The following is a 72,089-nucleotide window of genomic DNA, read 5'->3' on the forward strand; positions in this document are numbered from 1 at the left end:
CATGGGATGCCTCTTTGTTTTGTTGACTGTTTCTTTTGCTGTGCAGAAGCTTTTGATCTTGATGAAGTCCCAAAGGTTCATGTTCGCTTTTCTTTCCTTTGCCTTTGGAGACATATCTTGAAAGACGTTGCTGTGGCTGATATCAAAGAGGTTACTGCCTATGTCCTCCTCTATGATTCTGATAGATTCCTGTCTCATGCTGAGGTCTTCACAGCCTTCCTGTTTAGATCAGGAACACGACAAGGATGCCCACCCTCAGCACTCTTGTTCAACATAGTATTAGAAGTCCTAGCAACAGCAATCAGACATCAAAGAGAAATAAAAGGTATCCAAATTGGCAATGAAGAAGTCAAACTCTCTCTCTTCGCAGATGACATGATCCTTTATATGGAAAACCCAAAAGATTCCACCCCCAAACTACTAGAACTCATACAGCAATTCAGTAATGTGGCAGGATACATAGTCAATGTATAGAAATCAGTTGCTTTCTTATACACTAACAATGGAAACACAGAAAAGGAAATTAGAAAATCGAAACCAAGAACCATACGATACCTGGGAATAAACCTAACCAAGAGGTAAAGGATCTGTACTTAAGGAACTACAGAACACTCATGAAAGAAATCAAAGAAGACACAAAAAGATGAGGACCATTCCATGCTCTTGGATCAGAAGAATAAACGTTGTTAAAATGTCTATACTGAAAAAAAAAAAGTCTATACTGCCTAGAGCAATCTATACTTTTAATGCCATTCCGATCAAAATTCCTCCAGTATTTTTCAAAGAGCTGGAGCAAATTGTAAGGTTTTACAGGCGAGATACACATAACACCAGGCGAGATAGGTGCAAGGCAAGGTTTATTAAAGGTGCCCTTGGGTGAGTTTCCATGACTCAGGAGAGAGAGTCGGGGAAGTTGCGCACAGGAGGAAGTTGAGTGAGCTTTTATTGGGCTAAGGCAGGGCAGGGGTTCATAACCATATTTGGTAACGGTAGAGGTTGGGGGTTGGAAAGTTCCAAAGTGGCTGGTTTCCATTTCTCGCATAGGCTTCAGTTTACTCAAGGTGACGTGTCCTTGACAGATGTCCTTCTGGCGGGAAAGTCGTGGGTAGGGGACGATGCTGGCCTGGTGGCCATTTTATTGTTCCTCCTGCATTCCCAGGGCCGCCCACCCAACACAAATAATCCTAAAATTTGTATGGAACCAGAAGAGACCCTGAACTGCTAAGGAAAGGTTGAAAAAGAAAAACAAAACTGGGGCATCACGTTGCCTGATTTCAAGCTTTACTGCAAAGCTCTGATCACCAAGACAGCATGGTACTGGCATAAAAACAGACACATAGACCAGTGGAACAGAGTAGAGAGCCCAGACATGGACCCTCAAATCTATGGTCAAATAATCTTCAACAAAGCAGGCAAAAATATCCAGTGGAAAAAAGATAGTCTCTTCAATAAATGGTGCTGGGACAATTGGACAGCTATATGTAGAAGAATGAAACTCAACCAATCTCTTACACCATACACAAAGATAAACTCAAAGTGAATAAAGGGAGGTGCAATTCTGCCTTGAGCAAAGACATTTGAGAATCACTGCAGCAGGCCCCTCCCCCAAGAGATTAGCAAGGACATCCAGCCAAGACCAAGTTCCCTGATCAATGAGAACTGAAAAACTTCAGAGCTACAGGAATACAGCATAGAATTCATGGCTTTTTCCCCATGATTCTTTAGTCTTTCAAAGCTAATGATTTTTAAATTTATTTTTTAATTCTATTTTTAAATTTTTCCTATTTCCTATTTTGATATTTAAATTATTTTATCTTATCAATCTTTTTAAAAATACTTCTTTAATTTTCATGGTTATAGTCATATTCTACCCCTTCATTGTGTTTAACCTTATTTTTTGTATACATATAGGTTTTTATTTCTTTAAAATTTTGGGAAACAATTTCTTCTAACAGATCAAAATACACCCTGAATCTAATGCATGGCTTTGTTCTAGTCTCCAGCCTGATCACATTCTTTAATTTTTTTTTTCTTTTTTCAACCAACTTCTCATCAATTCCTTTTTTAGAATCTTTTTAAATTTTCATCTTTATAGTCACATTCCATCCGTCCTTATTGTGTGTGTGTGTGTGTGTGTGTGTGTGTGTGTGTGTATATATATATATATATATATATATATATATGAGTTTTTCTTTCTTTAAAATTTTGGGAGGCAGTTTCTTCTAACAGACCAAAATACACCCAAAATATCAAGTTTGTGGCTCTGTTCTATTCTCCAGTCTTTATATATATATATATATATATATATATATATATATATATATTTCTTTTTTTTTTCTTTTTCTCCTTTCTTCTCCCCCCAGTTTTGGGTCTCTTCCGATTTAGTTAGTGTATATTTTTCTGGGGTCATTGTTACCCTTTTAGTATTTTGTTCTCTCATCCATCTATTCTTACCTGGATAAAAAGACAAGGAGGAAAAGCTCACCTCAAAAAAAAAAAAAAAAAAAAAAAAAGGCAGTACTGACAGCTAGGGACCTAATCAATACAGACATCAGTAAGATGTCAGAAATAGAATTTAGAATGACTATTGTCAGGAGCTAGCTGGGATCAAAACAAACATGGAAGATACTAGAGAATCCCTTTGGGGAGAAATAAAATCCCTTTCTGCAGAAATAAAAGAACTAAAGTCAAAATTGAAATTAAAAAAAGCTATTAATGAGGTGCAATAAAAAATGCAGGCTTGTACTGCTAGGATAAATGAGGCAGAAGAGAGAATTATGATAGAGAAGACCAAACGATGGAGAATAAAGAAGCTGAGGAAAAGAGATATTAACAACTACTAGACCATGAGGGGAGAATTTGAGAGATAAGTGATATGATAAAATGAAACAATACTAGAATAATTCAGATCCCAGAAGAAGAAGGAGAGAGAGAGTAGCAGAAGGTATATTGGAACAAATTAGAGCAGATAATTTCCTGAATTTGGCAAAGAGAACAAGCATCAAAATCCAGGAGACACAGAGAACACCCATCAAAATCAATAAAAATAAGTCAAAACCACATGTCTAATAGTAAAATGTACAAGTTTCAGTGACAAAGAGAAAATCCTGAAAGGAGCTTGGGACAAGAGCTCTGTAGCATACACTGCTAGAAATATTAGATTGGCAGCAGACCCATTCACAGAGACCTGGCAGGCCAGAAAGGACTGGTATGATATATTCAGAGCACTAAATGAGTAAAATATTCAGCAAAGCATACTATATCCAGGTAGTCTATCATTGAAAATAGAAGGGGAGATTAAAAGTTTCCAGGACAAACAAAAACTAAGAATTTGCAAACACCAAACAAGGCCTATAGGAAATATTGAAAGAGTCCTCTAAGGAAAGAGAGAGCCTGAAAGTAACAAACCAGAAATCAACAGAGAAAATATACAGTAACAGTGAAATTACAGGCAATACAATTGCACTAAATTCAAATCTTTCAATAGTTACCATGAATGTAACGGGGTTATTGTCCCCAATCAAAAGACATAGGATATCAGAAGGTATTTAAAAAAAAAATTCATCAATATGTCTGCAAAAAACTCATTTTATTTATTTATTTTTTTAAAAGATTTTATTTATTTATTTGACAGAGAGAGAGAGAACACAAGTAGGCAGAGAGGCAGGCAGAGAGACAGGAGGAAGCAGGCTCCCTGCTGAGCAGAGAGCCCGATGCGGGACTCGATCCCAGGACTCCAAGATCATGACCTGAGCCGAAGGCAGCGGCTTAACCCACTGAGCCACCCTGGCGCCCCCAAAAAACTCATTTTAGACCCAAACACACCTCCAGATTTAAACTGAGGGGGTGGAGAACAATTTACCATGCTAATGGACATCAAATGAAAGCTGGGTTGACAATCCTCATATCAGATAAATTAGATTTTATTCAAAAGACTACAATAAGAGATGAGAAAAGACACCATATCATACTTAAAGGGTCTGTCCTGCAAGAAGATCTAACAATTTTAAATATCTATGCCCCTAACATGGGAGCAGCCAATTATATAAACCAGTTAATAACAAAATCAAAGAAACACATCAACAATAATACAGTAATAGTAGGGGACTTTAGCACCGCCCCCCACTGAAATGGACAGATCATCTAAGCAAAAGATCAGCAAGGAAATAAAGGCTTTAAGTGACACGCTACATCAGATGGACATCACAGATATAGTCAGAACATTTCATCCCAAAGCAACAGAATATGCATTCTTCTCTAGTGCACATGGAATATACTCCAGAATAGATTACATCCTGGGGCACAAATCAGGTCTCAAATAGCTCCAAAAGACTGGGATCATTCCCTGCATATTTTCAGACCACAATGCTCTGAAACTAGAAGTCAATCACAAGAGGAAAGTTGGAAAGAACTCAAATACGTGGAGTCTAAAGAGCCTACAAAAGAATGAATAGGTCAACCAGGAAATTAAAGAAGAACCTTAAAAATTTATGGAAGCAAATGCAAATGAAAACACAACTGTTCAAAATCTTTGGGACACAGCATAGGCAGTCCTGAGAGAAAAGTATATAGCAATACAAGCCTTTCTCAAGAAACAAGAAAGATCTCAAATATACAACCTAACCCTACACCTAAAGGAGCTGGAGAAAGAACAGCAAAGAAAGCCTAAATCCAGCAGGAGAAGAGAAACTATAAAGATCAGAGCAGAAATCAATGAAATAGAAACAAAAAAAGCAATAGAACAAATCAACAAAACTAGGAGCTGGTTCTTTGAAAGAATTAATAAGATTGACAAACAAAAATCAGATTGACAAATAAGATTGATACTCCTGGCCAGATTTATCAAAAAGAAATGAGAAAAAAGTCAAATTAATAAAATCATGAATGAAAGAGGAGCGGTCACAACCAACACCAAAGAAATAGAAATAATTATAAGAACATATTATGAGCAACTATACACCAGCAAATTTGACAGTCAGAAAGAAATGGATGCATTCCTAAAGACACATAAACTATTAAAATGGAAAAAAGGAATAGAAAACCTGAACAGACCCATAACCAGTAAGGAGATTGAAGCAGTCATCAAAAATCTCCCAACAAACAAGAGCCAGGGCCAAAGGGCTTCCCAGGGGAATTCTACCAAACATTCAAAGAAAAATTAATACCTATTCTGAAACTATTCCAAAAAATAGAAATGGAAGGAAAGCTTCCAAACTCATCCTATGAGACCAGCATTACCTTGATCCCAAAACCAAAGACCCCATCACAAAGAGGAATTATAGACCATTATCCTTGATGAACACAGATGCAAAAATTCTCATGAAAATATTAGCCAATAGCATCCAAGAGTACATTAAAAGGATTATTCACCACGATGAAGTGGGATTTATTCCAGGGCTGCAAGGTTGGTTCAACATCGGCAAATCAATCAATGTGATACAATACATTAAAAAAAAAAAAAAGAAAGAACGAGAAGCATATGATACTCTAAATAGATGCTAAAAAGCATTTGACAAAGTACATATTTTCTTGATCAAAATTCTTCAAAGTGTATAGGAGACATATACCTCAATATCATCAAAGCCATCTATGAAAAACCCACCGCAAATATCATTTTCAATGGGGAAAAACTGAGAGCTTTTCCCCTACAGTCAGGAACACAGCAGAGATGTCCACTACCTCCACTGCTATTCAACATAGTACTAGAAGTCTTAGCCTCAGACAACAAAAAGAAATAAAAGGCATCTGAATCGGCAAAAAAGAAGTCAAACTCTCACTCTTTGCAGATGATTTGATACTTTCTGTGCAAAATCCAGAAGACTCCACTCCAAAACTGCTCAAATCCTCATACAGGACTTCAGTAAAGTCTCAGGATATAAAATCAATGCACAGAAACCAGTTGCATTTCTATACATCAACAGTGAGACATAAGAAAAGAAATTAAGGAGTTGAACCCATTGACAATTGCACCCAAAACCATAAGATACCTAGGAATAAACCTAACCAAAGAGTCAAAGAAACCGTACTCAGAAAACTATAAAGTACTCATGAAGAAACGGAGGAGGACACCAAGAAGTGGAAGAACATCCCCTGCTCAAAGATTGGAAGAACAAATATTGTGAAAGTGTCTATGCTACCTAAAACAATCTACACATTTAATGCAATCCCTATAAAAATACCATTAATTATTTTCAAAGAAATGGAAGAAATAATCCTAAAATTTATATGGAACCAGAAAAGACCCTGAATAGCCAGAGGAAGGTTGAAAAAGAAAATCAAAGTTGGCGGCATCACAATTCCAGACTTCTGAGCTGTTACAAAGCTGTAATCATCAAGACAGTGTGATACTGGCACAAAAACAGACACATACATCAATGGAACAGAATTGAGAGCTCAGAAATAGACCCCCAACTCCATGGTCAACGAAACTTCAACAAAGCAGGAAAGAATGTCCAATGGAAAAAGGACAGTCTCTTCAGCAAATGGTGTTGGGAAAATTGGACAGCCACATGCAGAAGAATGAAATTGGACAATTTCCTTACACTACACACAAAAATAGACTCAAAATGGATGAAGGAGGGGCACCTGGATGGCTCAGTGGGTTAAAGCCTCTGCCTTCGGCTCAGGTCATGATTCTAGGGTCCTGGGATCGAGCCCCACATCGGGCTCTCCGCACAGCAGGGAGCCTGCTTCCTCCTCTCTCTCTCTGCCTGCCTCTCTGCCTACTCATGATCTCTAACTGTCAAATAAATAAATAAAATCTTAAAAAAATAATGGATGAAGGACCTCAGTGTGAGACAGGAATCCATCAAAATATCTGAGAACATAGGCAGCAACCTCTTCACCTCAGCCACAGCAACTTCTTCCTAGAAACATCACCAAAGGCAAAGGAAGCAAGGGCAAAAATGAATTCTTAGGACCTCATCAAGATCAAAAGATTTTGAACAGCTAAGGAAACAATCAAGAAAACCAAAAGACAATTGACAGAATGGGAGAAGATATTTGCACATGACATATCAGATAAAGAGCTAGTATCCAAAATCTATAAAGAGCTTATCAAACTCAACACCCAAAGAACAAATAATCCAATCAAAAAATGGGCAGAAGACATGAACAGACATTTCTGCAAAGAAGACATCCAGATGGCCAACAGACACATGAAAAAGTGCTCCACATCACTCAGCATCAGGGAAATACAAATCAAAACCACAATGAGATACCACCTCACACCAGTCAGAATGGCTAAAACTAACTAGTCAGGAAATGACAGATGCTGGTGAGGATGCGGAGAAAGGGGAACCCTCCTACACTGTTGTTGGGAATGCGAGCCAGTACAGCCACTCTGGAAAACAGTATGGAGTTTCTTCAAAAAGTTGAATATAGAGCTACCCTACAACCCAGCAATCTCACTACTGGGTATTTACCCTAAAGATACAAATGTAGTGATTCAAAGGGGCACATGCACCCAAATGTTTATAGCAACAATGTCCACAATAGCCAAACTATGGAAAGAACCCAGATGTCCATCAACAGATGAATGGATAAAGAAGATGTGGTATATATACATAATAGAATACTATGCAGCCATCCAAAAAATGAAATCTTGCCATTTGCAAAGACGTGGATGGAGCTAGAGGGTATTTTGCTAAGTGAAATAAATCAACCAGAGAAAGACAATTATCATATGATCTCTCTGATGTGAGGAATTTGAGAGGCATGGCAGGGGGTGTGGTGGGTAGGGAGTAAAAAAATGAAACAACATGGGGACTTGGGGAGGGAGACAAACCATAAGAGACCCTTAATCTCAGGAAACAAACTGAGGGTTGCTGGGAGGTGGGGGTAGGGATAGGGTAGCTGGGTTATGGACTTTGGGGAGAGTATGTGCTATGGTGAGTGCTGTGAATTGTGTAAGATTGATGATTCACAGATCTGAAGCAAATAAAACATTAATTTAAAAAAAGAATGATGAATAAATAAAGGGTTAAATAGATTGATAAAGGTAAATAAACAGTATTATGTAATGGCTATATAAATTTAAAAACTAAAATTAAATGAAAGCAACTGAGTAAAAAATGACAGCATTTTTTTTTTTAAAAATGACAGCATTTTATTTAGGAAAATGATAAACATTTAGTAATTGGCCCTTGTTAGGTTAAATGAGCCTGTGGAAATTCCTAGGAATAATACTAAAAATAATCTGTTAAAAATAACCATTTCTGGGGCGCCTGGGTGGCTCAGTGGGTTAAGCCGCTGCCTTCGGCTCAGGTCATGATCTCGGAGTCCTGGGATCGAGTCCCGCATCGGGCTCTCTGCTCAGCAGGGAGCCTGCTTCCTCCTGTCTCTCTGCCTGCCTCTCTGCCTGCTTGTGATCTCTCTCTGTCAAATAAATAAATAAAATCTTTAAAAAAAAATAATAACCATTTCAAAAGAAAAAGAAAAAGGAAGACACACAGAAACAGAAATTACAAAATCTGGTCAAAGAAATAAGTCCAAAAATCAGTGCTACAATAAATTTAATTGCCTATTATAATCAAATGGCAAATATTTTCTGACTGAATTTACAAAACAATACAACTATGTCTTATGTCCAAGTTACACATTCAAATATCAGAACAATAAGAGCAAAAATGTTGGAAGTGTCCTAGTGCAACAGTACTGTGGGCAATGCATTCTTCGCCCATCTGATTGACAAAATTAAGATTGCTAGCACCCAGTGCTGGTGGTGATATAAGACAAGAAGATGTGGGGCACCTGGGTGGCTCAGTGGGTTAAAGCCTCTGCCTTCGGCTCAGGTCATGGTCTCAGGGTCCTGGGATCGAGCCCCGCATTGGGCTCTCTGCTCGGCGGGGAGCCTGCTTCCTCCTCTCTCTCTGCCTCTCTGCCTACTTGTGATCTCTCTCTCTCCCTCTCTCTCTCTGTCAAATAAATAAATAGATGTCTTTGAAAAAAAAAAAAGACAAGGAGATGCATGCATTCCATGCAATATGACATATGATACACATTTTTTGAGGAAAACAATTAAGAAACATCTATTAAACATCTACAAAAATGGAAATGCATAAAAGTTTTGATTTAACAATTTTGCTTGTTGGGAATGTGTTTCATACACAAAAGCAATCTGGCAATACATAATTATGTGTGCAGGAAGATGTTTATTAGTAGCAAAAACATAAACAAAGTGAATACTCAACAATAAAAGAATGGCTAAAGAAGTAGGGAGAACAAACTGCATGAGATCTAGCCTCTTACCAAATTTTTCAGTGCACAATACTGAATTAACTATAGGCACTACGCTGTACAGATCTCTAAAACTGACTCACGTTGCATAACTGTTGCTTGACACGTGGGAAACAACTCACAATTTTCTTTTCCCCTAGCCTCTAACAATGACCATTTGACTCTATTTCTATAAGCTTAACTATTTTAGATAACTCAGCAAGTGGAATCATGAACTTTTTGTTCTTCTGTGGCTGGCTTATTTTGGTTAGCAAGTGCCTATAGTTTATAATTCATATGGTGCACTTCAGATTTTTTGAAAGATAGATCCTTAAATATTCATTCATATTAACCATTCAAACAACCTAGAGGCTCCTGGGTGGCTCAGTTGGTTAAGCATCTGCCTTCAGCTCAGGTGACGATCTTAGTTAGGGTCCCAGGATCGAGTCAGGCCCCCTGCTCAGTGAGGAATCTGCTTCTCCCTCTTCCCCACACCTACCCCTTCCTTCTGCTCTCTCTCTGTCTCAAATATATAAAATCTTAAAACATCAACAACCAAGCAAGGAAACAAAACCAAACTGAACAGGGGCACCTGGGTGGTTCAGTCAGTTTAAGCTGCTATCTTCTGCTCAGGTCATGATCCCAGGGTCATGGAATCAAGCCCAGCATCAGACTCCCTACTCAGCAGAGAGCCTGCTTCTCCCTATCCCTCTGCTCACTTCTCTGTCTACTTGTGCTCTCTATCTCTCCATCAAATAAATTTTTAAACTATTAAAAAAAAAACAGAAACAAAAAAAAATGAGCAGGAAGAAACTGTTGGAGGTGATGTGTATGTTTGCAATCTTGATGATAGTGATGGCTTCCCTAGTGTATGCATATTTCCAAATTAATTAAATTGTGTATATTAAATATGTGCAGTTTCTATATCAAACAGACCTCAATAAAGCTGTTTAAAAATAAATATATATGGGAAACCCACAAAATTCACAGAAAGACAAAAAATCTCACTTGGAAAGTGAGTAGAAACTAATTCTGAACATCCAGACACACAGTCAAAAATGCCACCACTATTCTCCTCGGTATTGGGAACCACAATTGTGTCACCATCAATACTACAGGACAGTGAAATGGCACCACAAGAAATATGGCAAAGATTTTCATTCATTAGATCCTGTCATCACTACCAATACTCTTCATTGTAAACTGCTAAATTTTCTTACCACTCTTCTCTAAAATTCAAAGTTTTCTTTGAATTTTCTTACCACTATTCTCTAAAATTCAAAGTCCCAGGCAAAAGCATCAAATTGTCTGACTCCTGGTCATATACCCATGTCCTAGCTTCCAGGAACAGAGAGATAAGGTTTTCAATCTTCAGATTTCCCTTAAAAGTAGTGAGGGTATATTCCCCACCAATAATTGTACACAGGCAGTTTCCCAAATAGAGAGAGATGTTTAAATGCTGGGCAGCCCAATAATAATAATTTTCTGACAAAATTATTATTATTTAAGCATCACCCAGTTAGAATGTCCTCCAAGAATTGAGAATTAAAACCGTATCATGGCTATGTATTGCTTTTTTTCCTATCTGGTTTCCATTTCCTCTTTCTCAACAATGCCTGATTTATTTTTGAGGCATTAACAGTTTCCAGTTTGATAGTCTACTGGACTCAGTCAAGGTATCCCATCTTCCTTTAGTGAATGGATGGGCCCATAGCAGAGGAAGGGCAAGAAAATGCTTCCTCACCAGAATTTGAATTCAGCAGAGTGACTCAGATAACACGATTTCTAACTTGTGACATTCTCTTCCAAAGGGTCCCTGCAATACCACACCTCTATGTCCTACTCCATTCTCTGCAGTGTGTTTAGTCTCGCCCTATTTTAAATCTTTTTCCTCTGCCTTTCTATCAATTCTGTATGTCACCAATACTCTTACCTTTCTAATAAATAACTTTCTGTCTAGGTTACTTAACTCAGTTTTTATTACTTGTACCCAAAACTCTAAACAGATATCCAAAATTGGTTTCAGAGTACACAGATGTAACTGAATCAGGTAAAATTAGCCAAAAATATAAGAAAAAGAAACTCCATTTTATATTGAGAATAGAACCTAGATGTTCACATAATTTGTGGCAAAATTGTCTATTAACTTATGGCATTAATTAAATGGTTAAATGGAATCATGTGCCCATGAAAGCAAGAATGTGATAAACCTTACAGTCACCATCATGAGATAAAAGTATGGCATGATTGATTAAAAGACTACAACACAGTATGAGTACTTCTTATAACTTAAAATTAAGCTCATATTTTTAAATTCACACCCTTAGGGCACCTGAGTATTGGGAACAGCAGGTTGAGATCATGATCCTGGAGTCCTGGGATGGAGTCCCCCATCAGGCTCCCAGCTCGGCAAAGAGTCGGCATCTCCCCTCTGACTTTCCTCCTCTTCTGTTCCCTCTCTCTCACTCTCTCCCTCATAAATGAATAAATAAATAAATAAATAAATAAATAAATAAATAAATAAATAAATAAATTCACACCCTTATATAGGAAATTTCTGTCACCATTCAAGATAATCTCATATTTCAAGTTGCAGAGATTAAAATAGCTGAAAACTTAAACCCCAGAGTATGATTTTTTGGTTTGGCTGATTACAAAGTATCTCAATTCATACTTCTGACATCTCTTATAGGAATAAACTCTGGACATCTGGGTATGTAGATTATTTGCAACAATTTGAATATCCTGATTTTTTAAAATTTATTTTTTTTTTATTTTCAGCATAACAGTATTCATTGTTTTAGCACCACACCCAGTGCTCCATGCAATCCGTGCCCTCTCTAATACCCACCACCTGGTTCCCCAACCTCCCACCCCCCACACCTTCAAAACCCTCAGATTGTTTTTCAGAGTCCATAGTCTCTCATGGTTCACCTCCCCTTCCAATTTCCCCCAACTCCCTTCTCCTCTCTAACTCCCCTTGTCCTCCATGCTATTTGTTATGCTCCACAAATAAGTGAAACCATATGATAATTGGCTCTCTCTATTTGACTTATTTCACTCAGCATAATCTCTTCCAGTCCCGTCCATGTTGCTACAAAAGTTGGGTATTCACCCTTTCTGATCGAGGCATAATACTCCATAGTGTATATGGACCACATCTTCCTCATCCATTCGTCCGTTGAAGGGCATCTTGGTTCTTTCCACAGTTTGGCGACTGTGGCCATTGCTGCTATAAACATTGGGGTACAGATGGCCCTTCTTTTCACTACATCTGTATCTTTGGGGTAAATACCCAGTAGTGCAATTGCAGGGTCATAGGGAAGCTCTATTTTTAATTTTTTAAGGAATCTCCACACTGTTCTCCAAAGAGCTGCACCAACTTGCATTCTCACCAACAGTGGAAGAGGGTTCCCCTTTCTCCACATCCCCTCCAACACATGTTGTTTCCTGTCTTGCTAATTTCGGCCATTCTAACTGGTGTAAGGTGATATCTCAATGTGGTTTTAATATGAATCTCCCTGATGGCTAGTGATAATGAACATTTTTTCATGTGTCTGATAGCCATTTGTAGGTCTTCATTAGAGAAGTGTCTGTTCATATCTTCTGCCCATTTTTTGATAAAATTATCTGTTTTGTGTGTGTTGAGTTTGAGGAGTTCTTTGTAGATCCTCGATATCAGCCTTTTGTCTTTACTGTCATTTGCAAATATCTTCTCCCATTCCGTGGGTTGCCTCTTTGTTTTCTTGACTGTTTCCTTTGCTGTGCAGAAGCTTTTGATTTTGATGAAGTCCCAAAAGTTCATTTTCGCTTTTGTTTCCTTTGCCTTTGGAGACATATCTTGAAAGAAGTTGCTGTGGCTGATATCGAAGAGATGACTGCCTATGTTCTCCTCTAGGATTCTGATGGATTCCTGTCTCATGTTGAGGCCTTTTATCCATTTTGAGTTTATCTTTGTGTACGGTGTAAGAGAATGGTCGAGTTTCATTCTTCTACATATAGCTGTCCAGTTTTCCCAGCACCATTTATTGAAGAGACTGTCTTTTTTCCACGGTATATTTTTTCCTGTTTTGTCAAAGATTATTTGACCATAGAGTTGAGGGTCCATATCTGGGCTCTCTACTCTGTTCCACTGGTCTATGTGTCTGTTTTTATGCCAGTACCATGCTGTCTTGGTGTTTGTAGTAAAGCTTGAAATCAGGTTAACGTGATGCTCCCAGTTTTATTTTTGTTTTTCAGCATTTCCTTAGTGATTCGGGGTCTCTTCTGGTTCCATGCAAATTTTTGGATTATTGGCTCCAGCTCTTTGAAAAATACCGGTGGAATTTTGATCGGAATGGCATTAAACGTATAGATTGCTCTAGGCAGTATAGACATTTTAACAATGTTTATTCTTCCGATCCAAGAGCATGGAATGGTCTTCCATCTTTTTGTGTCTTCTTCAATATCTTTCATGAGCATTCTGTAGTTCTTTGAGTACAGCTCCTTTACCTCTTTGGTTAGGTTTATTCCCAGGTATCTCAAAAAATTGAAGCAGAAGGAAAACTTCCAGACTCATTCTATGAAGCCAGCATTACCCTGGTCCCCAAACCAGGCAAAGACCCTACCAAAAAGCAGAATTTCAGACCAATATCACTGATGAATATGGATGCTAAGATTCTCAACAAGATCCTAGCAAACAGGATCCAACAGCACATTAAAAAGATGATCCACCATGACCAGGTAGGATTCATTCCTGGGCTACAAGGATGGTTCAACATTCGCAAATCAATCAATGTGATAGAACAAATTAATATGAGAAGAGAAAAGAACCACACGGTCCTCTCAATTGATGCAGAAAAAGCATTTGACGAAATCCAGCATCCGTTCCTGATTAAAACGCTTCAAAGTATAGGGATAGAGGGAACATTCCTGAACTTCATAAAATCTATCTATGAAAGATCCACAGCAAATTTCATCCTCAATGGGAAAAAGCTTGCAGCCTTCCCATTGAGATCAGGAACACGACAAGGATGCCCACTCTCACCACTCTTGTTCAACATAGTATTAGAAGTCCTAGCAACAGCAATCAAACAACAAAGAGAAATAAAAGGTATCCAAATTGGCAATGAAGAAGTCAAACTCTCTCTCTTCGCAGATGACATGATTCTTTATATGGAAAACCCAAAAGACTCCATCCCCAAACTACTAGAACTCATACAGCAATTCAGTAACGTGGCAGGATACAAAGTCAATGTACAGAAATCAGTGGCTTTCTTATACACTAACAATAAAAATACAGAAAGACAAATTGGAGAACTGATTCCATTTACTATAGCACCAAGAACCATAAGATATCCTGATATTTTTGACACTCTACCCCAACCACATTTGCATAGGAAACAAACCCACTCATTTCCCCGATGGAGCTATTTTCTACCTGCTCTAAGATGCTAGGACTCCTGAGGACATTTCTTGAAAGGAGAAGCTAAATTCCCGTTACATCCATCCTACTCCTAATTTTCATGAGTGCAGTTACCAGAATCAGAACCCAGCACGCTGCGAGGGGAATAGCGCTCCAAAGCAGGGGCAGAATTTGTAAAAGACTGGCTTTAAAATTTGACTGTTTTTTGGATACATCCTGGCAAAATGCAAAGTATGTTGACATGAATGAATTTTGAGGGCTCTTTTAGTGGTGAGATAGATACTGGGTAGAATTTGTACTTACCAGAGATTTTTAAATTAAAGTGCTGATTCATGCAACTAGTCTAATGGTTTGCTGGATTGATAAGTTAGACTATTAAACCGTTAGACTATTTGCTGGATTGATAAGTACAACCCACAAATTAATATTGGATGGCTCTAAAGAAGTTGGGACACTAATAACACTGAGAAAACTTAAATTCAATCTCTTTAGGAGACAGTGATGCTGAGGAGGATTAACCATTGATGTTCTGGTCTCATACACCCGGGTTAGGTGCCCCTGAGGTATCAGAAAATCTTCCTGTCCTCAGTGACAAGAGCGACAACCCTTAGCTTCCAAAACATCTTGATACTTCTCTCTAAGGATGTTGATGTGAGACATTAAAGTTAAATGCCACTCCCTCTACCACTGAACTTTTGTGAAGTAAATATTTCCAATAGCATGGCATTAAACAAATTTAGATCCTATTCTTTGTCGATTTCCCACACCTAATTTCCTGAAATGCTGACTAAACAACTCACCCTTTCCAGCCTTACGATTGTGGATATGCAGACAGAACCAAACATAATTTACATGTCTAATTATTTAGCTTTTGCTTAAGTCATCCAAAGTTAATTATGTAAGTTACCACAAAAGAAACGTAAGTATTATATATTATATTATATTTTATTATATTATATATATTATATATTATATTATATATTCAGTTGAAGAAACTGATGCCAGTGCAAATGTAAATAAATAGATGATTTTTAAATGTTGGTAAGCAAAAAATAAACTATTTCAAAATCCTAGAAGCCATATTTCATAAAAATGAACAAATAGGAAAATCAGTCTTTAGTTAAAGTTCCTGTTTTCAGTTTTTGTTTGTTTACAAAATTGAATTAAGAAATTACTTTTGAAACTAATTCCTTTTTTTTATGTTTTCACTTTGAGGATATATTGCTTTTTTCTTATCCCATCTCTTGTTCCTCTCCCTCTCCAGGCTTCACAAGTAGGTTTCTTTGTCCTCACTGAGATCTCCTGAATAATAACTTACACACATTCAAAACTTTTATTGATTTTATGACCTACGTTGCTTTCAGGGGATTGGACAAAATGACATCTTATATTCAACATACAAGAATAAGTGTAACAAACAATCCAATATCAATTCGACATTATAACATTTTGCAATATCTAATCACTTCAGCTTCTCCAATCACCATAAAAAGGTGAAATCTCATAATAAGAAGTTGAAATTATCTTAAGGAAAAGACATTGAAGCAAGCTCTGGGTGCTTGTCCACAGATGCTTAATGTAGTCATTTTAACCTATGTTAGTGAATTTCAAATCAGTGCTTAATAACCATTTACAACTATCAGAGTCAGAGAATGTTAACATCCTGGCAATAGAAAATATTATTATAAATGCCTTCACCGAAGTTCTGCATCATTACACTAAATATTCGGTAACCATCAACAATACATAAAATTTAAAGACAAAATGCAATACATGATGTTATAGGGCAATTAATATACATGCATATCCAAACTAAGAACGTTAATCAAGAAAGATGAATCCTACGGTACAAAACAACAAATAAGTTAATAGTGTTTGAGAAAGCGAGTTCAATCTTCAGCTTCCTGAGATGGTATCACTATTAAAAGATTTCTTCATGTGGATTTTTGTGTACAATTTTTTTTTTAAAGATTTTATTTATTTATTTGTCAGAGAGAGAGAGGGAGAGAGAGCAAGCACGGGCAGACAGAATGGCAGGCAGAGGCAGAGGGAGAAGCAGGCTCCCCGCTGAGCAAGGAGCCCGATGTGGGACTCGATCCCAGGACGCTGGGATCATGACCTGAGCCGAAGGCAGCTGCTTAACCAACTGAGCCACCCAGGCGTCCCTTTGTGTACAATTTTAAAGTCACCCCTAAATAACAACTTGTGATGTCTTTGTTGCAGAATGTAATCTTCAAAGTCTCTTGGATGTAGCAGTGTTTCATAAGCAATCCATGCATCATTTTTAAAAAAAAAAAGACTTTGTCAATGAAAGCCAACAGAAGGTTGGTAAGACATTGGATGTTCCAGTGGCATCTTAATGGCACAAGTAACAAGAAAGATATAAATTAGGCACTACTTTTCATAGGAGATCCAGAGAAAAAAGTTACCCAAGTGTTTATGGCAATTGAAAGAAAATTATAGAGACCTTGTTGAGCACCTTTGGAAGTATGCTGCCTTGGTTTTCAACTTTTCCAGATTCCTTCAAACATTTAAAGTGGTTTCAGCAATGCCACTTCTGAGGTTTTGCACTGGAATACTATTATCTGTTAAGGCTACAAAACAGGAAATATGAATCAACCAGACAAAAACTAAAGCAAAAGAATCTAGGCTGTATTCTTATCCAGTATTCTATTGCCTTTTCCCAACAGTCCTTAGTAACCTGCACTTGTTAAATCTACAACAGAGTGACACTCTGACAGTAATGGGCATCCAATGGAAACATGTAAAACCTAAACTTAAAAGGGTATTTTCCAGGCTAATAATAATAGAGGACAATGATCACTTTCCCAAGCCAAACTGGATATTTATTTTGCTCTCAAATAATGTTTTTCTCAAGTATAATTAAATGGTTACCTCTGAGTATCAGCTATAATGGTAGATCCACAGGTTTAGGGAGGAGGGGATAAATATAACCTTAATTTTTTAAAAACCATTTTGCTGATCTCTTTATCTCTTAAATAATTATTAATCAAATCTTGAACCCTAATAAACATTAACCCACAAAATGAATGCCTTGTGCATTCATCAAAGAAAGCTTTGCTATCTAAACAAAAACTGAAAAAAAAGAAGGGTTAATCAGATACCCATGTTTTGGGTTTTCACAATGCCAGGTACATGGACAAAACTGATCACTGTACCTTATTTCTTAGGTTTAGCTTTTTCCACATTTGATTTTGTTTGGACTTAAGCATTAACTGTTTCACTGAAGCCCTGTTTCGTTTTAGCACTTAGAGCACTTGTAAAAAACAGTGACCTGTTATAACTTTCTCTAGAACTTGGCTTCCCTTGATACCTGTCAAATCTGTGGGTTGCTGCTGCATTAACCACTCTTCTCTCAATTGGCATTTGATGCTTAGCACTAATAACACTTTTATTACTCCTTAACCAAACTAATAAACATACTCATACATACACAAATATAACACATGCTTGCACATACATATAATCCAACTATTCATGAAGGTTACTGTAAGGCCTTGTGATATTTTTCACTGAGATTCTCAAGCTCACTTCGTTTGAATGTGGTGCCTTCACTAACTGCATATTCACTACGAATAATTTGTGTCATCCAAAACATAGAGAGCATGAGTTGTAAAATATCGTAAATATCCTAAAATATTTTCATGGTATGACAGCAAAGTAGGCATGACTCTGTCATTCAAAGAAATTTGAATAAAATATCTTAACTTACAAAATCAATGAAATTTTCACATTTCTTTTTTGGCCTATTAATTCAACAAAGATCACTGGTTATTCTACCTTTCCCTTTCCTCCTCATTATATCCACACGCTCTCTTATCTTTTGCCTGACATGGAAAACAAAGTACACCACTAGCATTTATACTATCATTTGCATACAAACAATTGGGTTACACAGTTTCTAAGTTAATAATTATGCTAGGTATTTTCTGCATCTCTATTTTACTTACACACACAGGGAAGCAATACTATAAAATTCTATACTTCCCCATTTGCACAACATATTATTGCCTGCAGAGTGAGAAATACATAACCCTTTACAGAAATGCAGCAGATCTTCATGGTGTCCAGAATTTTCAGATTTAACATTGCCTTGAGAAAAAGTGAATATGTTATTTCGAGCTTTCTTTACAGGATGTTATTAATGCTGTGGGATAAAACAGTTGAGGTGCATTTTTCCTTGAGGGGGTGGGGTTTTCTTTTTTAAATAAACCTGAGCTTTAAAATGCCTGAGTCTAAAAGATCAAGAAGATAAAATCAGCTGGTACAAGAACAGAACATGTGGAAGCAGATTTAAAGTACAACTTTTTTCTTCCATAGGACTTTTTTCATGGCAGCTTTAATATCCTTGTTTCTTAGAGAGTAGATTAAAGGGTTCAGCATAGGTGTGAACAAAATGTAACACACTGAAGCCACTTTACGAAGTTCAGGGTTACATGGAGGTGTGAGGTAGACAAAGGAGACAGTCCCATAGAGCAAACTTACAACCCCCAAGTGGGAGCTGCAAGTGGAGAAGGCTTTCTTCCTCCCTTCACTGGAGCGGATTTTTAAGACTGCAGACACAATATACATATAAGATACCACAATAACAACTATTGTGGGCAAAATAATGAGCACAGCCAGACTAAATGACACCATCTTATTCATAAAGATATTGGAACAGGAGATCTTCTCAATTGGGTTGGAATCACAGTAGAAGTGATCAATGACTCGGGAAGCACAGAAAGACATTGAGAAGGTTACACTGATTTGAAGGATGGAACTGACCCAGCCACAGAGATAGGAACCAGCCACCAACTGGATACAGAGGCTTCTTGACATGCGGACAGTGTAGAGGAGTGGGTTGCAGATGGCAATGAAGCGGTCATAGGCCATGGTTGCCAGGACAAAAGCCTCTGTGACCATGAAGAGTGCATAAAGAAATAGCGGAGCCACACAACCTGCAAAAGATATGGTCTTTCTCTGAGACAGGATGTTGACCGTGGCTTTAGGTACAATCACAGTGGAGTAGGAGAGGTCAATGATGGAGAGATTGCCTAGGAAGAAATACATTGGTGTGTTCAGCCGGGGATCAGTCACAGTGATGCCAATCATGCTAAGGTTCCCCAGAAGGACCATCCCATAAACAATCAGGAATAGTAGGAAGAGGAGACTGTGGAGCTCTGGACGGACCCTGATGCCTACAAGAATGAAGTCAGTCACTTCTGAGTGGTTGTCTCCGCCCTTGTCACCCATGGCAAATTTCTGCTTTAAAGTATAATAGAAAGTCAACAGATAAAGTTTCCACTATTTCTCTACCATCACGTATAATACTTTACATTAAAAAAAAAAAAACTTATAGTTGACAGAATACTTTCAAGTTAAGTCCCATTAAGTTTACACACATGAGAAAATTCAAGATGAGAGATATTTGACGTGTCTAAGGTAACACGACTGTTTAAGGTAACACAACTGGTTCGGGTTCAAACTGGAATTTGAACTCAAGGTGAAATATTTTGTATTCAAGTTTACTGTGAATTTCAACACAACAAAGTCTGATATGTCCTTATGTCTTTCTATCTTGTCATACAGATGGTTTGCAAGATGTCATTTGTGATTTCAAAGTACTAAAGTCTAACTCTTCATATTAAGAAAAAGACACTTCCTTAAATTTCATTTATCATTTTATATTCATTTTTATAATAATACTTTGCTTCAAAACAGTAAACATAATTAATCTAGCAAAAGAAAGATACAAGTTCTTTTCAAGATAATATGAACTTTCTACCAAAAAGAGCTCTTACAACAGCAAGTAAGTTACTAAGGAGTTAACTGTCTTTTTGAGATCTTTAAAAATAAAAGCAGACTTCAACTTCCAGGAAAAAATCTAATTTTATTTAAATGCAAAACTAAAATGTGATTGATGCCTTTATAATTTGTATCCTGTAAAGGTTGTTGATACTGTTTTCTTAAATTTGTCAAGAAATCCATGTCGTATCCAGCTTCTAAACTTTAAAACTTTTTTTTAAGAGGAAAAAAGATTTATTTTTAAATTTTTTTTATTTTTTATTTTTTCAGCGTAACAGTATTCATTATTTTTGCACCACACCCAGTGCTCCATGCAATCCGTGCCCTCTCCAATACCCATCACCTGGATCCCCCAACCTCCCACCCCCCGCCCCTTCAAAACCCTCAGATTGTTTTTCAGAGTCCATAGTCTCTCATGGTTCACCTCCCCTTCCAATTTCCCTCAACTTTAAAACTTTTGAAGTTAAATTTATGAGACAGATTTACCTATAATTTTTGTTTTAATTCCTATATGAGACTAATGACAGACTCATAAATACAGCTGGGAGATACTGACTTTATGATGATTCTTGTTTATATAAGAATGATCTTGTTTCTTTTCTTAAGATTTGTTAATCTATTTTAGAAAGAGAGAGAGCATGCACATGAGTGGGGGAAGGAGGGAGAGTGAGAGAGAATCTCAAGCAGACTCCCTGCTGAGCACAGAGCCCTATGTGAGGTTCAATCTATGACCCTGAAATCATGACCTGAGTGGAAATCAAGAGTTAGATGCTTAAGCAACTGAGCCATTTAGGTTCTCCAATCTTGTTTCTTCATTGATGTTTGATAGTAAACACTAGTGAAGTGAATTAGAAAAGAATCTTTCTTCATTGGAAGATTATTATTAAAACTTAATTTCTATAGATGATATTTTTAAATTTATATTTCTCCTTTATACATCATCTTGATCTATTTAAAATTTTTTTTAGATTTTTTAAATTTATTTATTTGACAGAGAGAGAGATCACAAGTAGGCAGAGAGAGAGGGGGAAGCAGGCTCCCACCTGAGCAGAAAGCCTGATGTGGGGCTCGATCCTGGGACCCTGAGATCATGACCTAAGCCAAAGGCAGAGGTTTAACCCACTGACACACCCAGGCGCCCCTATTTAAAATATTTTTATTTTTAAAAATCATCTATGTTTAGTAAAAAAACATATATATTCTTTATTATACAGCTGAACCCCTGGGCACAGGTTAGGAACATAGAATTCCCATATAGTTTAAATCTGCATAAAATTCTTGATTCTGTAAAATTGTAACTACTAATAACTTGCTGTTGACCAGAAGCCTTACTGATAATATAGTTTGTTAACATTTGTCTGTTATATGTATTATATGCTGCTTTTGCACTAAAATAAGCTGGGGGAAAGAAAACATTATTAAGAAAATCATAAGGAAGAGGCACTTACAGCACTGTACTGTATTTATTGAAAAAAATTTTGCATTTAAGAAGTGGACCCATGCCGTTCAAACCCATATTGTTCAAGATTCAGCCAAATATATTTTTTAAATGTCAGGAGTATCTGTAATGCCATCCCCTTTTCATTCCTGATACTTGTCAATTAATTTTGCTGTTTTTCCATTGTTACATTTGCCAGGGTTTTGTACATCTTACTAGTCTTTCCAAGAATCAATGGTAAGCTATGTGATCACCTCATACCTGTCAGAATGGCTAAAATCAAAAACAAGAAACAAGTGTTGATGAGGATGTGGAGAAAAAGGACCCCCCGTGTACTGTTGGTGGGAATGCAAACTGGTGCAGCCATTGTGGAAAACAGTATGGAGATTCCTCAGAAAGTTAAAAATAGAACTACCCTATAGCCCAGTAATTGCACAACTAGCTCTTTAACCAAAAATACAAAAACACTGGTTCAAAAGGATACATGCACCCCCAAGTTTATTGCACCATTATTTACAATAGCCAAATTATGAGAGAGTAGTCCAAGTGTCCATCAATAGATGAATGGATAAAGAAGATGTGGTCTATATACACAATGGAATATTACTCAACCATTTCAAAAAGAATGAAATCTTGCCATTTTCAATGACATGGATGGAGCTAGAGAGTATAATTCCAAGTGAAAGTCAGTCAGAGAAAGACAAATACACTATGATTTCACTCATACGTGGAATTTAAGAAACAATACTAATGAGCAAAGGAAAAAAGGGAGAGAGAAACCAAGAAACAGACTCTTAACTATAGAGAACAAACTGATGTCTACCAGAGGGGAGGTGGATAGGGGGATGGGGGAAATAAAGGATAGAGATTAAAGAATATAGTAATCATGATAAGCATTGAGTAAGGTATACAACAATTGAGGAATCACTATATTGTACACCTGAGACCAATATAACACTGTACATTAAATGTATTGGAATTAAAATTAAGAACTTAATAAAAAACACGAGAATGGCCAATAGAAAAAAAAGTTAAGCCATGTAAATATCTTATATTATCCATATTTTGTCCTTTTTCATGAATTTTTATGTATAACATTTACTTTCTTTTATTTTTTTGTTTTGACTTGCTCTTTTCTATTTCAATATTAAAATAGAAGATCAATGTCGATGTTTCTGTTTTACCTGTTTATAATATTTACCTACAATGCCTTGTATATATCCCTCTAAGTGCTTATTTTTCTATATTGCAAAAGTTTAGATATAATTTATTATTTAGCTCAAACTAAGTCAACATTTTTTCTTTTTTTTTTATTTCATTTCAGTGTATCAGTATTCATTGTTTTTGCACCACACCCAGAGCTTCATGCAATACGTGCCCTTCCTAATAACCACCACCTTGTTCCCCCAACCTCCCACCCGCCGCCCCTTCAAGACCCTCAGGTTGTTTTTCAGAGTCCATAGTCTCTCATGGTTCACCTCCCCTTCCAATTCCCCTCAACTCCCTTCTCCTTTCCACTCCCCATGTCCTCCATTTTATTTATTATGCTCCACAAATAAGTGAAACCATATGATAATTGACTCTCTCTACTTGAAACTAAGTCAACATTTAATTTTATTTCCTTTTGATCCATTGAGTTTTGGGAAGTATTTTTAATGTCCATGCTCATAGAGTTTCTCAATCCGTTATTTAGTTGTTACTGTTTCCTCTATTAAGCTAACCATTATCAAAGAACATATACTGAATGATTTCAATCATTGAATCTGTTGAGGGTTTCTTTCTGCCCCATCTATTGTGAATGATAATAAGTGTTCTTATGCATTTTAAGCACTAGAATATTTTTATTGCCAATGCCATTGTGGGAAGTTTAAGGATAAGCAAAAATATATTGGATTCTGGCACATTTTGGAGAGTGGATAACCAAACTCTATTCCATGTACTTTCTAAATTGGAGTTGTTGGAAGTTCAAATGTTTCCGCTACTAGTATTCTTGGCACAAATTTTACTCTACCAATATGATCCACACAAACTCAGAATTTTAAAGGGCACAGTGAGTTGGACATCAATTTTCTGTTCTTTTTGATATTTTCTACCAGGGAAATGTCACCTTAGGAAGGTTGTGCAAACATATGAGCTATTTGCCGGAGTATCTTTGATTCCCCAACCTCACAGAGAAGCTATGTTGATGGTTGAGGAAGGAGTGACATCTCCTTTCTTCCACGTGTCTGATCCTTAGACCACAATTAAGATGCTCCACTTTTAAATTGTATCCACTGATAGCCTATCTTTCTGAATTTTACTATATTGCTCTAAGGGTCATTGTAAGAATGTCACTCAGAAGTTCCTCCAGCCTTCCCAAATTTGATAGCCATCAATTCACCCTGATTGGTATTTTCCTGTTTAAAATACTTAAACTGTATACTCTTCCTATACTTACCAATCTTTTACTAATACTGCATTATAATAAAGAAAAGCTTTGGTTCCATATACTCTGCTATCTACAAATTTTAAAAATCCGTTTAAATTCTAGGAATAATTTTTTTTTTTTTTTTAGACTTTTTTATTATTTTGTTGACAGAGAGAGATCACAAGCGGGCAGAGAGGCAAGCAGAGAGAGAGAGAGGAAGAAGCAGGCTCCCTGCAGAGGGGAAAGCCCGATGCGGGACTCGATCCCAGGACCCTGAGACCATGACCTGAGCCGAAGGCAGAGGCTTAACCACTGAGCCACCCAGGTGCCCCTCTAGGAATAATTTTTAATTAAAAATGGATTTTCTAAAAATAGAATTAAAATTAAGTTATGAATATATTTAGGGGAAATGGCATCCTTATAATATTAATTTCATTAAAGTAATGTGTTTCTGGTTTTACTGTAGTCTTTAAGTCACACATAGTTATTGAGGATTTTTAAATACAGATCATGATCTTTCATAAATATTCTTAAGGATTTTTAAAATGATTTTTGAATGTTATAATTTCTTCCCTTATATTTTCTACTTAGCATGTAAACATAAGAAAGCATAGAATTAGCAAAACATTAGCTGACTTTGTGACTTAAAGGGCATTTGCACATCATGAAATATGTCTATATCAGGAATACAGGTAACTCATAATTTGAAGTTAACCTCTATCTTTTTTCAAAGCCTAACAAACGTAATTTATCACATGATTTAGTATATTCATTCATCTAAAACTTATCTCGTGTAGCACAAGCATTTAAAGCTGTTTTCTTATGCCTACCAATATGTATGCTATGATAATTATCAAGAAGTTTTTCCTTATCAATACGGAAAATAAAGTCCAGAGAAATTTCCCAAAGGATAGGCAAAACCAGAGAAGGAAAGTTCCTTATATTTGGACCATTATTAGATTATTTGCTTATTTCTGAACCTACTGCAGTCCTCATGGACAACAGCCCTTGAGCTTGCACTTATGTCTCCATAATTGCCTTTATGATTACTCCTCTCCCAGTGGAATCCGTCACAGTGGATGAGCAAAACCTCAATGTTGCAAAATCCTGAAGAAAAGTGTCAGAAGTAAAATGAGTAAGACCATCACAATCACTACTGATACTCTACCAAGTGATCATGGACTCTGGAGACCCAAGGTTGTTATGGTCCTTAAATATCCATGGTTATCCCATTATCCTTACTTTAAGATATGTAAGGCATAATAGAATTCAAGAAAGGAACTCTCTCCCTCTCTCCCTCCCACACCCACCCCCCCCCTCTATATATGTATTCCTTAAGTTTACTTGCCCTGACTAAAGAGTGAAAGTCCTCAAACTGATGCAGCTTTGATAAAAAGTCATTCATTGTCATGTAAGGATTGGAATATTCATCAGCTTCTATCTCTGCTTCAAAGAAAAAGGCTAACCAAATACGGAATATATTAAACTACATAATTACTAATGGAAATATATGTATCTGTAGATATATCTGTAGATACAGATACAGATATAGATATCTAATGGAGCAATAACAGTGAATTTATTTGGGAGGAATAGCAATGACTTGAGTAAATGAAAATATATTTGGAAGGAGCTTTAGAAACTGTGACATAGGCTTAGTGATTTTTTTGATGTTATTAATTTTAACCTGGGAATAACGTCTCATTTTTTATTCTATTTTCAAAAATGGCAGTGTGATAATGGAAACTAAATAGATGGAGGCAAAAAAGGTAAAAATATTTTCTTATATATTTGTTACTGTTGTTTAACGATTCAAACACTGAGAGGCAATGATAATGGCTACAGCACTATTATACTGATTAAATGTATTGCTCATATTTTAGGTTATATGTAATACTCTTATTTTAGATAAAGATGATTATTTAATATATTGAGAATAGATATTCAAAATGTGACTAAAATTAGACAAAATAATATGTTACAACTTGGTATATATTCAGCCAAATTTTGATTTAATTTTTTTATTTTTTCTTCATTTTTAAACTTTTTTTTATTACTTTCTGTCACCACACAGTACATCATTTGTTTTGATGTGGTGTTCCAAGATTCATTGTTTGTGTGTAACACCCAGTCCTCCATGCAGTATGTGCCTTCCTTAATACCCAGCCCTGCACTAACCCATTCCCCCACCCACTTGCCCTTTAAAACCTTCAGTTTGTTTCTCCAAGTCCATAGTCTCTCATGATTCATCGCCCCTTCTGACCCCCCCCTTCATTTTTCCCTTCCTTCTCCTAATGTCTTTCATGCTATTCCTTATGTTCCACAAAGAAGTGAAACCCTATGATAATTCACTGTCTCTGCTTATTTCACTTAGCATAATATCCTCCAGTTCCATCCATGGTGATGCAAAAGCTAGGTATTCATCCTTTCTTCTGGCTGAGGAATATTCCATCATGTATATGGACCACATGTTTAACCATTCATCTGTTGAAGGGCATCTCCGCTCTTTTCACAGTTTGGCTATTGTTGACATTGCTGTTATTTTTATTTATTTATTTTTAATTTTTTATTTTTTCAGCATAACAGTATTCATTATGTTTACACCACACCCAGTGCTCCATGCAATCCGTGCCCTCTCCAATACCCACCACCTGATCCCCCAATCTCCCACCCCCCTGCCCCTTCAAAACCCTCAGATTGTTATTTTTATTTTTTTAAGATTTTATTTCTTTATTTTTGGAGGGAAGAGCAGAGGGAATAGGAAAGGCAGGATCTCCACTGAGCAGAGCCCAGTGAGGGTCTCCTAGGACCCTGAAATGATGACCTGAGCCAAAGGCACATTTAACCAACTGAGCCACCAAGAGTCCCCCAAATTATTATTTAAATACAGTAACCCATTAACATCTTTCACTGCTTTATAGAATAACCACCTCATAGAACTAGTATTAGCTAATCCAAATTCCTGATTCTTCATGATATTAAAATTATTTTATATGCAATAATTAAGATGTAAATAATTTATTCTACATTAAAGAAAATATTTATGTCACTATAAACAAAGCCCAGATTTCATTTGTTCATTTTACCTTGTGCCTCTCAGCAGGTTTCTGCCATGGTTGACAGGGGAACAAGCAATCTCTCAGAAGTGACTGACTTCATTCTTGTAGGCTTCAGGGTCCGCCCAGAACTCCACATTCTCCTCTTCCTGCTCTTTCTGCTTGTGTATGCCATGATCCTTCTAGGGAATGTGGGGATGATGACCATTATTATGACTTATCCCCGGCTGAACACACCAATGTATTTCTTCCTAGGCAACCTCTCCTTCATTGATCTCTTCTATTCTTCTGTTATTGCACCCAAGGCTATGGTCAACTTCTGGTCTGAGAGCAAGTCCATCTCCTTTGCAGGCTGTGTGACCCAGCTCTTCCTCTTTGCCTTGTTCATTGTGGCTGAGGCATTTCTCCTGGCAGCCATGGCTTATGACCGCTTCATTGCCATCTGCAACCCACTCCTCTACTCTGTCCAGATGTCAACTCATCTCTGCATTCAGTTGGTAGCTGGTTCCTATTTTTGTGGCTGCATCAGCTCTATTCTTTTGACCAGTGTGACGTTCACTTTGTCCTTTTGTGCTTCCCGAGCTATCGACCACTTCTACTGTGATTACCGTCCACTTCAAAGGATTTCTTGTTCTGATCTCTACCTACATAAGATAGTTTCCTTTTTCTTATGCAGCATTATTATTTTGCCTACCATAATTGTCATTATGGTGTCCTATATGTATATTGTGTCCACGGTTCTAAAGATAAGATCCACTGAAGGACGTAAGAAAGCCTTCTCCACTTGCAGCTCTCACCTAGGTGTTGTGAGTGTACTGTATGGTGCCATCATTTTTATGTATGTCATCCCTGACAGATTTCCTGAGCTGAGTAAAGTGGCTTCCTTATGTTACACCTTAGTCACTCCCATGTTGAATCCTTTGATTTACTCCCTCAGAAACAAAGATGTCAAAGAAGCTCTGAGAAAGATTCTGGGGAAAAAAATATTTTTATTTAATTCTATCTTAACAATGATATAACTGAAAGGCCTGAACATTATGACAACTTTGGAAGGCATTGATGCACATAAAGCACTCACAATTTTGACATATTTTAGAAAGTTTATTCCTTTGAATCCCATGTACTTACAGCTGAAGAGCACATTTGGGTGGATTTTTCCATTTGATTTTAGAGGGAAATGGCTTTCTCTGTACTTCGTCTTCATTTGGGTAAAGATCATGATTGCCATGTAATTTGATTTTAGGGAAAATATATTCCAAGTTTGCTACTGGCATTCAGAGGATGATGTTGAGATATATTGTTTATCTTGAATTAGGAACAAATGTTTTATAAGGTGTATAATTGTTGATATAACAAAATCTGATATAATAAGACAGAACAAAATATAAGATTGATCCAAGAAATCTTTTTGAGTACGGGATTTGGGAAACATATGCTCTAGAGCATACAAAACCCTAAGGGTGACACATTAGTTGCTCAATTATCCAGAAGCTGAATGATTGACACACTTCTTTAATGTTTTCTCTGGCTTAGATAAATTATTCTTGCAAATCCTCTCTCTTCACAAGAAAACTGTAATGAAAATGAACAAAAATTAAAAGTAATTCATTTTTTGTTATATATGGCTTAGTGAGAATTAATTCATCACATTGATAATTATTGAATTTTGGTGAACTACTTGCCCTATAACATTCCCTACATATAAATAATTTCAGTACTTAGCTCACCATGAAATAAGAGGGAAATAGCTAACTAGAGAATTAAAATACCATATGGAAATCCACTGCAAAAGACATTTGTAAACACAGAAAGAGCGCAACCTCTTAAGGGGACTGGTCCTAATGATCAGGGAACTTGTCTAAAGCACATTTTTAAAAATAAATAGCATTGATGGCACCTGGGTGGCTCAGTGGGTTGGGGCCTCTGCCTTTGGCTCCGGTCATGGTCCCGGGATCCTGGGGTTGAGCCCTGAGTTGGGCTCTCTGCTCAGCAGGGAGCCTGCTTCCCTTCCTCTCTCTCTGCCTGCCTCTCTGCCTAGTTGTGATATTTGTCAAAGAAATAAATAAAAAATCTTTTTAAATAAATAAATAAATAAATAAATAAATAAATAAATAAATAGCATTAAGCAACATGAAATAAATAGGCTTCTATGCAAAGGGAGAAATAACTATATGATGAACTTCATGAAGTTTGTTATGCACATGACAATGAGTGAAGGATGAGCTTTTTAAAAGGAAACTAATGGAAATCATTCAAACCTCTATGTCAAGCCAAGGAAACTGACCTTAATTCTGTAGACAGAGGTTAGGCATTGGGGATTTTTAGGAAGATAGTGCTGTATTCAAATTGGCATTTTACAAAAACCATACTGGTAGCTTTGTGGAAGATAAATATTCACAAGGAGAAGATGGTAATTCCAGAAACTGTGTGATTGTCCAAGTAATAGGTTATGATGGCTTGACCAAGGACAGAATTATTAGGGACAGTAATGGACTATCTTTAGAATGGCAGGTAATGTAAGCTGAATATTGACCAGGATGGTTGATAAAAAGAGAATGAGGTAGAAAAATAATGACTTCTAATGTTTGAGCATCTCCGACTCGATGTCACCTCATAAATGAGGAAGAAAGCATAAGGGTAATAATAGTTCATGGTTAACTTCAGAGTTAAGAAAATAGGCTCATGTGCCAGACTGAGCTTTCAAATTCTGGGTTTGCCAATGTGACTTTGCGCAAGTTACATACTATCTCTGCATTGTTATTTCCTCCTGTAAAATGGGGTGCATAACAGTATCTAGATCTCAGTTACTTGAATAATTAGATTATATAAATTTCACATAAAATTTTTAATCCACATATTTCAGAGCTGTCAGATTTGCCCATTCTTCCTGCTTTCTACACAATTGATGTTTTAAGTCTGAGAGAGGAAAACAGAAACTTTCTCTGCCCCTTTCCCTTCACTCTCTGCCATGAAGCATCCCCAAGTCTCCAAGTGTCTGCTTTCATTTCCGTAAACAGAGCTTGAGAAACTGCCTACTACATTATCATTTCAATCTTTACCTTTCCCTCTGGTGACAACTAATGGAAAAGTTTGTAAAATGACCAAAAAGGCAATAGAGCCTCCAATTAAATACAAAATAGTATCTTATCATCAGATGTGATATCTATTCATCTCTTTACCTATGTCTTTCTCTAAGAATCCTCTCTTATACTTTAACAAAATGTCATCACTTTCTTTCACATTTCTAAAAACACAGATTACTGGGGAAAACAGGGGGCCCACTTAGTAGAAAAACTTCATGAAGATTTCCAAATAAATGCTCACATGCTAAGGTTGTGTCTTATTTCTTTCCTGAAATGAAGGACAAACATGTGTGGGTTGAAAGAGGCATATTTTACTAACCCTCCCCTGGGAATAAAATGCAGAGCCCTCAGACCACAGCTATAGTGGTAATTATATATATAGGTATAGTCCTATAGTGTAATAAACCTGAAATGAACGATGCTCCTAGCACTTTAAATCTTTGCCCATTGGCTATTAGTAATCCTTTATCAAAATGAGAAAAAAAGACCCTGGGACACCTGGGTGACTCAGTCAGTTAAGCGGCTGTCTTCGGCTCGGGTCATGATCCCAGTGTCCTGGAATCGAGTCCCACATCGGGGTCCTTGCTCGGCAGGGAGCCTGCTTCTCCCTCTGCCTCTGCCTACCCCTCTGCCTGCCTGTGCGCTCGCTCTCTCTCTCTCTCACTCTCTTTCTGACAAATAAATAAAACTAAAATCCTTAAAAAGAAAAAAAAAGAAAAAAAGAAAAAAAAGACCCTAACAATGGTATTGACTGTCAAGGGAGAACAACATTCCTCCACAAGCACCATATGCTGTACCCCCCACCAAAACCACCATTGGATGCACATATACACATAAAATCAAACATTAGCATGCTTTCACTCTTGCTCTCTATCTCTCCATCTCTCTCTCTCTCTCTCTCTCTCTCTCTCTCACACACACACACACAGACACACACACACACACCAGGATATCACTGAGAGGGACACCAAGAAAGATCACTGAATATATCATTCCCTAGAACAATATACATCCGGTGTCATCCAACTGACTCCTAAAAGAATCCTCAGGCTAAGCTAGAAGCTAGTAGACCTTACCACAGAAGATAAGTGAACTAATTTTTCAGTGCTGACTTTTTTCTTTTCTTTCCTGGTATCAAGAAATTTCTGTATTGCTACAGGAATTGCATTCAGGTATATTCTGTTCTCACTCCTGTTAAGAAATTACTCTTCTCATTTTACTTTTCATTCAAGGTGGATGCCTGTGCTATACAGTGTAGGTTCTGAAATCAGGGATATTGTGAATAAAGCCAATAGGAATATGCACACATCTGTATTTGAGCCAGAGCCCACTCCCACTCCCTCCCTCCCTCCACTTTTCAGCCTAGGGTGATAGAAAGTGCACAGGCAAGGGCAGACAGGCTCCTCTTCACCTGGATCCCACTCAGGGGCTACCATATCACCTTGAGAGGAGTGGGCTGAAAACATTTCTTATTTCTTCCAGCTCCACATTGCAGAAGCTCTATTCAAGGCAAGAGAGGCTAAAATGTCTAGAAATCTCTTCCTCTACCCAGGGCCTATTCATCGAGTAGAAGCTACCCCAGGCATAACAGGCCAAGAATTACAGGCCTCCAATTCCACTTGCTCCAGTTCAAAGGATAGAGATTTTTTGCCAAGAGAGATAAGCTTAGAAGATCATAGGCTACTGACCTCACCCAGAAACCTGCTCATAAAGCCAGAGTGTCACTCTAAGAGAACTAGGCCACTGCTCCTGTTCCAGTTCTAGAATGCTTGAACACAGGTTTCACCTAGAATGAAAGGCAGGCCATAACAACAGAGGGCTTCAAAGCTCTCCTCAAGTGAACTGGCTTTATTTGGAATGAAGTGTGGGAAAGTTTTAGCATAAATGACTCTCAAACACAATACACACTTGGTCATAAGCAATTAAGAAGGGGCTGGTAGTTCCATGAAAGCAAAAAGCTAACTGTAGACCAACTAGAAGATTACCAGAGACAACAAGGGAAGGAGACAACAAAGAAAGCTATGCTGGGGTTGGAGCAAACCTCAAAAACTGGCCTTAAAGACTCTCTTTGCAGAGGGGACCAAAACAATTGGATAGTAAAGATATGAAACATATCTTTATGTTTCATATCACTCAATGAAATGATCAGGGGAGGACACAGCCAAAGCTAACCCAAAATCTGCTGACATCCAAGAGTACGCACAAGCCTAAGGTTATGCCTCTGAGGTGACATAGAATGCCTCTCAGAGCAGAGAAATTTCAATAATACTGACATAAAAATAAACAGGCAAAAGACAAAAATACAGAAATTATTTCAAAAACATATGCTGGAGTTTAAAGGTACAACAACTTGAAAATGTTATATAGTGGGAATCATGCAGTATGTACCCTTTTTGAGTTGGCTTCTTTCACTTAGTAATGTGCATTTATAGTTCCCTCATGTCCTTTCACAGCTTGAAAGATTTAGCTCATTTCTTTTTAGTGCTGAATATTATTCTATTGTCTGGAAGTACCATAGTGTATTATTCATTCACCGTTTGTGTGCAGGTTCTTGTGTGGACACGAGTTTTCACCTTGCTTGGGTAAACATCAAGGAGCACAATTGCTGGATTATGTAGTAAGAGTATGTTTAGTTTTGCATGAACCTGAAAAACTGTCTTCCAAAATGGCTGTACCACTTTACATTCACAGCAGCAATGAGTGAGAGTGGCTGTCCCTCCACATCCTTGACAGCATTTGGTGTAGTCAGTGGTTTTTATTTTAGTCATTCTAATAGGTATGTAGTAGTACACTGTCTTTTGTCTGTTTTTTAATTAAGACATTAATTTTTATAGAAGTGTAAGATATAGAGATCTACCAATTACCCTTACCCCCCCCACACACACTTACCTTTGTCCAGTGTCAACATGCCCCACCAGATTGGTATGTTTATTGCAATTGATGAGCCTACAGTGACACCCATTGTCATCCTGAATCCACAGTTTATTAAGTCTTGTTCCATTATTCTATTAGTTTTTTTTTTCACAATACCAGTTGTCTTGATTATTGTAGCTGTATGGTTGTGTATAGTTGACTTCGTGTAGTGTCAGTCCTCTGATTCTGTTCTTCCCCTTCCATATACTGTTGGCTTTTCTGGTCTTTTGCTTTTTCATATAAACTTCACTTTACTATCTGAAGTTTGTCAATAATCAAAAATAACCAAAAAATAACTCATTGAGATTGCATTGAAAATATATCTCAAGTTGGGAAGAAATGACATCTTGACAATGTTAATCTTCCTCTCCATGAACCTTCAGTGGTTCTCCATTTATCTAAGTCTGCTTTGAGTTTTTCCATTAGAATTTTATGCTTTTCCCTCTAGAGATCTGGCACATATTTTGTGACGTTCGTTCCTAAGTTTTTACTGGGGTAAGTGATAGCATAAACAGCACTGTGTTTTCATTTTAAATTCTACTTGCTCAATGATGGTATATGGAAACCAATTGACTTTTGTATACTAACCATGTGTCCTGCAATCCTCCTATCTTTCCTATTAGTTTCTGGACGGTGTTTTTGTCAATTCTTTCAGATTTTCTACAGAGACAACAATGTCACCTGTGAGCAAAGATGAAGTTATTTTTCCTTCTCATTCTCTTTAATCTTTTTTTATATTTTTTCCAGATTTACTGTGATATAATTGGTATATAACATTGTGTTATTTTAAGGTGTACAGTGTAATGATTTCACATATGTATATATCGTGAAATTATTACCACAGTAAGGTTAGTTAACACATTCATTACCTCACATTTCTCATGTGTGTGGTGAAAACTCTTAAGATCCAGTGTCTTAGCAACTTTCAAGTATACAATACAGTATTGTTAACTATAGTCACCATGGTGTACATTAGATCCCCAGACTTTATTTATCTTCCTTTTTTTTCCCAGATCAATGAGTTTTATTTTACTTTTATTAATCTTTTATAGTAATTGGCTATAGCTGCCACAGCAAAACACCAGAGACTGGGGGCCTGAAACACCAACTTTTTTTTCTCCCGGATCTATAGACTAGAGGTCCATGATCAATGTGCCATGAATAAATATTCTGAGGATTCTCTCCTTGGCTTACAGATGTCTGTCACTGGTTTCCTCTTTACATGGTGTCCCTCAGAGCACATGCACATCCAATATCTCTCTGTGTGTCCTGATCTCTTCTTATAAAGACACTGGTCAGACTGTATTAAAATCCACTGTAGGAGCCTTGCTTTGAAGGTTCTATCTCCAACTATAGTCACATACAGAGATACTAGGGGTTAGGCCTTCAACATATGAGTTGGGAAGACATAATTCAGCCCATAATACTTTTATTTACATTTTTGTCTATTGCATCACTTAAGATTTCCAAACAACTGCTGAAGAGATGTGGTGAAGGGGGACATCCTTCCCTGATTCCTATCTTAGTGGGAAAGCTTCTATTTCATTAACATTAAATGTAATTTTAGCTGTAGGTTTTTGTAGATATTCTTTTACAAGCTGAGGAAATGTCCCTCTATTCCTACTTTGCTAAGAATTCCTTTACTTTTTATCTGTTGGTACCATCACCAGAAACATGATACCAGTTCGGACATGGTGAGACACACCTCCTTCCTGTACTCCCCTCATATTAATCCGTTGATCAGTTCTCTGTATCTAACATGGACATTTTCAAATCATCCTTTTTTTTTTTTTCACTTACATTGCTACACTTCAAGCCCACATCAATAACATGAATTGATATAACAGTATACCGACTCCAATCTTACTCCCTTTAAATACATCTTCCATCTACCTGAGACTTTCCCTATTTGTGAGCACCTGCTCTCAGGCACGCCACTTTGAAATCTGTATGTTTCTCTTTGGCATAAACATCTATGGATTTGAATTGTCTGTGTGAGGTTGTGATTTTCACACTAAATGGTAAGCTCCCTGAGAATAAGGTTATTTACACCTGAACCCACCACAACACTTATTACACAGTCAATAAAATTATGAAACAAATGAATATTCAGGGGCAAGGATGAGTAAATTTTAGACCACACACTATTTAATGACCACCTTGCTCCATACCTTTATTCAATATTTCTCACAATAATTAACACGGGAAAAAATGCATGAAAATCCAAACTGAAGGAATGATTGCCCAAAATCATTCATGTTTGCACTACCACTTTGGTTTTTTATAGTAAGGTTTAGCAACTAGCAGTGTCTCAGAACAACCTACAATACCTGACACCCGTGATATAAAATTTTCCAAATTAATGCATATAGCAAAAATTACTTATCATTTGTTTCTTCTTATTATTTTTCCTCTTGATAAAATACGCTTACCATACTTCATTCAAAATGAAAATTTAGTTTAACATGCTAAAAAAGGTAGTTATTAAGTTGGAAAATATTATTTTTTAAAAAATAAGTTGGGCATTCAGGCACCCGGGTGGCTCAGTCAGTTGTCTGACTCTTGGTTTCCACTCAGGTCATGTTCTCATGGGTCATGAGGTTGAGCCCCATGTCATGCTCCGTGCTTAGTGGGGAGTTTCTTTGAAATTCTCTCCCTACGCCCCTGCCCAAACTCACTCTGTCTCACTCTCGCTCTTTCTATCACTCTCAATTAAAAAAAAAAAAAGAAAGAAAGAAAGAAAGAGAGAAAGGAAGAAAGAAAGAAAAAAGAACAAGAAGAAGAAGAAGAAAGAAGTTGGGCATTACTGTCCATCACTAGTGACTGTGTATATTGCCAGGAGCAATTTTAAGACAAACACAAGACAATACATTGTTTACACAATAGAATGACATATAAAAGTCAGGTTCAACAACGAACCATTATAATAAAGGAAATCAATTCTGTGAAACAAAGTCATACTTGAGATAGTGTGAGGTTCATCTTGAAAAATGATCTAATATTCAGTATATCTCCAATATCCAGGACATTCAGAATTAACAGTGTTCCAGGTAACTCACCTTGAAAAAGTTCTCGTATTTTTTATGGAGAAGGGTTTTCAATAATGGCCATGAGGCATATGACAGAAATTGCCACAAAATCAATGGTGGAAAATAAATAAAAATCAAACAATTGTATTTCTCTTCTCTAGAAGTTTCTTTAGCGCTTCTTTGACATCTTTGTTTCTCAGGGAGTAAATCAAAGGATTCAACATGGGAGTGACTAAGGTGTAACATAAGGAGGCCACTTTACTCAGCTCAGGAAATCTGTCTGGAGTGAGGTACATAAAAAAGACGGCACCATACAGTACACTCACGACTCCTAGGTGAGAGCTGCAAGTGGAGAAGGCTTTCTTACGTCCCTCAGAGGAGCATATCTTCAGAACTGTGGACACAATATACAAATAAGAAATAATAATAACTATGATGGTAGGCATGATAATGATGCCGGATAAGGAGAAAGAAACCATCCTATAGATAAAGAGGTCAGAACAAGATATCCTTTGAAGTGGACGAGTATCACAGTAAAAGTGATCAATGGTGCGGGAAGCACAAAAGGACAAAGTAAATGTCATGCCTGTTTGAAGAACTGAGCTGATGAAGCCACAAAAATAGGAACCGGCCACCAACTGAATGCAGAGATGAGTTGACATCTGGACAGAGTAGAGGAGTGGGTTGCAGATGGCAATGAAGCGGTCATAAGCCATGGCTGCCAGGAGAAATCCCTCAGTCACAATGAACAAGGCAAAGAGAAAGAACTGGATCAGACAGCCGGCAAAGGAGATGGACTTGCTCTCAGACCAGAAGTTGACCATAGCCTTGGGTGCAATAACAGAAGAATAGAAGAGATCAATGAAGGAGAGGTTGCCTAGGAAGAAATACATTGGTGTGTTCAGCCGGGGATCAGTCATAATAATGGTCATCATCCCCACATTCCCTAGAAGGATCATGGCATACACAAGCAGAAAGAGCAGGAAGAGGAGAATGTGGAGTTCTGGGCGGACCCTGAAGCCTACAAGAATGAAGTCAGTCACTTCTGAGTGATTGCTTGTTCCCCTGTCACCCATAGCAGAAACCTGCTGAGACACACAAGGAAAAATAAACAAATGAACTCCTTGGTTCTAGCTAGAAATAATAATTACAGACTTAGGACTTAAAACCTATTCTATGGTGATCATACATTTTAACTTTATAAAATCACTGCCCATTAAATTTAAACCATTGCCACTGATGGTGAATCAAAAGGTTAGTTTTATGTCCCTCTTCATACAAGCAGTGGAATTATCCTTTCTTTCCTCTTTATCTAATGCAATTCCTTTCCACCCAAATGCATATGCAAGTATCACTTCTGTGTATGTTTCTGAATCATGATTTAATTGGAATTGGAAGAAATTGGAGTAATTGGAAAAAAGCACAAATAATTTAATAGAATAATATAGTTAGAAAACCTAACTTCGAGTCTTTACATTACAAAGCAGCAGTTATAAAGAAAGTGACTGAATTTAAAAATTACTTAAGAGGTACAATTACTTTTTGTGGGTAATGGAAATTTTGAAATCTGTTGTAAGTTATTTACTCACTAAGATCAAGGTTCTGCACAAAGAAACACCAACGTTACTAGGACTCAAATACTAGTATTTCTTTCCCAGGTGGGCCTCTGCAGCCCCTTCATAATGATCATTTCCCTGCATTCCTTCAGCCTGCAGCTCATAGTTTTGTTTTTGTTTTTGTTCTTTTTTAAAGAAGATCTACAGGTAGCCCAAATGGAAGAGTTACTTTGGAAAATGATACTAAAAGAAGGAAAGAAATAAGGAAAGGAAGGAAGGAAGGAAGGAAGGAAGGAAGGAAGGAAGGAAGGAAGGAAGGAAGGAAAAGAAATAAAGAAAGAAAAAAAAGAAAGAAAGGAAGGAAGGAAGGAAGGAAGGAAGAAAGAAGAAGATACTGAACAAAAATACATATGAGGGATTGTTGATTGCATTATTATTTGCCTGGGATATGACTTTCACAGCCATCATACCTCATTTACTCGACAGCTCAACTAAGGATTTGAACTCATTGTGTTAACGATATGGTCACTCTTTCTGTCCCCTTAGGCCCCTCTATGCATGGTTCTGCCTAAGTAACAATAATAATAACAATAATGGAGCACTTTTTACACAACGGCCACTCTTCTAAATGCATTTTGACTACTTATTTTAATCCATACAACAATAATATGAGGTGAGTACTATCCTATTCTCTAGTTTACACATGGAGAAACTAAGATACAGAGAAGTAAAGTCTGTTGAGAGCCACCTATTAGGGTCAGAAGTGACATTTGTAGTCAAAAACCCTGGCTGCAGAATCCATGCATCCTTAATCCCTGCAGATTACCACCTTTTATAATAATCTATCGCAGTTCCTTTACCCGATTTATCTCTATACTTTGGACTTATTAAATTTTCTTGTCTCCAAAGTAAATTCTCCAATCTTTCAACCTCGGTTTAAACACATCTGCATATATCATGCTCCTAAGGACAGCAGCTATTATCACCATATTTTAATATTCATATTAATAAGTTCTTCCTTAAGATCAAAACTTCAATTTGTCCTCATGTATGTCAGCACAATGTTCTGTGTCTGGCAGATTGCAATTAATCAATATCTATTACACAGATATATGTTGAATGACAATTGAGAGTGCAAAATCAGAAAAACTTGAAGACTTTGAAATACTCAGATGGTTAGCATGGGTTTAGGTGTAAGTACAAGAAAGAACGTCCAAGGCTGCTTCTCACATTTACTAACTGGGACCTTGGAATAAGTGACTTATGTAATTTGCTTATATCCTCTATATAATCTACTCATGGCAACTAAGTTATTGCCATAACTTCTGGCAAGTGACTATACCATGGTGTCCTCACATAAACCAGGGATGAAAACACTATAACTCCCAACGTTTTCCTAGGGGTACTTAGAGAGTACATGTAAATAGAAGCACTTCTGACAGAATAAGCACCTGACAGATACTACCTATCACTATTTTATCATATCTTTCCGTGCTCAGTCAACAATGCACACCAAAATAATCAGCACTGATTAAGTTAAAAATCAGTAATATGTTTTGGATATTATTTTTTCGATAAACCATCCTAAGTTGAGGAAAGGAATCAAGGAAAATGCTAAAGATTAAAAAGAAAAGGCATAAAATACTTACTTAAAAGGTGAAAAGAGAGCCTGAAGTTGTCATGAAATATTTCTTCAATATAGTCTATTTATTTTCCTCTAATCTCTCCCAGGGTAAGATTGTAGATCATTTTAATTATCCAGATTTATTCCTATCAAACTAGTTCTAATGTTAATAAGTTTATTCCCAAAGATGTTTATACCTAGCAAAGAGAGTCTTTCCTAGAGGAGCCAATAAACAAGTAGTCAGTTTATGATTTATCACTTGTCAAAACTCACATGTTTTAAGACTTATTCTCACCTTTGTTGTTTAGAAGGAAGCACCAGAATCCTGGTCTTTAATTCTTGTTATTTTCTTAATTCTAGAAAGGATAAACATAAAGTTAATTAATGACAATGCCACAGGTTCTAAATAACCACTACGTCAAGTAAAATGAATCCCGCCCCCCCTCCAAAAAAACTTCCAAACCCATGTTTATCATCCCAGGTTTAGTTCTTCCCATGGAGAAATTGAGCTAATTTCCCTTGTTGCTCTAATTAAAAACCGCACTTTCTTTAGGTAGTCGATTTCCTGAAAAATGCTATAGTCCTTTGTGGAAGAGACACAAGGTGAATTTTCCAAATGATGCTTTGCTAATACTGAAACAGTTCCAGGAATTATATTCTACAGTTACACCAAGTGAACCTGAGGAGACAATCTGCAGGATACTCTGTCCTGCATTCTTGGATGCTAAATGCTTTTAAAGAAGCAAAGTAGATTATCTTGGATATGTAAGTAGAGGTCCTGAGCCATGCAGAATTTCTGATCATCCACCAGAATGTCAGCAGCAGTTATCTCTACTGGCTTTGATTTTACCATAACGATGTAACTTTTTCAAATAATTTCAGCACTAAGGTTTCTCTTACCTTCTGAGAGATAGTCCCCATGGGAGAGAAGGAAGCATAAATACTAAGATACTCGGGTCGGGAGTCAAGATCCATGAGGACCACAGAATCTCTAGATTTGGGGGGTGGGGAGAACAGAAGAGGAGAGGACAGGAGAGGAGAGGAGAGGAGAGGAAAAGTAAAGGGAAAAAAAAAAGGGGAAAGGAAAAGAAAGGAAGAAAGGGAAGAAAAGAAAGGAAAAAGAAGAGCCAAAACTTGGTAGGAGTCAAAATACTTAACAACAGTTAATTTTTTTTCTTCTTGTGTGAATCCTTTGGGAGGGTCCAAAAGGATCTTTCATTCCTAATTTCTTCACTGAAAAAGAAGCATTTCAACTTATCATTACATCATTACAGCAAAGCTTGGGGTAGGCTAACTCACATAGATATGAAAGAAAATACTATGTCATGAAATATATTTTAGGGAAATTTTTCTTCTAGTCATAAAGTTCATTCATTTTCATTTAAAACTCTCTATATTTATTCCTTAGCTGTATTTTGTCACTGATAATTGGTAATTAGAAGTACAATGGCATGGGGGTAATGTGGGGTAAATAAGCCCACCAAATGCCCTCTAATTCCTTAAGTAGAGGTTAAACATTGATTCATTGGATTTACATTTAGGTTCACCTTGTCATTTGGCTTGCTTGAAAGTTTTGTCTGGGTGTCATATATTAAGTAAGTAATTTCCCAACAGTCGCTGTATAAACTTCAATTATTTTTTAAACTGTACAATATCAGTCAAAAAAATCCCATTTTTATATAATAAAAATTAAATTAAAACAATGGTAGCTCCTAAGTCCTCACATGTGTACTGGTCAAGGGCAATATTTGATCATTTCTTTCCCTATGCACCTTGGTCTCGAAGATAAACTCAGAATCCAGAATCTGCTTACTTGGTGGAGTCATTCAAACTCCACTGATGAAGGATCTGGGCCCTTGTGGTCTTGCCATGTTGAATTGCTATACTTGTTGATTAACATTTACTGGCAGACACGATGGTGTTACAAGGCATTCTGGAAAATTCCCTGGGTTACTTCTATACACCTCCCCCTCTCCTTTCTATTAATATCTTTTGCTAATCACTATCAGTTACCCAAAAGAATACAAAGCATTTTGTTTACCTGTCGGTTCAGTGAAATGACTACCCAGGAGACAGGAGCAGTTGCTGTGTCCCCCATAAAATTATCCTGTTGAGTGATAAGTACACTAATTCAGAAAAGTCTAATGACATAGGGACAGCAATGGGGGAAAGAGGGTGGGTTAGCAGGTATTAGGGTGGTCACTGGCATTCCCATTTTGACCCAAGGTACTTGGGCCAACAGTCTGATTATGAAAGAAATAGCCTCATACATTGTTTGCTAATGCAGGGTACAGATCATATCCTTGAGACAATAACCCAACTTTGTAATGGGCTAATAGCAGTTGTTCTAATGACTGCGTCTTCGTAAGTGATTCCACCATTCCATTAGTTCCCTTGATTCTCTTCTATGTGGTGCCTGATGATTCCACTGAATTCCATGGGAATGAGTGCATTGCCTTACTTCTGTTCTTGCAAAGTGAGTGTATTACACCAAAGTTCTACTGCAGTATGGCATAATAGTGAATAAGGCATTGGTTCAATCCCGATATAGTCATGTGAACAGAAGCAATTGAGCAAAATGGGCAAGATAACAACTAGAGTAGAGCCTGGGTGAATCAATACTACTTCTTGACGGAAAAACCAAGGTAATCAAATGGAAGCATGACAGCTGGCTGGTAGCCCAAGAATTTATTTACATTTCTTGTTGTAGTAAGAATATTTACCATGAGGTCTACCCTTTTAAGAAATTTCTAAGTGTGCAACACAGTATTGTAACAACATGTACGATGTTACACAACAGATGTCTGGAACTGTTTCCGCGTGCATAATTTAATAAGTTGAAACCGTTTGAACAGCAATTCCTCATTTCTCATCCCCTCAGCCCCAAGAAATCATCATTCTACTCTCTGCTTCTATGAGCTTAACTTTTTGAGATACCTTATATAACAGGAATCATGGTGTATTTGCCTTGATTGTCATTTTCCACTCAGCACAATGTCCTCCAGGTTCATCCACATTGTCACTGTGGCAGAATTTCCTTCCTTTTTCATGCCAAATGATGTTCCATTGTATGCATATGCCACATTTTCTTTATCCATTCATCCATCAATGGATGGTTTGTTTTTCTCCGTATATTTTTTATAACATATCCCCAGATGTTCTCTTTTTTTTTTAAGATTGTATTTATGTATTTGACAGAGAGAGAGAAAGAGATCACAAGTATGCAGAGGGGCAGGGCGGAAGAAGGCTCCGCACTGAGCAGAGAGCCCGATGCAGGGCTTGATCCCAGGACCCTGAGATCATGACCTGAACCAAAGGCAGAGGCTTAACCCTCTGAGCCACCCAGGTGCCTCTTTCCATACATTTTTGATAACCATCATCAGAAAATTGTGCACTTACCATGGGTAATTTCTAGGTCAAGCATGTTTAGCAATCCATGCTGTGAGTTCTAGCTTTTCTACCATGGCTATATTGTTGATGAGAACCCAAAGAACGAGCAAAATAGATCGCAAAGAATATGGAAGATAATGGATCATTGCTTTCACAAATTACTGATAACTGATCCATATCTGATAGGAATTACCAAGTATTCATGTGGAAGTTAATATTCTCAATTCCTTTTACCACTTGGGGAAGTCCATCTACTAACAGATCATCATGTCAGTAATCCTTCAATCTTGTTGCTTTCAAGTTCCTAGTTACCCATGTAAACCGCTAGCCCACTGGCCCTAAATCAGTGCAAATGTGTGTCCCAGACTGAATTTCAGAAAAGAGAACAAGTGTGCAGCTTGAGATTATGTCCATTAAGAATATTTTCCTTACAAGTGTCATTAGGAAATAACTTCGTGTTGGACTAGAATGCTGCTATAGCAGTCCATTTCCTGCCAGTGCTCATATCACATGAAGCACCATCCATAAACTTGGCACAATTTATTTTTTTCTCAGAAACTAATATGTTAAGATTCCAATCTTATCTCAAAACATCCATGACCTGTGCTTAAATATCCATTTCATGACCAGCCAACTTTGATAATATTTTTGGTACTGTTTTTCCCCATTGAATTTCCCAAATTCAGAAGGAAAACAAACTTTAAAAGAGTATTTTGTACTCTAAAGATCATTTTGAGTTTTTAAGAAGGCTGCTCCCTTACCTTGTAATCTATTATGACATGGTAGTAATGAGTGAGAAGTGATGATGTAAATAATTATTGATAATTATTGTGCTCCCTCTGATTCATTAGCTTTTCACAGTTACTTCAGTAGACTTGTTCACACGTCCACTATATGGTTAATTGTCAGGTCAAAAAAGAAATTTTAATCTTCCTAAAATTATGCGTAGGTAAACATATTTAGTGTAAATATATTTCACTGGTTATATAGGACACACGATCAACAGAAATATGGTCATGGACAAAGATTGACACAATGTTTGTTTTCATTCATTTCCATAAAAGTACTACGTACATTAAAAGACACAACTCATAAATGTATGGCACAACATCACTCTTTCATACTGAAGGGGATAACGCAAGGTTATAAAATTCACTACATAAAAACAGAAGATATAAACCCAAATTTGCTAACCATTTCAAATATTAATAACAAATTTAGGAAGATTCTAATTAATGAATGCATACATTAATTTCCTATTGAGAAGAAAGTTATATCTTAAAGTTATATCTCAAAATGTATTAAAATAATGCTTTCCCCCTTTATGTTTTTTAATTTGTTTTCTTATTTCATTACATATACATTTCTTATTCCTGTGTGTATATATATAAGTAGTTTACATATATTTTTTATAATATTACATAAATAATAAATAAATAATATAATTAATTTATATATAATATATTATGTAATATAATGTAAACAATAACTAAATAATATAAATAATATATATCTATATATAAAATTTTTTAAATCAAAGAGAGGGAACACTCCCAAATTTATTTATAAGGATGGGATTATCCTGATACCAAAACCACAAAAGGACACTACTAGAAAACCATAGGCCTATATCCATAATAAATATGGATGCAAAATTTCCCAATAAAATATTAGCAAATTCAATTTAGCAGCATATTAAAAGGATCATTCATCATGATTAAGTGATTTGTTTTTGTTTATGGAAGCGTGGTTTATCATAGGCTATTCAATCAAAATGATATAGTACATTAACGAAATGAAAAAAGAATCATACAGTCATCTCAATAGACACAGAAAAGTCATTTGATAAAACTCAACATAGTTTCATGATAAAAACTTTTGCCAGATTAGGCATAGAAGGAACATATGCCAACAAAATAAAGGCCATATATGAGAAGCTCACATCATCCTCAATGATGAAAGTTGAAAATTAATCCTCAAAAAAAAAAAGGAAAATTAATCCTTTAAGATTGGTAACAACACAAGAGTGCCCACTGTCACCACTCTCATTCTACATGGTACTCACTAGAGTGATAAAGCCAGAAAAAGAAATAGAAGGAATCAGAATTGGAAAGGAAAAGGTAACAGTTTTTTTCTTCTTGCAGGTAATATTATTTTATATTTATTTACTTATTTTTAGAGATTTTATCCATTTTTGAGAGAGAGAGAGCACAAGCAGGCAGAGAGGCAGAGGGAGAAGCAGACTCACCACTGAGCAGAGATCCTAATGTGGGGCTCAGGACCCAAAATCATGACCTGCCTTAAGATCAGACCAACAGAGCTACCCAGTTGCCCCATGGTTTTGTCTTTAGAAAATCCAAAACACTCAATCAAAAATCTCTTAGATCTAAACAATTCAGTAAAGTTACAGAATACAAAATTAGCATGCAAAAATCAGGAGCGTTTCTTATGTGCTGGCAATGAATTTTCTAAAAATGAAATGAAAAATTGGTATAATTTACAACAACAGCAAAAACAATACACTATGTAGAAATAAATTTAACTAAGGAAGCAAAAGATCTGTTTGCTAAAAACACCAAGACATTTATTTCAGAAAGCAAAGGGGGCACAAATAAGTGGAAAGGTATCCCATGTGCAGGGATTGGAAGAATTCATATTGTTAAGTATTGATACTATCAAAAGCCATATAGATTCAATGCAATCCCTATCAAGATTTCCATATAGATTCAATGCAATCCCTATCAAGATTGCCAGGGACGCCTGGGTGTCTCAGTGGGTTAAGCCTCTTCCTTCCGCTCAGGTCATGATCTCAGGGTCCTGGGATCCAGCCCCGCATCAGTCTCTCTGCTCAGCAGGGAGCCTGCTTCCTCCTCTCTCTGCCTGCCTCTCAGCCTACTTTTGATCTCTCTCTGTCAGATAAATAAATAAAAATCTTAAAAAAAAAAGATTTCAGTGCCATCCTTTTCAGGAATAGGAAAACACAGTTATAATTTACATGGAACCACACAGACCAAAGAAACCCTGAAGGGAGCAGAAAAGCAGGAGGTGTCACAGTTCCTGATTTCAAGCTATACTATGAAGCTATAGTCACCAAAACAGCATGTTGCTGGCATAAAAACCAACAAATATGCCAACGGAACAGAATTGAACACCCAAAAATAATCCAAGTATATGTGGTCAAACTAATATTTGACCAAAGAGCCAAATACACTCAATGGAGAAAGACAGTTTCTTTAATAAATTGTGCTAGCACAATTGGATATTTACATGTAAAAGAATGGAATTGGTCCCGTATCGTACACCACTCACAAAAATTAACTTGAAATGGATTAAATACTTTAACACATGAAACCATGAAACATGTAGAAGAATATAGGAATAAACTTCTAAACAGGGTCTTTATAATAACTTTTGGATATGGCATCTAAAGCACAAAGCAACATCAAAAATAAACTGATGGGATGACTTCAACCTAAAAAGCTTTATACAGCAAAAGAAAATATCAATGAAGTGAAAGGATAACCTATAGAATGGGGAAAATCATTTGCAAACCATATATCTGATAAGAGGCTAATATCCACAACATATCACGTAATCATGCAACTCATTAGCAAAAAAGTAAATCATCCAATTTAAAGTGGATAAAGGACCAGAATAAGCATTTCCCCCAAAAAGATATACAAAAAGGAAATAGGTACATGAAAAGATCCTTAACATCACTGGTCATTAGGACAATACAAATTAAAACTACAAGGAGATATCACCACATAACTGTTACATGGTAACAGGAAGAGAAAGAGATAACAAATGCTCCTGTGGATATAGAGTAAAGGGAACACTTGTGCACTGTTGATGACCTTGTAAAGTGTTACAGCCACTATGGAAAACTGTATAAAGAATCCTCAAAAAAATAAAAATAGAACTACCATATGATCCCGAAATTCCATTGGGAATATATCCAAAAGAAGTGAAAACACTAATTCAAAAACATATCTGCACCCCTGTATACTTAGCAGTATTGTCATATAAGCAAAGACATGAAAACAAGCTAAGTGTCTATTGATAGTTGAGTGGATAAAGAAGTTGTGAGATAGATAGATGATTGATAGACTATAGATATATATAGAGATAGATAGATGATGACAGATACATACGTAGATAGGTGATAGATGCAGAGATTGATACACACACAATACTATTCCTCTATAAAATAATGCAGAACTCCTACCATTTGCAACAAGCATAAATGCACCTTGAAGGCATTATGTTAAGTGAAGTAAATCAAAGAAAACAAATACTACATGTCACTTCTATGGGAAATCTTTAAAAAAGGAAAAAGAAACATATTAAAAAAGAGAGAGAGAGAGAACAGACTTATGGCTACCTGAAGCAAATAGTAGATAATTGCATAATTTACTATGGTTGCTGCTATTTGTTGTTTGGTCCATTCATTGTTTTTAGCTTTTATTATAGCATCTTCCAGGAGAGGAGGACCATTCTCACAAACATTGCAAGTTTTCCATCCCTCTTTCTCCAAGAATTAATTCAGTTTTTAACTTAGATGAGAATAAATCATAGTGGCTTGAATACAAGGGAGAGCTCTTTGTTCTCCCAAGCATAGTGAACTAACTCTAATGCATTAAATATTTATAAACATTTCTTCCTTTGGTGTAGGTCAGTCTCTTTGAATCAGATCTTCTTACATTAAATAAATATGAGAGATTCCTATGATAAACTGTCCTCCAAGAGTGACCCCCCCAAAGTGACCATGTATATATCAGGCTGTAATTACGTATAGTCTGTTGTTTAAAAATCTAATATTCCTACATATGTATCTTTGGGGTAAATACCCAGTAGTGCAATTGCAGGGTCATAAGGAAGCTCTATTTTTAATTTCCTAAGTTTTCTCCACTCTGTTTTCCAAAGTGGCTTCACCAACTTGCATTCCCACCAACAGTGGAAGAGGGTTCCCCTTTCTCCACATCCCCTCCAACACATGTTGTTTCCTGTCTTGCTAATTTCGGCCATTCTAACTGGTGTAAGGTGATATCTCAATGTGGTTTTAATTTGAATCTCCCTGATGGCTAGTGGTGATGAACATTTTTTCATGTGTCTGATAGCCATTTGTATGTCTTCATTGGAGAAGTGTCTGTTCATATCTTCTGCCCATTTTTTGATATGATTATCTGTTTTGTGTGTGTTGAGTTTGAGGAGTTCTTTATAGATGCTGGATATCAACCTTTTGTCTATACTGTCATTTGCAAATATCTTCTCCCATTCCGTGGGTTGCCTCTTTGTTTTCTTGACTGTTTCCTTTGCTGTGCAGAAGCTTTTGATTTTGATGAAGTCCCAAAAGTTCATTTTCGCTTTTGTTTCCTTTGCCTTTGGAGACATATCTTGAAAGAAGTTGCTGTGGCTGATATCGAAGAGATGACTGCCTATGTTCTCCTCTAGGATTCTGATGGATTCCTGTCTCATGTTGAGGTCTTTTATCCATTTTGAGTTTATTTTTGTGTACGGTGTAGGAGAATGGTAGAGTTTCATTCTTCTACATATAGCTGCCCAGTTTTCCCAGCACCATTTATTGCAGAGACTGTCTTTTTTCCACTGTATATTTTTTCCTGTTTTGTCGAAGATTATTTGACCATAGAGTTGAGGGTCCATATCTGGGCTCTCTACTCTGTTCCACTGGTCTATGTGTCTGTTTTTATGACAGTACCATGCTGTCTTGGCGATCACAGCTTTGTAGTAAAGCTTGAAATCAGGTAACGTGATGCCCCCAGTTTTATTTTTGTTTTTCAACATTTCCTTAGCGATTCGGGGTGTCTTCTGGTTCCATACAAATTTTTGGATTATTTGCTCTGGCCCTTTGAAGAATACCAGTGGAATTTTGATTGGAATGGCATTAAAAGTATAGATTGCTCTAGGCAGTATAGATATTTTAACAAATTTTATTCTTCTGATCCAAGAGCATGGAATGGTCTTCCATCTTTTTGTGTCTTCTTCGATTTCTTTCATGAGTATTCTGTAGTACCTGGAGTACAGATCCTTTACCTCTTGGTTAGGTTTATTCCCAGGTATCTTATGGTTCTTGGTGCTATAGTAAATGGAATCGATTCTCTAATTTCCCTTTCTGTATTTTCATCGTTATTTTATAAGAAAGCCACTGATTTCTGTCCATTGACTTTGTATCCTGCCACGTTACTGAATTGCTGTATGAGTTCTAGTAGTTTGGGGATGGAGTCTTTTGGGTTTTCCATATAAAGAATCATGTCATCTGCGAAGAGAGAGAGTTTGACCTCTTCATTGCCAATTTGGATACCTTTTATTTCTCTTTGTTGTCTGATTGCTGTTGCTAGGACTTCTAGTACTATTTTGAACAAGAGTGGTGAGAGTGGGCATCCTTGTCGTGTTCCTGATCTCAATGGGAAGGCTGCAAGCTTTTTCCCATTGAGGATGATATTTGCTGTGGGTTTTTCACAGACAGATTTGATGAAGTTCAGGAATGTTCCCTCTATCCCTATACTTTGAAGCGTTTTAATTAGGAACAGATGCTGGATTTTGTCAAATGCTTTTTCTGCATCAATTGAGAGGACCATGGGGTTCTTCTCTCTTTTCTTATTAATTTGTTCTATCACATTGATTGATTTGTGAATGTTGAACCATCCTTGTAGCCCAGGGATGAATCCCACCTGGTCATGGTGGATAATCTTTTTAACGTGCTGTTGGATCCTGTTTGCTAGGATCTTGTTGAGAATCTTAGCATCCATATTCACCAGGGATATGGGTCTGAAATTCTCCTTTTTGGGAGGGTCTTTGCCTGGTTTGGGGATCAGGGTAATGCTGGCTACATAGAAAGAGTCTGGGAGTTTTCCTTCTGCTTCAATTTTTTGAAACAGCTTCAGGAGAATACGTGTTATTTCTTCTTTGAAAGTTTGGTAGAATTCCCCAGGGAATCCGTCAGGTCCTGGGCTCTTTTTTTGGGGAGGTTTTTGATCACTGCTTCAATCTCGTTATTAGATATCAGTCTATTTAGGTTGTCGATTTCTTCCTGGTTCAATTTTGGGAGTTCATAATGTTCCAGGAATGCATCCATTTCATCTAGGTTGCTTAGCTTATTGGCATATAACCGTTGATAATAACTTCTGATGATTGTTTCTACTTCCTTGGTGTTAGTTGTGATCTCTCCCTTTTCACTCATAATTTTATTAATTTGGGCTTTCTCTCTTTTCTTTTGGATTAGTGTGGCCAATGGTTTATCGATCTTATTGATTCTTTCAAAAAACCAGCTTCTAGTTTCATTGATATGTCCTACTGTATCTCTGGTTTCTACCTCATTGATCTCAGCTCTAATCTTGATTATTTCCCTTCTTATGTGTGGAGTTGGTTTGATTTGTTGTTGATTCTCCAGTTCTTTAAGGTGTAGAGATAGCTGCTGTGTTCTGGATTTTTCAATTTTTTTGAGGGAGGCTTGGGTGGCTATGTATTTCCCCCTTAGGACCACCTTTGTTGTATAGGTTTTGGACCGAAGTGTCTTCATTCTCATTGGTTCCCATGAATTGTTTCAGTTCTTCTATGATCTCCTGGTTGATCCAAGCATTCTTAAGCAAGGTGGTCTTTAGCTTCCAGGTGTTTGAGTTCCTTCTGAACTTTTCCTTGTGACTGAGCTCCAGTTTCAAAGCATTGTGATCTGAGAATATGCAGGGAATAAACTCAGTCTTTTCGTATCGGTTGAGTCCTGATTTGTGACCCAGTATGTGGTCTATTCTTGAGAAGGTTCCATGTGCACTTGAGAAGAATGAGTATTCTGTTGTTTTAGGGTGCAATGTTCTGTATATATCTATGAGGTCCATCTGGTCCAATGTGTCATTCAATGCTCTTGTTTCTTTATTGATTTTCTGCTTCAATGATCTGTCTATTTCTGAGAGAGGCGTGTTAAGATCTCCTACTATTAATGTATTCATATCACTATGACTCTTTATCTTGATTAACAGTTTTCTTATGTAATTGGCTGCTCCCCATATTGGGGGCATAGATATTTACAATTGTTAGATCTTCTTGGTGGATAGTCCCTTTAAGAATGATGTAGTGTCCTTCTGTATCTCTGACTACAGTCTTTAGTTTAAAATCCAATTTATCTGATATGAGAATCGCTACCCTGGCCTTCTTTTGAGGCCCATTGGCATGAAAGATGCTTCTCCATCCCTTCACTTTCAGTCTGGGTGTATCTTTAGGTTCCAAATGGGTCTCTTGTAGACAATATATGGATGGGTCCTGTCGTTTTATCCAATCTGCAACCCTGTGCCGTTTTATGGGTGCCTTTAGGCCATTCACATTGAGAGCGATTATTTATAGATACGTTTTTATTGACATCGTGTTACCTTTGAAGTCTTTCTGTAGATTGTCTCTATATTTCTGTTCAATGCTATTCTTAGGATTTTTCCTCTTTTATGGAACCCCCCTTAATATTTCCCTCAGTGTTGGCTCGGTGGTTGAATAGTCTTTTAAGCCTTGCCATTCTTGGAAACTCTTTATCTCTCCATCCCTTTTGAATGTCAGTCTTGCTGGATAAAGTATTCTTGGCTGCATGTTCTTCTCATTTAGTGCCCTGAATATATCTTGCCAGCCCTTTCTGGCTTGCCAGGTCTGTGTGGACAGGTCTGACGTTATTCTGATGGGCTTTCCTCTGTAAGTAAGGAGCCTCTTTGTCCTAGCAGCTTTCAAGAGATTATACCTACAATTATGATTCCTCAATTTGACTATCAGGTGCCTTGATGTTTTTCTGGAATCTATAATCTTGGGTGGAGACTGTACGGCCTCTAATACATGAACGCTGGTTCCATTCAGGAGATTGGGAAAATTTTCATGAAGAACTTGTTCCACTATATCTTCTAGATTTCTTTCTTTCTCCTCCCCTTCAGGGATTCCAATAATTCTGATTTTGGAACGTTTCATGGCATCATTTATTTCCCTGATTCTGTTTTCGTGGTTTCTAAGTTGTTTGTTCCAGGCTTCCTCTTGATCCTTTCTCTCTATCTGTTTGTCCTCCAATCACTAATTCTATCTTCTGTCTCAGTTGCCCTAGCGTTGGGAAAATTTGGATTAGATTGGAACTCATTGAGAGCATTGTGAACCTCAGCCCTGGTAGCTCTCAGCTCTGCCCTAACATTGTGAACATCCTGTCTGGTCACTTTCAGCTCAGCCCTAATCAATTCCGTTTGGTCATCCATGGGTTTCTCCAACCTAGCTATTGCCTGGATAATTGTTAGCCTGAATTCTCTTTCTGACATATTGTCTATGTTGATAGCCGTTAGCTCTGTTGCAGAAGGCCCATTCTCTGTATTTTTCTTCTGTTGGGCTTTCCTCCTCCTAGTCATTTTGGTGAGAGATGACTGAACAGATATAGCTGTGTGGAGATTCTTCAAGAAATTAAAAATAGAACTTCCCTATGACCCTGCAATTGCACTACTGGATATTTACCCCAAAGATACAGATGTAGTGAAAAGAAGGGCCATCTGTACCTCCAATGTTTATAGCAGCAATGGCCACGGTTGCCATACTGTGGAAAGAACCAAGATGCCCTTCAACGGACGAATGGATAAGGAAGATGTGGCCCATATACACTTTGAAGTATTATGCCTCCATCAGAAAGGATGAATACACAACTTTTGTAGCAACATGGATGGGACTGGAAGAGATTATGCTGAGTGAAATAAGTCAAGCAGAGAGAGTCACTTATCACATGGTTTCACTTACTTGTGGAGCATAAGAAATAACACGGAGGACATGGGGAGATGGAGAGCAAAAGAGAGTTGGGGGAAATTGGAGAAGGAGATGAACCATGAGAGACTGGGGACTCTGAAAAACAATCTGAGGGTTTTGAAGGGGTTGCGGGTGGGAGGTTGGGGGAGCCTGGTGGTGAGTATTATGGAGGGCACGTATTGCATGGAGCACTGGGTGTGGTGCAAAAAAACAATGAATTCTGGTACACTGAAAAGAAATTTTAAAAAACTTTAAAATTTTTTTAATCTAATATTCCTGCTTAAAAAGGAAAGAAGCTAGTCTTAGATTCACTCTAATAACTGGTAGCAATAGTTTCATAGCTTCAAGCACAGGTCAAGGACGACAGAACAGACAAAATACTATGTATTATATGTCTACAAATAAACTAAAATAGTAGCAGAAGAGTATGGTGTGACATAGGGAAAGTCTTTCAACCCTATAGTTACAGACAGGTCACAATCTTTCTAAACCATGTTCGCATGGCCAGCTTGTGAAAAGGTAAGATCCCAAGTCACTGAAGGATTCCCAGAACCTTGTAGACAGACCGCTAAACAAGGGCAGATAGCAACCTTTCAGCACTTTCAGCGTGGTGGAAAAGACCAGTTATCTACAAAAACAGCAATAACAAAGATTTTTAAAACATATATTAATCCAGATCAGCTGTAAGGCAGAAATAAGACAGAAAACCATACTTTCTGAAGTTTGGAGTAAGGACAAAACAGCCAAATGACTAGTGAAATGGATTCCCAGGGTTTATGCCCTTAATGGAAGAAACAGAATCAGACTTGGCCAAGGGTGAGATTCCCTGAGAAAGCCAAAGTTCCTGGTCACTGATACCCAGTGAGACTAGTCAATCTTCTGATTAGACAAAGGAAACTGAGCCAAGATTCTAGGAACCAGAAATGCTGCCAAATCAAGTTGCATCATGAGGTTGGCAAATGAAAATTCAGAGGGAATAGAGACATATTTCCAGGGAATGATCATACTAACTGTCAAAGAATGTATCAAAGTGAGTTAATGCACTGAGAATCTACTCATATTTGTATAATACATGAGGGAGAACAGCTTATCTAAAATTTCTCTCACAAAATGCAAAGACAAACGAATGATGTGGTGTATGGTGACTAACATAACAACAACAACAACAAAAAGTTTTTAAAAGGCGAAAGCAAAAACAGTTGCTCAAGTAAAGCCAACAGTTGCTATATAACAGTTCTTGTTTTACCCATTTAGGATTGGTTGTTTGCAGCATAGCTTATCAAACCGGGAATGCTCACCCTGAAGTCCATTTGTGTTACTTTCTGAAAACCATGTTCACTATCATAATTCATTAAGTTGGGCTTTTTAAAGAACAATGTCTGTGAGTGCCCTTTCTTTCGATGGCTGACAACAAAAATGGCAAACCAGAGCAGTGATGCAAATGAAAATGAATTCCAATACCATATAAAAAATATCTGTCACATAAGAAAATGTATTACTTATCTAAAAGTTTAAAATTTTAGTATAGAAATGTAAACAAATAAAAAGCTAATTTCAACCACCGTAAAATAATTTAATCTATTAATTATTTTAGAAATACTTTAAGTTGGATTTAAAATGCTTGAAAATGTAAAACAAAATCCAACTATGTATTGTTGACAGGAGATTTTTCTACAACGGAAATACTCTAGTAACTTACAAATATAATAGTTAGGGAAAACATACCAGATATAGCAGTGTAGCCAAAGTCATTATGGGACTACAGACCTATGCCAAGACCTCACATTTAATACAACAAATGTATTGATATAGTTAGTATCATAAGGGGATATAACGAGCAGTTTCTTTCATGTAGACAGGAGAGCTCTCCTAATAATAAGGATCCCAAAGAGTTTATACATTAAACTAACACAAAAACATAACTTGATAAGTGTTTAAGAATGAAAGTAACAATAAAGGAATAACCTGATGAAAATTGATGACATTAAAATTATAGCAATGAAAATTATAAAACGGCCATCCAAATCATAAACAGTTATTACAATTCCCTTGCAATACCAATTCAGCAAAGAAGAAAGTAAATAAATTTGAAAAATATGAATGTCAACTATACAAATCAGTAGGTAATTTTAAACATAATAGAACATTTTGAACAACATATTACATGGAAGAAAGGAAGAACTTTCTACAAAAGTACCAAAATTAGTAAATAAGAAATTTGAATTTTAAAAATATATCACTCTACCGATCATATCTAGAAGATTTTGCAGGGCAACCTAGCACAAAGGCATTCCTAGCTCACAGAAACTGCAGCAGAGAATAGAAAATAAATAAAATATACTTAACTCATTTCATGAATATAATATACCTTAAATAATAAAAAATAAAAAAGAAATCAACCCCAATTATACCAATAACCTGGAGAGAAAAATTACTAAAGTTATGAGACATTAAATTACGTTAAATTATAAAACTTATGCAAAAGAGACATATCTTTTTTTTTAAAGATTTATTTATTTATTTGACAGAAATAGATCACAAGTAGGCAGAGAGGCAGGGAGAGAGAGAGGGAAGCATGATCCCCACTGAGCAAAGAGCCTGATGCAGAGCTCGATCCCAGGACCCTGAGATCATGACCTGAGCCAAAGGCAGAGGCTCAACACACTGAGCCACCCAGGCTCCCCGAGATACATCTTTTTTTTTTTTTAGATTATAAATTTATTTATTTGACAGACAGAAATCAGAGGTACGCAGAGAGGCAGGCAGAGAGAGAGAGAGGAGGAAACAGGCTCCCCGATGAGCAGAGAGCTCAATGGAGGGCTCGATCCCAGGACCCTGGGATCATGATTTGAGCCGAAGACAGAGGCTTTAACCCACTGAGCACCCAGGCGCCCCTGTGCAAGACTTAATTTTTTTTTAGATTTTATTTATGTATTTGACAGACAGAGATCACAAGTAGGCAGAAAGGCAGACAGAGAGAGAGAGACGGGGAAGCAGGCTCCTTGCCCAGCAGAGAGCCTGATGTGGGACTTGATCCCAGGACTCTGAGATCATGACCTGAGCCGAAGGCAGAGGTTTAACCCACTGAGCCACCCAGGCGCCCTGTGCAAGACTTTTTAAAGAACATTTAAAGAATGCTATGAAAAGTTATTGAAAGATATAAAATAAGATATGAATGAGGTAAATGTTATACCGTAATCAGAGGCGGATTCATTATAAAGTTGAAGCAGCTCAGATTTAAAACCTCCACTGTCATAATTCCCTTTGAAGTCACGTGAAGGGTGGGAGAGCCTAGCACAATGTGTTTATCTAGCCATGTGTTTTAATTTTTGCAGAAATATATATTACCTGCAATCAATTAAAACTGCTGACTCCATTCTCTGATATTTCCTTTCATGTCAGGTAATATTGAAGTGGCAATTGCTTTTTGAATCCAGGTAACAGGACTTAGAGTTGAGAATGCATTTAAAAACTTTTAGCAAGATGTATTTTATGTTTCTCAGTCACATGTGTGTATAGTCAGGTAAGGCCAGCTATCCTAGGTGGAATGATTTCCAGGAATATTTCTATCACTGACTGTGTAGATTCATTGTTCTAAGAATGGGCCTGTTGGACACAATATGGCAAAGCTGGTGCAGCCAGAGGAGGAAACAAGGAAGCTTCGAAGAAAGTTTACTTTGCTCACACATTCCAGGAAGAGAGGGAGTAAGGGTGGGGTTTATACCATATTCTTCTGAGGACCACAGGGGAAGACACCAGGATGGAACTCAGGAAATCCCATCAGCTATGGCTCACTGTTGAATAATGCCACTTCAGTGATACTCCCTTTTCAAATTAGGTAGAAGTGGAGGGCTTAGATTATAGTTTTGATTGGCATTTCCATAGGAAATTCATGGTAAGCCAGGGTAAATGGCTTAGGATTGGCTAGTTTGAATAACTTCTGCTGTCTCTAAGCTGTAGTGGTGGTCCCTATTTGCATAGTACCTGGCCCTGGAATGATTAAGGCAGAGGAATATTTTCTTTTGGAGGTAAGGACATGATAGAGGTTGTATGGCTTGGACTGGTTATTTGCCTAGTAAAGGCATGCTCCAGGCTGGTTATGTCTGACATTGACCAGCCCTTGGAGGGAAAGGTCTATCCCCAGCTATCCCTTTTATAAGGAGTAAGTATTTTTAAGATTTCAAAAAATCATAATAAACAGAAATTTTTTTCATTTAAAAAATATTTATAATATCTGTATCCAGGCATGACACAAGGTGCAGTGCCAAAGGCTGTAATCTTAAAGTGTCAAATGGCACCCAGCATAGAAAGTAAATGAACTAATCAACAAAAGAAACAATAGGTGTTGGCAAAGATGTGGAGAAAGAGGAATGAGGACCTTCCTGCATATTGGGGGGAATGCAAACTGGCACAGCACTCTGGAAAATAGTATTCAGGTTCCTCAGAAAGTTAAAAATAGAACTACCCTATGATCCAGTAATCGCACTACTGGGTATTTACCCAAAGATTCAAAAGTAATAATTCAAAGGGATACAGATACCCTGATGTTTACAGCAGCATTATCAACAATAGGCAAATAATGGAAACAGTCCAAGTGTCATCAGCTGATGAATATGTAAAGGAGATGAGGAGGAGATACACACACACACACACACATACACACACATACATATATATACCATATACCATTGGTATATATATCATATACCATTATATATACACACACATATGTATGTACGTACATATATATGTACACATACATATACATCCAAGTGTCCATCAACTGTTAATAGATAAAGGAGATGTGGTGTATGTGTACGTATATATTATACATATCATATATATAAATATATAAGCATATATATGATAGTGTGTGTGTGTGTGTGTGTGTGTGTGTGTGTGTGTGTGTGATGGGAAAGTACTCAGACATCAAAAAGAATGAAATCTTGCCATTTTCAGTGACATAAATGGAGATAGATTATTAGGCCAAGTGAAATAAATCAGAGAAAGACAAATACCATATGATTTCACTCATGCATGAAACTTAAGAAACAAAAGAAAAATGAACAAATGGAAAAAGAGAGAGAATGACAAGCTGAGAAACAGACTCTTAACTGTAGGGTACAAATGGATGGTTACCAGAGGGGAGGTGGGTGGAGGAATGAGTGAAATAGGTGATGGGGATTAAGGAGGGCACTTGCTGTGATGGGCACCATGTGTTCTATGGAAGTGTTGAATCACTGTATTGTACACCTAAAACTAATATTATGCTGTATGTTCACTAACTGGAGTTTAAATTTTTTTAATTAAAAACAAAAGACAAAATGCACTATGAAAATAAATCTATTCTCATCACTGCTGTCTCGGTCACCCTATGCTTAAGTAAGCTATTTGTGTGTCTGTATCTGCAGCAAATAATTTAAACACTGCCTTGTAATTAGTACTTAGGACAATGTAAATGAGCCATCAGAGGAGTTTAAATTTTCTTCTATCTAAAATAACTGGAAAATAAGTGGTGTTCACAGAAAAAATATTGACTTGAACTGTTAAAAAAGATGGATTTTTTCGTGTTAGCATAAACAACATTTATGAAAAATGGGCATTTCCAAACAAAATAGGAAGAAGAGTAGTATTGGGATTTTTTAATTTTTGTAAATTTCTGTATTATTTCACTTAATAGAAAAGAGCTGGATTCTCTGATCTGCTTCTTCATTCAGCCAGTTACAGTATCAAACGTTATGTTGCCTGTGGAAAGCCTACTATATATTTGTACAGTAGTGAAAGTGAAAAGGGCATAATAACTTATTAATATAAAATAGTTTTGATTTTCAGTCCTCCTTTCAGAACTCCCAGGAGTTTCTATACTTTCTATACTTAGAGTACCATGGTTTAAAAGCAAACACATTTTTTTCTATTATTAATATAATAAAATATTACATTTTATTTTTTTTTTGCTCAAAAAATATACCAATTAACTTTCTCTACCAAGATTCTCTATCATCTCATTACTCTTCCAAATTAATATAGCATAACAGTTTTAGATTAGGTTTACCTTCCACTCAAATTTAAATTTAAATGAGTGTGTATAATATTTCAAAAAGAATTTTTACGGCAGGGGCACCTGGGTGGCTCAGTGGGTTAAGCCTCTGCCTTGGGCTCAGGTCATGATCTCAGGGTCCTGGCATCAAGCCCTGCATTGGGCTCTCTGCTCAGCAGGGAGTCTGATTCCCTCTCTCTCTCTCTCTGCCTGCCTCTCTGCCTACTTGTGATCTCTCTCTCTCTCTCTCTGTCAAATAAATAAAAGAAATCTTTAAAAAAATACTTTTATGGCAGAAATATTAAAGGCATATTTCAGGAAAATGAATGTGATCCCCAAAACCCTATGTGAAGGCTCAAGAATGATGAACAAAGAGAGAGGAGCAAGATGGCAGACGATTAGGAGACCTAAATATCATCGGGTCCCAGGAGTTCAGCTAGGTAGTTATCAAACCATCCTGAAGACCTATAAACTAAGCAGGAGATCAAAGAGAACAAGAGCAGCAATTCTAGGAACGGAAAAGCGACCACTTTCTGGAAGGTAGGACAAGCAGAGAAGCGAATCCGAGGTGATATACAGGAAGATAGACCACAAGGGGAGGGGTCGGCTCCTGGTAAGGGATAGAGCACTGGAGGACAAAAGTAGAAGTTTGAAAAGTCTGCTTCACCGAGGACGTCACTTTAGAGTATAAGGGGGTTGGGGGGATGGAGTCCTCCCTGGGAAAATGTGGTCATAGGACCCTCAGGGTCACAAAGTGACCAGAGGTGCCTGAGTACGGCAGAGCACCTAGGAATCAGAGCAGGGAAGCCAGCTGCAAAGATGGAGCCAAGAAGTGGGCTTTCAGCATATGATTAACTTAAACCATGCTCCATGAGACAGTTGCACCACTGCTCTTCAGGCAAGGACCCAACAAGCAGCAGATCCAGGGAGACTCACCTTCCTCTGCTGGGAGGACCAGTGCAGGAGCATGCTACAGGAATCTGCTGGGTTTGGAGACTCCAAACGGGGCTATGCATGAAGCAGAAATGCACTGTCACAGGCTGGGTGAGCACAGAGTGTGGCCAGAGACCAGGGAGATGGGAGTGATTGACTGCTTTTCTCTGAGGATGCACTGAGGAGCGGTGCCCCAAGCTCTAAACTCCTATGGGGCCAGAGCTTGGGAGGCCATCATTTTCATTCCCATCCTCCAAAGCTGTACAGAAAGCTTTCATGGAACAAAAGCTACCAAGAGCAAAACCAACCAGTTTACTTAGCCTAGCTACTCACAAGGGCAGTGCAATTCTTTTTTTTCTTTTTAATTTTTTATTTCTTTAATTACTTTTCAGTGTACTAGAATTCATTCTTTATGCACCACACCCAGTGCTCCATGCAATACGTGCCCTCTACAATACCCACCACCAGGCTCCCCCAACTTCCCACCGCCCACCCCTTCAAAACCCTCAGATTGTTTTTCAGAGTCCATAGTCTCTCATGGTTCATCTCCCCCTCCAATTTCCCTCAACTCCCTTCTCCTCTCCATTTCCCCATGTCCTCTGTGTTATTTCTTATGCTCCAAAAATAAGGGAAACCTTATGATAATTGACTCTCTCTGCTTGACTTATTTCACTCAGTGCAATCTCTTCCAATCCCGTCCTTGTTGATACAAAAGTTGGGTATTCATCCTTTCTGATCGAGGCATAATACTCCGTTGTGTATATGGACCACATCTTCTTTATCCATTCGTCTGTTGAAGGGCATCTTGGTTCTTTCCACAGTTTGGCAACCGTGGCCATTGCTGCTATGAACATTGGGGTACATATGGCCCTTCTTTTCACTATATCAGTACCTGTGGGGTAAATACCCAGTAGTGCAATTGCAGGGTCATAGGGAAGCTCTATTTTTAATTTTTTAAGCAATCTCCACACTGTTCTCCAAATTGGCTGTACCAACTTGCATTCCCACCAACAGTGGAAGAGGGTTCCCCTTTCTCCACATCCTCTCCAACACACGTTGTTTACTGTCTTAATTTTGGCTATTCTAACTGGTGTAAGGTGGTATCCCAATGTGGTTTTAATTTGAATCTCCCTGTTGGGTAGTGGTGATGAACATTTTTTTCATGTGTCTGATAGCTACTTGTATGTCTTCCTTGGAGAAGTGGCTGTTCATATCTTCTGCCCTTTTTTTGACATGATTACCTGTTTGGTGTGTGTTGAGTTTGACAAGTTCTTTATAAATCCTGGATATCAGCCTCCTGTCTGTACTGTCATTTGCAAATATCTTCTCCCATTCCATGGGATGCCTCTTTGTTTTGTTGACTGTTTCTTTTGCTGTGCAGAAGCTTTTGATCTTGATGAAGTCCCAAAGGTTCATGTTCGCTTTTCTTTCCTTTGCCTTTGGAGACATATCTTGAAAGACGTTGCTGTGGCTGATATCAAAGAGGTTACTGCCTATGTCCTCCTCTATGATTCTGATAGATTCCTGTCTCATGCTGAGGTCTTCACAGCCTTCCTGTTTAGATCAGGAACACGACAAGGATGCCCACCCTCAGCACTCTTGTTCAACATAGTATTAGAAGTCCTAGCAACAGCAATCAGACATCAAAGAGAAATAAAAGGTATCCAAATTGGCAATGAAGAAGTCAAACTCTCTCTCTTCGCAGATGACATGATCCTTTATATGGAAAACCCAAAAGATTCCACCCCCAAACTACTAGAACTCATACAGCAATTCAGTAATGTGGCAGGATACAAAGTCAATGTATAGAAATCAGTTGCTTTCTTATACACTAACAATGGAAACACAGAAAAGGAAATTAGAAAATCGAAACCAAGAACCATACGATACCTGGGAATAAACCTAACCAAAGAGGTAAAGGATCTGTACTTAAGGAACTACAGAACACTCATGAAAGAAATCAAAGAAGACACAAAAAGATGAGGACCATTCCATGCTCTTGGATCAGAAGAATAAACGTTGTTAAAATGTCTATACTGAAAAAAAAAAAGTCTATACTGCCTAGAGCAATCTATACTTTTAATGCCATTCCGATCAAAATTCCTCCAGTATTTTTCAAAGAGCTGGAGCAAATTGTAAGGTTTTACAGGCGAGATACACATAACACCAGGCGAGATAGGTGCAAGGCAAGGTTTATTAAAGGTGCCCTTGGGTGAGTTTCCATGACTCAGGAGAGAGAGTCGGGGAAGTTGCGCACAGGAGGAAGTTGAGTGAGCTTTTATTGGGCTAAGGCAGGGCAGGGGTTCATAACCATATTTGGTAACGGTAGAGGTTGGGGGTTGGAAAGTTCCAAAGTGGCTGGTTTCCATTTCTCGCATAGGCTTCAGTTTACTCAAGGTGACGTGTCCTTGACAGATGTCCTTCTGGCGGGAAAGTCGTGGGTAGGGGACGATGCTGGCCTGGTGGCCATTTTATTGTTCCTCCTGCATTCCCAGGGCCGCCCACCCAACACAAATAATCCTAAAATTTGTATGGAACCAGAAGAGACCCTGAACTGCTAAGGAAAGGTTGAAAAAGAAAAACAAAACTGGGGCATCACGTTGCCTGATTTCAAGCTTTACTGCAAAGCTCTGATCACCAAGACAGCATGGTACTGGCATAAAAACAGACACATAGACCAGTGGAACAGAGTAGAGAGCCCAGACATGGACCCTCAAATCTATGGTCAAATAATCTTCAACAAAGCAGGCAAAAATATCCAGTGGAAAAAAGATAGTCTCTTCAATAAATGGTGCTGGGACAATTGGACAGCTATATGTAGAAGAATGAAACTCAACCAATCTCTTACACCATACACAAAGATAAACTCAAAGTGAATAAAGGGAGGTGCAATTCTGCCTTGAGCAAAGACATTTGAGAATCACTGCAGCAGGCCCCTCCCCCAAGAGATTAGCAAGGACATCCAGCCAAGACCAAGTTCCCTGATCAATGAGAACTGAAAAACTTCAGAGCTACAGGAATACAGCATAGAATTCATGGCTTTTTCCCCATGATTCTTTAGTCTTTCAAAGCTAATGATTTTTAAATTTATTTTTTAATTCTATTTTTAAATTTTTCCTATTTCCTATTTTGATATTTAAATTATTTTATCTTATCAATCTTTTTAAAAATACTTCTTTAATTTTCATGGTTATAGTCATATTCTACCCCTTCATTGTGTTTAACCTTATTTTTTGTATACATATAGGTTTTTATTTCTTTAAAATTTTGGGAAACAATTTCTTCTAACAGATCAAAATACACCCTGAATCTAATGCATGGCTTTGTTCTAGTCTCCAGCCTGATCACATTCTTTAATTTTTTTTTTCTTTTTTCAACCAACTTCTCATCAATTCCTTTTTTAGAATCTTTTTAAATTTTCATCTTTATAGTCACATTCCATCCGTCCTTATTGTGTGTGTGTGTGTGTGTGTGTGTGTGTGTGTGTGTGTATATATATATATATATATATATATATGAGTTTTTCTTTCTTTAAAATTTTGGGAGGCAGTTTCTTCTAACAGACCAAAATACACCCAAAATATCAAGTTTGTGGCTCTGTTCTATTCTCCAGTCTTTTATATATATATATATATATATATATATATATATATATATTTCTTTCTTTTTTTTTTCTTTTTCTCCTTTCTTCTCCCCCCAGTTTTGGGTCTCTTCCGATTTAGTTAGTGTATATTTTTCTGGGGTCATTGTTACCCTTTTAGTATTTTGTTCTCTCATCCATCTATTCTTACCTGGATAAAAAGACAAGGAGGAAAAGCTCACCTCAAAAAAAAAAAAAAAAAAAAAAAGGCAGTACTGACAGCTAGGGACCTAATCAATACAGACATCAGTAAGATGTCAGAAATAGAATTTAGAATGACTATTGTCAGGAGCTAGCTGGGATCAAAACAAACATGGAAGATACTAGAGAATCCCTTTGGGGAGAAATAAAATCCCTTTCTGCAGAAATAAAAGAACTAAAGTCAAAATTGAAATTAAAAAAAGCTATTAATGAGGTGCAATAAAAAATGCAGGCTTGTACTGCTAGGATAAATGAGGCAGAAGAGAGAATTATGATAGAGAAGACCAAACGATGGAGAATAAAGAAGCTGAGGAAAAGAGATATTAACAACTACTAGACCATGAGGGGAGAATTTGAGAGATAAGTGATATGATAAAATGAAACAATACTAGAATAATTCAGATCCCAGAAGAAGAAGGAGAGAGAGAGTAGCAGAAGGTATATTGGAACAAATTAGAGCAGATAATTTCCTGAATTTGGCAAAGAGAACAAGCATCAAAATCCAGGAGACACAGAGAACACCCATCAAAATCAATAAAAATAAGTCAAAACCACATGTCTAATAGTAAAATGTACAAGTTTCAGTGACAAAGAGAAAATCCTGAAAGGAGCTTGGGACAAGAGCTCTGTAGCATACACTGCTAGAAATATTAGATTGGCAGCAGACCCATTCACAGAGACCTGGCAGGCCAGAAAGGACTGGTATGATATATTCAGAGCACTAAATGAGTAAAATATTCAGCAAAGCATACTATATCCAGGTAGTCTATCATTGAAAATAGAAGGGGAGATTAAAAGTTTCCAGGACAAACAAAAACTAAGAATTTGCAAACACCAAACAAGGCCTATAGGAAATATTGAAAGAGTCCTCTAAGGAAAGAGAGAGCCTGAAAGTAACAAACCAGAAATCAACAGAGAAAATATACAGTAACAGTGAAATTACATGCAATACAATTGCACTAAATTCAAATCTTTCAATAGTTACCATGAATGTAACGGGGTTATTGTCCCCAATCAAAAGACATAGGCTATCAGAAGGGATTTAAAAAAAAATTCATCAATATGTCTGCAAAAAACTCATTTTAGACCCAAACACACCTCCAGATTTAAACTGAGGGGGTGGAGAACAATTTACCATGCTAATGGACATCAAACGAAAGCTGGGTTGACAATCCTCATATCAGATAAATTAGATTTTATTCAAAAGACTACAATAAGAGATGAGAAAAGACACCATATCATACTTAAAGGGTCTGTCCTGCAAGAAGATCTAACAATTTTAAATATCTATGCCCCTAACATGGGAGCAGCCAATTATATAAACCAGTTAATAACAAAATCAAAGAAACACATCAACAATAATACAGTAATAGTAGGGGACTTTAGCACCGCCCCCCACTGAAATGGACAGATCATCTAAGCAAAAGATCAGCAAGGAAATAAAGGCTTTAAGTGACACGCTACATCAGATGGACATCACAGATATAGTCAGAACATTTCATCCCAAAGCAACAGAATATGCATTCTTCTCTAGTGCACATGGAATATACTCCAGAATAGATTACATCCTGGGGCACAAATCAGGTCTCAAATAGCTCCAAAAGACTGGGATCATTCCCTGCATATTTTCAGACCACAATGCTCTGAAACTAGAAGTCAATCACAAGAGGAAAGTTGGAAAGAACTCAAATACGTGGAGTCTAAAGAGCCTACAAAAGAATGAATAGGTCAACCAGGAAATTAAAGAAGAACCTTAAAAATTTATGGAAGCAAATGCAAATGAAAACACAACTGTTCAAAATCTTTGGGACACAGCATAGGCAGTCCTGAGAGAAAAGTATATAGCAATACAAGCCTTTCTCAAGAAACAAGAAAGATCTCAAATATACAACCTAACCCTACACCTAAAGGAGCTGGAGAAAGAACAGCAAAGAAAGCCTAAATCCAGCAGGAGAAGAGAAACTATAAAGATCAGAGCAGAAATCAATGAAATAGAAACAAAAAAAGCAATAGAACAAATCAACGAAACTAGGAGCTGGTTCTTTGAAAGAATTAATAAGATTGACAAACAAAAATCAGATTGACAAATAAGATTGATACTCCTGGCCAGATTTATCAAAAAGAAATGAGAAAAAAGTCAAATTAATAAAATCATGAATGAAAGAGGAGAGGTCACAACCAAGACCAAAGAAATAGAAACAATTATAAGAACACATTATGAGCAACTATACACCAGCAAATTTGACAGTCAGAAAGAAATGGATGCATTCCTAAAGACACATAAACTATTAAAATGGAAAAAGGAATAGAAAACCTGAACAGACCCATAACCAGTAAGGAGATTGAAGCAGTCATCAAAAATCTCCCAACAAACAAGAGCCAGGGCCAAAGGGCTTCCCAGGGGAATTCTACCAAACATTCAAAGAAAAATTAATACCTATTCTGAAACTATTCCAAAAAATAGAAATGGAAGGAAAGCTTCCAAACTCATCCTATGAGACCAGCATTACCTTGATCCCAAAACCAAAGACCCCATCACAAAGAGGAATTATAGACCATTATCCTTGATGAACACAGATGCAAAAATTCTCATGAAAATATTAGCCAATAGCATCCAAGAGTACATTAAAAGGATTATTCACCACGATGAAGTGGGATTTATTCCAGGGCTGCAAGGTTGGTTCAACATCGGCAAATCAATCAATGTGATACAATACATTAAAAAAAAAAAAAGAAAGAACGAGAAGCATATGATACTCTAAATAGATGCTAAAAAGCATTTGACAAAGTACATATTTTCTTGATCAAAATTCTTCAAAGTGTATAGGAGACATATACCTCAATATCATCAAAGCCATCTATGAAAAACCCACCGCAAATATCATTTTCAATGGGGAAAAACTGAGAGCTTTTCCCCTACAGTCAGGAACACAGCAGAGATGTCCACTACCTCCACTGCTATTCAACATAGTACTAGAAGTCTTAGCCTCAGACAACAAAAAGAAATAAAAGGCATCTGAATCGGCAAAAAAGAAGTCAAACTCTCACTCTTTGCAGATGATTTGATACTTTCTGTGCAAAATCCAGAAGACTCCACTCCAAAACTGCTCAAATCCTCATACAGGACTTCAGTAAAGTCTCAGGATATAAAATCAATGCACAGAAACCAGTTGCATTTCTATACATCAACAGTGAGACATAAGAAAAGAAATTAAGGAGTTGAACCCATTGACAATTGCACCCAAAACCATAAGATACCTAGGAATAAACCTAACCAAAGAGTCAAAGAAACCGTACTCAGAAAACTATAAAGTACTCATGAAAGAAACGGAGGAGGACACCAAGAAGTGGAAGAACATCCCCTGCTCAAAGATTGGAAGAACAAATATTGTGAAAGTGTCTATGCTACCTAAAACAATCTACACATTTAATGCAATCCCTATAAAAATACCATTAATTATTTTCAAAGAAATGGAAGAAATAATCCTAAAATTTATATGGAACCAGAAAAGACCCTGAATAGCCAGAGGAAGGTTGAAAAAGAAAATCAAAGTTGGCGGCATCACAATTCCAGACTTCTGAGCTGTTACAAAGCTGTAATCATCAAGACAGTGTGATACTGGCACAAAAACAGACACATACATCAATGGAACAGAATTGAGAGCTCAGAAATAGACCCCCAACTCCATGGTCAACGAAACTTCAACAAAGCAGGAAAGAATGTCCAATGGAAAAAGGACAGTCTCTTCAGCAAATGGTGTTGGGAAAATTGGACAGCCACATGCAGAAGAATGAAATTGGACAATTTCCTTACACTACACACAAAAATAGACTCAAAATGGATGAAGGAGGGGCACCTGGATGGCTCAGTGGGTTAAAGCCTCTGCCTTCGGCTCAGGTCATGATTCTAGGGTCCTGGGATCGAGCCCCACATCGGGCTCTCCGCACAGCAGGGAGCCTGCTTCCTCCTCTCTCTCTCTGCCTGCCTCTCTGCCTACTCGTGATCTCTAACTGTCAAATAAATAAATAAAATCTTAAAAAAATAATGGATGAAGGACCTCGGTGTGAGACAGGAATCCATCAAAATATCTGAGAACATAGGCAGCAACCTCTTCACCTCAGCCACAGCAACTTCTTCCTAGAAACATCACCAAAGGCAAAGGAAGCAAGGGCAAAAATGAATTCTTAGGACCTCATCAAGATCAAAAGATTTTGAACAGCTAAGGAAACAATCAAGAAAACCAAAAGACAATTGACAGAATGGGAGAAGATATTTGCACATGACATATCAGATAAAGAGCTAGTATCCAAAATCTATAAAGAGCTTATCAAACTCAACACCCAAAGAACAAATAATCCAATCAAAAAATGGGCAGAAGACATGAACAGACATTTCTGCAAAGAAGACATCCAGATGGCCAACAGACACATGAAAAAGTGCTCCACATCACTCAGCATCAGGGAAATACAAATCAAAACCACAATGAGATACCACCTCACACCAGTCAGAATGGCTAAAACTAACTAGTCAGGAAATGACAGATGCTGGTGAGGATGCGGAGAAAGGGGAACCCTCCTACACTGTTGTTGGGAATGCGAGCCAGTACAGCCACTCTGGAAAACAGTATGGAGTTTCTTCAAAAAGTTGAATATAGAGCTACCCTACAACCCAGCAATCTCACTACTGGGTATTTACCCTAAAGATACAAATGTAGTGATTCAAAGGGGCACATGCACCCAAATGTTTATAGCAACAATGTCCACAATAGCCAAACTATGGAAAGAACCCAGATGTCCATCAACAGATGAATGGATAAAGAAGATGTGGTATATATACATAATAGAATACTATGCAGCCATCCAAAAAATGAAATCTTGCCATTTGCAAAGACGTGGATGGAGCTAGAGGGTATTTTGCTAAGTGAAATAAATCAACCAGAGAAAGACAATTATCATATGATCTCTCTGATGTGAGGAATTTGAGAGGCGTGGCAGGGGGTGTGGTGGGTAGGGAGTAAAAAAATGAAACAACATGGGGACTTGGGGAGGGAGACAAACCATAAGAGACCCTTAATCTCAGGAAACAAACTGAGGGTTGCTGGGAGGTGGGGGTAGGGATAGGGTAGCTGGGTTATGGACTTTGGGGAGAGTATGTGCTATGGTGAGTGCTGTGAATTGTGTAAGATTGATGATTCACAGATCTGAAGCAAATAAAACATTAATTTAAAAAAAGAATGATGAATAAATAAAGGGTTAAATACATTGATAAAGGTAAATAAACAGTATTATGTAATGGCTATATAAATTTAAAAACTAAAATTAAATGAAAGCAACTGAGTAAAAAATGACAGCATTTTTTTTTTAAAAAATGACAGCATTTTATTTAGGAAAATGATAAACATTTAGTAATTGGCCCTTGTTATGTTAAATGAGCCTGTGGAAATTCCTAGGAATAATACTAAAAATAATCTGTTAAAAATAACCATTTCTGGGGCGCCTGGGTGGCTCAGTGGGTTAAGCCGCTGCCTTCGGCTCAGGTCATGATCTCGGAGTCCTGGGATCGAGTCCCGCATCGGGCTCTCTGCTCAGCAGGGAGCCTGCTTCCTCCTGTCTCTCTGCCTGCCTCTCTGCCTGCTTGTGATCTCTCTCTGTCAAATAAATAAATAAAATCTTTAAAAAAAAATAATAACCATTTCAAAAGAAAAAGAAAAAGGAAGACACACAGAAACAGAAATTACAAAATCTGGTCAAAGAAATAAGTCCAAAAATCAGTGCTACAATAAATTTAATTGCCTATTATAATCAAATGGCAAATATTTTCTGACTGAATTTACAAAACAATACAACTATGTCTTATGTCCAAGTTACACATTCAAATATCAGAACAATAAGAGCAAAAATGTTGGAAGTGTCCTAGTGCAACAGTACTGTGGGCAATGCATTCTTCGCCCATCTGATTGACAAAATTAAGATTGCTAGCACCCAGTGCTGGTGGTGATATAAGACAAGAAGATGTGGGGCACCTGGGTGGCTCAGTGGGTTAAAGCCTCTGCCTTCGGCTCAGGTCATGGTCTCAGGGTCCTGGGATCGAGCCCCGCATTGGGCTCTCTGCTCGGCGGGGAGCCTGCTTCCTCCTCTCTCTCTGCCTCTCTGCCTACTTGTGATCTCTCTCTCTCCCTCTCTCTCTCTGTCAAATAAATAAATAGATGTCTTTGAAAAAAAAAAAGACAAGGAGATGCATGCATTCCATGCAATATGACATATGATACACATTTTTTGAGGAAAACAATTAAGAAACATCTATTAAACATCTACAAAAATGGAAATGCATAAAAGTTTTGATTTAACAATTTTGCTTGTTGGGAATGTGTTTCATACACAAAAGCAATCTGGCAATACATAATTATGTGTGCAGGAAGATGTTTATTAGTAGCAAAAACATAAACAAAGTGAATACTCAACAATAAAAGAATGGCTAAAGAAGTAGGGAGAACAAACTGCATGAGATCTAGCCTCTTACCAAATTTTTCAGTGCACAATACTGAATTAACTATAGGCACTACGCTGTACAGATCTCTAAAACTGACTCACGTTGCATAACTGTTGCTTGACACGTGGGAAACAACTCACAATTTTCTTTTCCCCTAGCCTCTAACAATGACCATTTGACTCTATTTCTATAAGCTTAACTATTTTAGATAACTCAGCAAGTGGAATCATGAACTTTTTGTTCTTCTGTGGCTGGCTTATTTTGGTTAGCAAGTGCCTATAGTTTATAATTCATATGGTGCACTTCAGATTTTTTGAAAGATAGATCCTTAAATATTCATTCATATTAACCATTCAAACAACCTAGAGGCTCCTGGGTGGCTCAGTTGGTTAAGCATCTGCCTTCAGCTCAGGTGACGATCTTAGTTAGGGTCCCAGGATCGAGTCAGGCTCCCTGCTCAGTGAGGAATCTGCTTCTCCCTCTTCCCCACACCTACCCCTTCCTTCTGCTCTCTCTCTGTCTCAAATATATAAAATCTTAAAACATCAACAACCAAGCAAGGAAACAAAACCAAACTGAACAGGGGCACCTGGGTGGTTCAGTCAGTTTAAGCTGCTATCTTCTGCTCAGGTCATGATCCCAGGGTCATGGAATCAAGCCCAGCATCAGACTCCCTACTCAGCAGAGAGCCTGCTTCTCCCTATCCCTCTGCTCACTTCTCTGTCTACTTGTGCTCTCTATCTCTCCATCAAATAAATTTTTAAACTATTAAAAAAAAAACAGAAACAAAAAAAAATGAGCAGGAAGAAACTGTTGGAGGTGATGTGTATGTTTGCAATCTTGATGATAGTGATGGCTTCCCTAGTGTATGCATATTTCCAAATTAATTAAATTGTGTATATTAAATATGTGCAGTTTCTATATCAAACAGACCTCAATAAAGCTGTTTAAAAAATAAATATATATGGGAAACCCACAAAATTCACAGAAAGACAAAAAATCTCACTTGGAAAGTGAGTAGAAACTAATTCTGAACATCCAGACACACAGTCAAAAATGCCACCACTATTCTCCTCGGTATTGGGAACCACAATTGTGTCACCATCAATACTACAGGACAGTGAAATGGCACCACAAGAAATATGGCAAAGATTTTCATTCATTAGATCCTGTCATCACTACCAATACTCTTCATTGTAAACTGCTAAATTTTCTTACCACTCTTCTCTAAAATTCAAAGTTTTCTTTGAATTTTCTTACCACTATTCTCTAAAATTCAAAGTCCCAGGCAAAAGCATCAAATTGTCTGACTCCTGGTCATATACCCATGTCCTAGCTTCCAGGAACAGAGAGATAAGGTTTTCAATCTTCAGATTTCCCTTAAAAGTAGTGAGGGTATATTCCCCACCAATAATTGTACACAGGCAGTTTCCCAAATAGAGAGAGATGTTTAAATGCTGGGCAGCCCAATAATAATAATTTTCTGACAAAATTATTATTATTTAAGCATCACCCAGTTAGAATGTCCTCCAAGAATTGAGAATTAAAACCGTATCATGGCTATGTATTGCTTTTTTTCCTATCTGGTTTCCATTTCCTCTTTCTCAACAATGCCTGATTTATTTTTGAGGCATTAACAGTTTCCAGTTTGATAGTCTACTGGACTCAGTCAAGGTATCCCATCTTCCTTTAGTGAATGGATGGGCCCATAACAGAGGAAGGGCAAGAAAATGCTTCCTCACCAGAATTTGAATTCAGCAGAGTGACTCAGATAATAACACGATTTCTAACTTGTGACATTCTCTTCCAAAGGGTCCCTGCAATACCTCACCTCTATGTCCTACTTCATTCTCTGCAGTGTGTTTAGTCTTACCCTATTTTAAATCTTTTTCTTCTGCATATCAATTCTGTATGTCACCAATACTCTTACCTTTCTAATAAATAACTTTCTGTCTAGGTTACTTAGTTTTTATTACTTGTACCCAAAACTCTAAACAAATAGTCAAATTGACTTCAGAGTACACGGATATAACTGAATCAGGTAAAATTAGCGAAAACTGTAAGAAAAAGAAACTCCATTTTATATTGGGAATAGAACCTAA

The 72,089-nt window shown here is 37.2% G+C and overlaps 3 protein-coding genes across 3 annotated transcripts; 1 reads left to right on the plus strand and 2 right to left on the minus strand.

The window, feature by feature from the left end:
• Positions 1–18,934: 18,934 nt before the first annotated feature.
• Positions 18,935–19,876, minus strand: LOC125107319 (olfactory receptor 9K2-like). The gene has a single exon (XM_047742288.1). The coding sequence runs from the start codon at positions 19,874–19,876 to the stop codon at positions 18,935–18,937; it is 942 nt and encodes a 313-aa protein (XP_047598244.1).
• A 7,458-nt stretch (positions 19,877–27,334) lies between these two features.
• On the plus strand, positions 27,335–28,348 carry LOC125107320 (olfactory receptor 9K2-like). The gene has a single exon (XM_047742289.1). The coding sequence runs from the start codon at positions 27,386–27,388 to the stop codon at positions 28,346–28,348; it is 963 nt and encodes a 320-aa protein (XP_047598245.1). The 5' UTR covers positions 27,335–27,385.
• An 8,140-nt stretch (positions 28,349–36,488) lies between these two features.
• LOC125107646 (olfactory receptor 9K2) lies at positions 36,489–37,469 on the minus strand. The gene has a single exon (XM_047742941.1). It carries the CDS (start codon positions 37,428–37,430, stop codon positions 36,489–36,491), a length of 942 nt encoding a protein of 313 aa, XP_047598897.1. The 5' UTR covers positions 37,431–37,469.
• Between the last annotated feature and the right edge of the window lie 34,620 nt (positions 37,470–72,089).

Source organism: Lutra lutra, chromosome 8 (genome assembly GCF_902655055.1).
Source record: "Lutra lutra chromosome 8, mLutLut1.2, whole genome shotgun sequence".
Taxonomy (NCBI): domain Eukaryota; kingdom Metazoa; phylum Chordata; class Mammalia; order Carnivora; family Mustelidae; genus Lutra; species Lutra lutra.

What these genes read in the sequence shown, in the direction of transcription:
- LOC125107319 (XM_047742288.1), bottom strand. Translation starts at nt 19,876, where the DNA reads ATGGGTGACAAGGGCGGAGACAACCACTCAGAAGTGACTGACTTCATT.
- LOC125107320 (XM_047742289.1), top strand. Translation starts at nt 27,386, where the DNA reads ATGGTTGACAGGGGAACAAGCAATCTCTCAGAAGTGACTGACTTCATT.
- LOC125107646 (XM_047742941.1), bottom strand. Translation starts at nt 37,430, where the DNA reads ATGGGTGACAGGGGAACAAGCAATCACTCAGAAGTGACTGACTTCATT.